Source organism: Myotis daubentonii, chromosome X (genome assembly GCF_963259705.1).
Source record: "Myotis daubentonii chromosome X, mMyoDau2.1, whole genome shotgun sequence".
Taxonomy (NCBI): domain Eukaryota; kingdom Metazoa; phylum Chordata; class Mammalia; order Chiroptera; family Vespertilionidae; genus Myotis; species Myotis daubentonii.
The window spans coordinates 29,209,500-29,281,588 of record NC_081861.1 but is presented as its reverse complement, the minus strand read 5'-3'; the positions used below and the strand labels follow the sequence as shown (position 1 = coordinate 29,281,588).

At 40.9% G+C, this 72,089-nt stretch overlaps 1 protein-coding gene, 1 long non-coding RNA gene and 1 pseudogene across 3 annotated transcripts; 2 read left to right on the top strand and 1 right to left on the bottom strand.

Moving 5' to 3' along the window:
- Nucleotides 1-21,234: 21,234 nt before the first annotated feature.
- RAP2C (RAP2C, member of RAS oncogene family) lies at nt 21,235-25,405 on the bottom strand. Of its 2 annotated transcripts, XM_059679921.1 has the most exons (3): nt 24,917-25,114; nt 23,973-24,782; nt 21,235-21,547 (listed from the first exon to the last, which is right to left on the bottom strand). In XM_059679921.1, the coding sequence occupies exons 2-3, from the start codon at nt 24,243-24,245 to the stop codon at nt 21,269-21,271; spliced, it is 552 nt and encodes a 183-aa protein (XP_059535904.1). In that variant the 5' UTR covers nt 24,246-24,782; nt 24,917-25,114; the 3' UTR covers nt 21,235-21,268. The 2 variants fall into 2 exon arrangements, with proteins under 2 accessions (XP_059535904.1, XP_059535903.1); XM_059679920.1 differs by lacking the exons at nt 21,235-21,547; nt 24,917-25,114 and adding an exon at nt 25,134-25,405 and having other exon boundaries at nt 24,244-24,782.
- Nucleotides 25,406-25,471: 66 nt separating this feature from the next.
- Nucleotides 25,472-56,374, top strand: LOC132224819 (uncharacterized). The gene is made up of 3 exons (XR_009450736.1): nt 25,472-25,575; nt 25,779-25,872; nt 56,288-56,374. It is a non-coding gene; the product is annotated as an uncharacterized LOC132224819 (long non-coding RNA).
- Nucleotides 56,375-64,985: 8,611 nt separating this feature from the next.
- LOC132224543 (coiled-coil domain-containing protein 169-like) lies at nt 64,986-65,615 on the top strand (annotated as a pseudogene).
- The last annotated feature ends 6,474 nt before the right edge of the window (nt 65,616-72,089 follow it).

Sequence of the window (72,089 nt, the reverse complement as noted above, 5' to 3'; positions counted from 1 at the left end):
TAAAAAATGTCTACCTTCTTTAAAACATCAAAAACCTAATAAGATAGTATAAGGAATCATCAAACCCAAATCTAATTTAAGGCAGTAACCCAAAGAAGCAAGCTGAACACTGAAGCTAATTTTTCTCTAAGCACATTTGCCAAACAAGTCCAACTTAACCTTTCATTTTTGTGTATGTGGGATTTCTCTACAAGGATAGAATATAAGGCTCGGGCCCTACCAAGATGGAGAGTTTAATTAGGAGTTCCTGTTCCCATATATTTAGTATCCTCAGTTAAGGGTCAACTATAAATAAACACCCATTCTCAGGAAAATGTATGAAAATTTGCTTTATCACCTATCACAACTGGTTGAGGAGAAAAGGGGGGACCATCTCCGAAAAGTTGTAACCACAATCCAGCTCTTGCATAGATTTATGCCCCAAATTCACATTGACCGCATTAAAAAAACCAAACAAAACAAATTCCGGATGTAAATTTAGCCCAATGTGGTCCTAGGAAAAAAGTGCCCCTGCCTCCTGAATCAGGAAGAAGTGAACACACATCCTCCCTGGGGAAACACATCTTTATCCAAGGCCATGAGCAGCTAAGAGCCAAAAGTAACTACACACACCATGAGTAACAAGATACCATGAATAAGGAACAACAGATAAGAGGGACAGATCCATTAAAACCTCAGATATTGGGATTATCAGATACAAATGATAAATTATTATGCTTAAAGAAATAAAAGTCAAACTCTAGCCCTAGCTAATGTGGCTAAATGGTTAGAGTGTCAACCTGCACACCAAAGGGTTGTGGGTCAATTCCTGATCAAGGACATGTAGCTGGGTTGCAGGTTTGATCCCCAGCCCTGCTGGGGTGCATGCAGAAGGCAACGGATCAATGTGTCTCTTTCACATTGATATTTCTCTCTTCTCTCTCTCTCTCTCTCTCTCTCTCTCTCTCTCTCTCTCTCTCTCTCTCTCCATTGCTCCCTCTCTTCCACTCTTTCTAAAAGTCAATGGAAAAAAGAACCAAATAAAATATTTAGAAATTAAAAAGAATAATTTAAATTTAAAAATCAATATATGAGTTTAACAATAGGTTAAAATCATATTGTCTTTGTAAGAGAGATAAATTTATAGCTGACTTTTTAATAGCAACAAGAAAACCCAAAGACCCAGGGATGATATCACCAATGTGGTAAGAGAAAATAACTGCCAACCTAGAATTATATACCCAACAAAAAAACTTTGAATAAAGAGAAGGAAATACAGTTTTCAAAAATTCAGAGACTTTGCCACCAACAGACTTCTGATAAAGGAAATGCTAAAGTATGTGGATTCTAGGCCAAAGATCATATTCAATTTGAGATGGAAGGCTTGAATTCCAAGAAGTTGATGAGCAAAGAAAATGATAAATATCTTGGATAAAGAATCATTAATCTAATCTAATAAAAGAGAAACATGCAAATTGACCACACCTCCACTACACCCCAAGCTACACCCACCAGCCAATCAGAGCAACTATATGGAAATTAACCCAACCAAGATGGCAGCTGGCTGCCATGGAGCTGGAGCAAGCAGGAGGCTTGGTTGCCCTGATGATGGAGGAAGCCAAGCTTCCCACCTGCCCTGGCCAGCTGTGGCCTCCACTCAAGGCAACAAAGTTTCAATTACAGAAGATAAATAAATCCCAGGTACCTGCTTCCAGCCAGCCTCCATTGGGAGCTTGGGTGGCTGGGGGCCGTGGTCAGCCTGAAAACAACCATCAGCCCCTCACCCAGGCTGGCCACACCCTCTTGGGGTGAGGGTCCCCGCCGGGAGCTTGGCCAGCCTGCAAACGGCCATCAGCTCCTCACCCAGACTGCCAGGCACCCCAGTAGGACCCCCCACCCTGAACAGGGTGTGGCCAGCCTGAAAATGGGCCTCAGCCCCTCACCTAGGCTTGCCAGGCACCCCAGTGGGGACCCCCACACTGAAGGGGCTGTGGCCAGCCTGCGAACAGCCATCAGCCCCTCACCCAGGCTGGCCAGGCACCCCAGTGGGACTCCACCCTGATTCCAGACACCCTTCAGGGAAAACCAGCCAGCCCCCACCCATGCACCAGGCCTCTATCTATACTAATAAAAGGGTAATATGCTAATTAGACTGGGAGACCTTCCAGGAGACCTTCCAGACGTTCTTCTGGACAAAGCCATGGTGGTGGGGCCAAGGTAGAGGCAGTTAGAGGCTAAGAGGGGAGGGCAGTTGTGGGTGATCAGACCAGAATGGTATGGCAGTTGTGGGTGATCAGGCTCATGGAGGGCAGGGCTGTTGGGGGGTAAGCAGACCAGCAGGGGGGTCAGTTGGGGGTGAGCAGGCCATCAGTGAGGGTCAGTTGGAGGTGATCAGGACAGGGGGGGGGCAATTTGGAGTGAGCAGGCCAGCAGGGGGGCAGTTGGGGGTGAGCAGGCTAGTGGGGAGGGAAGGTGGGGGCGAGCAGGCCAGCAGGGGGGGCAGTTGGGGGTGAGCACACTGGCACAGGGGGCAATTGGGGGTGAGCAGGCCAGCAGGGGGGGCAGTTGGGGGCGAGCACACTGGCACGGGGGGGCATTGGGGGTGATCAGGCTGGCGGGGGGGAATTTGGGGGCAAGCAGGCTGGTGGCGGGGGGCAGTTGGGGACGAGCAGCCCAGCAGGCAAAGTGGTTAGGGGCAATCAGGCAGGTGGGTGGTTAGAAGCCAGCAGTCCCAGATTTGTGAGAGGGATGTCTGACTGCCGGTTTAAGCCCAATCCCTGTTAACCAGCAGTAGGACATCCTTTGAGGGATCCCAGATTGGCGAGGGTGCAGGCTGGGCTGAGGGACACCCCATCCTCATGCACAAATTTCGTACACTGGGCCACTAGTCTATAATAATAAAAGTGTAATATGCAAATCGACTGAATGACCAAACAGCAGAACGACTGTCCAGACGACCTTCCGGACGACCATGCTATGACACCAAATGGTACCAGGCCAGCCAAGGCAGGTGCGATGTGATTGGTTGGGGGCCCAGCCATCGCCCCATGATTCCCCTGCAGAGGGAGGCCCATGCCACTGGCCAGCGGGGCGATCGATCAGTCAAGGGGCTCCACGATTGCCCTAAAGAGGGAGGCCCAGGCCACCGGCTGGCGGGGTGATCAATCGGGGGCTCCACAATCACCCTGAAGAGGGAGGCCCAGGCCACCGACCAAGGAGCTGCAGCGGGTGGGCAGGGCCTCCCTCTAGAGGGGGGGATCCATCGCAGAGCCCCAGCTGGGTGGGCGGGACTTACCTCTTTGGGGCGATTGATCTCAGGACTCCCGGGCTGTGAGAGGGCACAGGTCAGGCTGAGGGACCCTCCCCCGAGTGTACGCATTTTGTGTACTGGGCCTCTAGTAGTAAATAAATAAACATACCAGAATCCAAATTTATTGCCAAAGATTATGGGTATATTTTTTTTCTAACACATCCATGGAAACCTTAATAAGAAGCTGAAGCCTGTAAGTATCTGCTTACATCAAAGAAAGATATTTAGGTGCTGATGTACATATCCACATAAAATATGGGAAAAGACCTATTCATTAAGAGTAAGAAGCATCCTGACTTGGAAGAGAAGGGCAGGAATTTACACATACAGTGGGGCCTTGACTTACGAGTGTCCAGAGTAACGAGTTTTTTGAGATACCAGCTGTCTCTCGGCCGATTTTTTGCATTGAGTTGACAGAGTAATTTGAGTTAAGAGCTCCTTAACGAGCTCGGTCTCGGAACGAATTAAACTCGTAAGTCAAGGCCCCACTGTATAGTTTGCAAGGGTTTAAAGCAGTGGTTCTCAACTTTGGCTGCACATTAGAATCACCTGGGAATCTTCTTAAAATCCTGATTTCTGGGCCTCATCCACCCGAAATTCTGTTTGTTTGTTATGGGGTGGGGCCACAATATTAGTAATAAAGAAACAATTTCTGGAGGATGAGGCCCAGAAATCAGGATTTTAAAAAGATTCCCAGGTGATTCTAATGTGCAGCCAAGGTTGAGAACCACTGGTTTAAAGGCTTTCGGAAGCCCGATATTAGCTTTGTTTTACTTTGGCTAAAACCCCAATTGAGGCTGATGGAAGAAAACAAGTCCTTACCCTCTACTAGTATATCCAATCCCCACCTTCAGGCACAGAGCAAGAGGCAGAGAGAACCAGAAATTTGACTCAGCTGACTTGGGTGTGGATTTGCATTGGGTGTGGATTTGGTATTGATGTATGTTGGAGGCTGACATCACCCTGCTTAAATAGAAACAGTAGAAACAGTGATTGGAGCTGCTTTTACTGTCACTCCATGAATGGGCACAGATAGAGGCTTGTCCTTAGAGATATCATGGAAATTTCCCACTGTACCTTCCCAACTGTATGTCCTTACACATGGGCAATTCACATACTAAAATCACACCACCTACTATATTCCCAACTACTCCCACCTCCTCCTGCTGTATGACAGTTCTAGTAATAGTATCATTATCTACCCAGTTTAGTTCAGTTCAACAAATCTTTATTGAACATCTGCTTTGTGATAAGTACTGAGGTAACTATTAAATGAGAAATAATCTTTTCCCTTTAGAGCTTAGCTTCTAGAAAAAGGAGAGAAATAAGCAATTTTAATGCATGAGTGTGAAATAGGCAAAGAAAAATAGGAAAAGATTTTCAGATTGAAGAAAGATAATGAGTAAAATCATGAGAGTGTATGCAAAAAACTACAAAGCCATATGATATTAAAGCAAAGGTGTGACAGGCAAAACAGGAATCTGGGATAGACAAGTAGGCAAGTTGAGATTAAATCTGATAATGATAAGGAGCCACTGGGGAGCTTTATGCTGGGGAGAATTGGGAATATATTTATATTTGTATGTGACCACTGTCTACTTTATGAAGGAAGGATTAGAGTGGTTGAGGAGTAGAGGCACGGGAGCCTATGAGGACACCAGATTATCTAGGACTTTCCATTTACCCAAACTAGAAACTACATAGGTTCTAATCCTCTTCATTATAACCAATCATCACATGTAGTCTTGTCAATTCAACTATCAAAATTAATTTCATCACTCAGCATTCATTGAACCCCTCTATGCATCTAATGATGTGCTTGGTGCAAAAGAATCCATTTCTCTAAGATAAGTTGATTGCCTTGTTCGGGAGACAATCATGTAAATAGATTAGTTTGAAATAACATGATAAGTATTCACTGGATGCTATGCAAGTTAGAGGAAGAGGGAGAGGAGGAAAAGGGAGGGAGGGAGGGAGGGAGGGAGGGAGGGAGGGAGGGAGGGAGGGAGGGAGATCAGGGATCCACAGAAACTGTATGTCTTGAAGGATGAGTAAGAATTCACTATGGGGAGGAGATTGGGGAGAAGATATTTTGATGGAAATAGTTCCTGCAAAGGCATGGAAATCTGAATGAATACAGATTGTTGGGAACCAGCCACGGAAACCAGCGACAAGTTTGGGGTCATTGGGACTAGAGCTTAGGTTCTGAAAGGAGACAGAAAACAATGAGGTTAGAGAGATAGGCTAAGTTAGAATCTGAAAGTGCTTGTTTTATGCCATAGATCCTGGAGAGTCAAGAGAAAATTTTGAGCACAATAATTTAATATATCATATTTGTGACTTGAGTCCATATTTTGAGGCCAATTTAGTACCATGACTTGTTTCTCCCTAATTTTGCCCTATTAAGGCTCTTTCTCATTTATACAATTGTTGTGGTCTAATAGGTCTCCTAGCCTCAGGCAAATCCCTCCAATTTATCCTCCACTTTGGTATTTTTCTAAATCATCTGTCTATTTCTGCCATTCTTCTGCTGCAGCCTGCTAGCAGCTCCCCATCCTGCCAGGAAAAATCCTCTAATGTTCAGTATGGCGTGCAAGACCCTCACATTGCAGCCTGTGCTGCTCTCCAGCCTCATGCCCCATTCTCTTCTTTCTACTGTGTCCAGCCTACCCGGTTTGCTATGCTTACTAATTCAAGGTCTTCCAAGCCTTCCAGGAACATTCAGGGTCCATACCTCTTCTTAGTCTCCTTCCCCAAAGTCTATCTAAAATGCCCTGAGTGCAAATTCCTTCTTAGCTGTCAAGAATCAACTCACAAGGTAACTTCCTTTGACCTTCTCTTGAACCCTATAGAGAACAAATCTCTTTCCTTCCATGGGTTCCCTGGCATCTGGTACATGCTGATATTAGAGCATACATCACATTGCTTCATAATTATTGCTTGCAAGGTTGTCTCCCAGACAAGAATGTAAGCTCCCCCAGAAGATAAGGCCATATCACATTCCTCTTATAAACTTAATTCATAGTACAGTGCCTGGCACACACTTAGGAGTTCAGTTAAATGAAGGCACTGATCGTCTTGTCCCTTTTTTTGTTTAGACTAGTTATCTTCCTCACCAACCATTTACTGATAAAGCGAAGTCACTCTTTTCTGGGCCAGATTTCCATTCTGAGGTCATTGCAACTATTCTTTTTAGCCAGCTGGAGAGTGAAAGGCTTATAGCTCAGACTTCTCTTGGGTTAGAGAGAGAGGGCTTTAATCTCAAGGGCATAGTGAGCAGGACTCACACATTTGCTGTGGACTCAGCTTGCAACCAAGCAGTGTAATAAAAGCCTTGTGTTTACCTTTTAAATATTCACTCCTCCAATTCTGTATATTTTGGGGCCTGAGCAAAAGACCAAAAACACTTGTAGAGGTATCTTGAGGGGTGGCATATTGTCTCCACCTCATCTGGGGATTTTTCTAAGGCTAGGTGTAGAAATGTCCAAAAGAGGAACTCTAGGAAACCGCAAAAACTGTGTCCACTGGTATTAGGGCTTCCTGGGGCTATCTCTTAAACAGAGGAACAATGACCCCCAAACTGGAATTCATTGAAGGGTCAGAACCCTCAGGTATCTTGATATTTCTCAATTGTAGATTTAACACCTGTCCACTTTCAAGCTCCAAGAAAAGTTCAACATAGCTTAAGTCTTTCTTGCATCACACCCATCCCATGCCTCACCCCTGCCTATACTTTAGGGTAGCTGGAAGGAGCTTCAAACTACTAATTTCAGGGCATTTCCTGGAGCTTACAACATGAGTATAAGTATATAGACTGTAGAGCCTCAGGAGCCAATTCCTGGAGGACTTTCTGGGGCATCAGGAAGTCTACAGTTATATGGCAGACTGCACAGATCACAGATATTGAAGCACATACATAGGGCTGATATTTTGGAAATAACCTCACATTGGCTTAAGGCCAACCTAAAAACGTCTCCAACTATTGGTGTCAAAGAACTTGGATATTAAGTCTCGAGGCTGGTGGAACCTAAGTAAGAAGTCTTACCTCTATTAGTTTTACTACTCATAAAACTATCTTAAGCTTCATACAGAAAAAAAGGAGGGGAAGGATAGAAGTTTGGTTACATTGGGGTACAAGTTAGTTGGTACATACACTAAGGGAATGGAGACAAGGATTAAAGGAAAGATGGAAAGGATGACTACAGGGATACAGATGGGGAATCACCTGAGGTTTTGTAGGGAAAATAGGAATTATTGCCTCATTAAAGGGGAAATATTTGAGAGGCTTTTGGGAGCCAATATGAACATTCCTCTGACTTTCCTAAGAATGAGGCTGGGATAGGTCTGGGTCAGCTTTGGAATCTACTGGAAAGGAAATTCAGACATGGACAGTAAATACTCTTTCTTGATTGTATTCTTCTTCCAAGAGTCTTGGAGGATTTAATCTCAGACTCAAGGCCCTTCAATCCATACTTACATTATGTCCTCATGGACCAACTCTCTATAGTATACATTTCCCTTGGAAGTGAGTCTAGAAACAAGTACTTCTATTATATACAAACAGAAAGCCAAGAAAACAAGCCCCCCCGCAACCCACCCCCTCAAAAAACCCCCAACAAACTTAATGCTGCAGAGGATGAAGCAAGATGGGTGAGAAAAGGTCTTTCCCATGTTACCTAACTACTAGAAATGAAAAAGAACAGTAGAAAATGTTTGATTTAGAATTCTCTGGAGAGTGAATACCCATCTGCCACACTGATTCTGTGACTATAATTTTAAAAAATATTTTTGAACACCTATAATGCACTAAAGGTAAGCACTGTGTATGAATAGAGGACTTAGGCAAAGCCTTGCATTCAAGGAGCTCACCATTTATGGAGGGAAACTCCTGAATTATAATAGCAGGACCACTGGGATTGGGAATACGGAAGTCTGGGCCTGTATAGAGAGTAATGCTTATAAGCATAGAAGTAGGTCGCTGCTGACAAAGGATGTCTCTGGGATCAACTGCACTTCCGGATCTCCATTCCAATATGATACATTAAGGTAGCAAAAGGGTGCAGCTGAGCTCTGCAATAGATTCAGGATACAGCTGCTAAATCTAGCTACAGTTTTTTTGGCACTAACTGGGCTGGATTCTGCCTAGTGGACAAAGGCTGCCAAATCCTGATTTAAGACAATTGCCTTTCCAAAGAAAAATAGTTATAATGAAAATAGCTTATGTCTTATACAAACTCTTAGCAATATAACAAATATATTACTTTTAAATAGGACCCAGAGTATTCTGTTACATATGGACTATCATGGTGATTTAAAAGTTATTCCTTCTTGTTTCCATGAGTTTTAGAATTTTAATAGCACTTATTTGACTCTACCCAATTTTGAATTGTTTTACAGCTTGTCTGAAAGAACTTTTGACAACATTTTAATTGTTTGACCTTGCCTTTATGATCTGAAGTCATAACTTTCCTGAGCCTTGGTTTCATCAACAACAAAATGGGGACAATAAAGTCTAAACTGTCAGATAGCAACAAGGTTTAAATGATAGATATATTTGGAAGCAGGAGACTTTATGGAAAATGGTCCCTTTTCTCAGCAAAAAGTCTTACAACCTTGGATCTTGAACTCAAGCTGCTATATCCTGGAGGAGTGTGAAGACAAGATGAATCTTCTCCCTGGATAAGAAAAACATGAAGAGGGTAGAGAAGGGAAAGAAATAAAGGTCACCTGGCTGTGACAGAGTACCCTACTGATAACCCTGATTTGGCTCATCATGGTAGTATCCCCTAGCTCTTACCCTACTCCATCCTCTCACCTCCTCTCTCTGTTATTCACTTGGCTAAAAATGTTAACTTTACTCAGGGACCATCGAGAAAGAGGCAAGCACATGACATTGTAAGAGCCTGATAAGAGGGGCACAACGGGCATACAAGTCTGACTCCATCTTAAAGCTAACCCTCCCTATTAATTGAACCTGGACCCAGTTGTCCTATTTCCCTCAAGATTAAGGACTGAACAACAAAAAGGGGGTAATTATAACAGAGTGAAATGCTCTTCAAGTCTGAGTTGTTCCAATGGCCTTCAGGCTTCTGCTCAGTTTTGCATATAAATATGCTAATCATTAGAGGAATTCTGCTTGCTTCAGTTTTATAAAACCAGCCCCTTAACCAGAGGTGCCTCTTCTGAGAAGATAAGTACAAAAATGATGATTATTTATCAAAGATTTACAGAAACCCTGTGTCAAATCTTTCTTGGGACTCTGATGGCAGCCAGATGTCTATTGTCAATCACCTCTTGCCCCTCCCATTTCCCCTTCCCTGGACATAAAAGAAGTGTGAACACTGTACCTTCTGAAGATTGATTTGAGGCACCACAAGTTCTCCTGTCTTCTCAGTTGGCACCTTCTCAATCAATAAATCTCTCCTTACTCCCCATCCCCCCCCAAAATGTTAACCTTACTAAATGAAGGTATACTACTCCTTCAGTGGAAAAGGGAGAGGGCCCTGAAATCATGAGTGCCTTCATTGTAGAAAAGGGTTTTTGGACTTCAAGGACAGCATCTAGTAAATTATACATGGGGTAATGGACATAGACAGTAGGAGGCTGAGAGCATGTGTTGGGGGGTGGGAGTGTCCAGGGAGTTTGGTTACATTGGGGTACAAGTTAGTTGGTACATACACTAAGGGAATGGAGACATATGTAATACTTTAAACAATATGTAATACTTTAAACAATAAAGATTTTAAATTAAAAAAAGTATACATGGGGTGTTGGTGCCCAACTAAGGACCAGTAATCAATGGTAATATAAGATATTTTCTATATATTATGACACAGATATATAAGCATGAACATTTTTACAAAAAAAGTAATCCATTTCATACACATTTGGATAGACAGAACTGTCCAACTTTTTAAAAAAGATTTTTAGTTTAAAAATCCTACAGGTTAAAAAAATCTATTCAGTTCAGCAATTTAAAATTATTGAGTTATGGCAGTACATTATTAAACTTCTCACTAGATAAAACAAAATAAGTTAATTAAGTTGAATTTTCTTAATTCATTAAGCATTTCAAAATTTGATAATATTGTTTAATACCATCTGAAATTACCTATACTTGGACAATTCCCAGCCAACAGATTTATGGGGCCACTTTCTCTATATGTATTATTGTTTTACCCATTTTTTATAATTTGTAATTTATTTGTGATTCAATTGATTAAATACACATTTCAAGATATATAACAATTTCCCCCACATATGCCAGAATGGAGACTAAGGACACAAGTGAACATTTAACTTGTTTAAACATGTACTGTAATACCCATTATCATTTTCATAAAAAGTAATGACTTTCAGTTATGAGAAAGAGATTTATAAGCTAGCAAATCTAGAACAAGTAGCAATACAGCAAAAAATTCAAGAAATCAACCTCAGTAATACATATGTCTATTTTATTAAAAAAGTTACAAACAGGTGGACTGCAGGGTCGTCTTACAAAATGACAAGAATGAAATCTATTGGAAAAATTTTTCTTTTACAAATCTTTATAGGTCATTGTTCAATGTTTGTACTTGTTATTTGATATTTTTAGCTTTCATTGATAAAGTTACAGTACATTAGATCCATGATAATAGGCTACATGATTTTATTTGCAGAGCCCTACTGCAGTGATTTGAACAACTCCTAAACAGATGCCATAGTAAAGACAAGACATATATTGCATTTAATATTAATTTATTTTCCTAATAAGCAACTTGACATGCAATCTATTAAGGAAGCTAAAATAACTTTTGGTCCCTTTTCTTAAAATGTGCTGGAGAAACCACCTTTAAATCACTTTCCCCTGATTCCTGTGATCCTAAGTGAATTCAAGTTAAATTTGCTGCTGAGGTTAGTGACAGAGAGAGATAGGGAAGAAGTAAGGGAGAAAGGGAGGGAGTCAGAGGGAGAAAGAGGGGAAATGAATGAGAAAAACTACCCATAGGAAAGAAACTGTATAAAAAAAGTCCATCTGCAGAAATTTAAATCATCATGAATTATTTGATTCCTTTAGATTTCACACAGCTAATAAAGATGAACCACAATCACTTAACCAACTTTGAGTGTTTGGTTTTAAGTTTGGTATTAAAGTGCAAACTTAAATTAGGTATCCATTTCAAGCAGTTAATAAATAAGAAACAATGTTTTGCCTCCACCCTTATAATCTCAGGATAGATAAAATTCAAAACTTAAGATCAAGGGTTCACTTTGAGGGAATTTGATCAGGAATCAAATGCAACACGATTTAAAAAAAGGAAATCAAAGTTTAATCAATTTCTATGCAATAATTAATGGTCATGCTGACCAATAAATCACATGAATGTAGATATCACTTTATTTGAACATCACACACAATATAAATTTAAAATTGCCACACCCTTCCATAAACCATCACTGCATATATTAGACCTTTCCTTGACAAAGTTATTGAGCTATTATTATAGATGAAAAGTATAGTTTTGGTTTTTTAAATTTTGTTTTATTTAGAAGCATGTTCAAATGACTAAAGCTGGGCTCCTAAAATCGAGAACTTTGGTGCAGTAGGTGAGCTGCAGTTATTAACTTCTGCAAATTAAATGCACACAACTAAATCAAATAAAAACCCAAAACCAAAATACTGTCAAACTTACAAAATGTTAAAATCATTGCTAGAAAAAGCATTTGTCATGATGTTAAAACTGAACCAAAAGATTATTCATTATAAATTTCCTTTCTGTTTCTATATCTGTGTTATTGATAAAATGTTCAAGTATTCAGACAAAATGTGCTGATTAGGTAAACAACATGGAAGGCAATGGCTATTAGAAGCACATTTGGAAAAAAAAAAAAGCCCAGAGACTTGGCGCTATCCTCCCGTTACACAGATTTTCGTCTCTACTACGAACATGCTTCTTTAAAATAACTAAAAAGCAATTGTGATAGTGCAAGAAAACTTTAACAATATTGCTTTAAACTATTATTTGGAAAGACAAATATTAAGAACTAGAAAGTGTATATGATTTTACTTGAATTCAATTTTACATGTGCAGAAGTCTATTAGATGTCAATTACAAGCCTGATAGGCAAAGCTGAGCTATCTCTGTTTAGATATACAATTAATTTACCATGGATACAATATCCCTTTTCAAAGGCATTGCTATGTAGGTCATAACTAAATTTAGAACTTAACAGAAAGGAAAATGTTACTGCTGCAATTTGATGCTGTAAATGAGATTAACACATGTGAAAACCTAATGGAATCAAATATTTAACTCTTCAGCTAAATGCTCTACAGTCAATTTCAAATATCAATTGTGACTTTCAGAACATGTTAACTACAAAAATACATTACAAACTGCACTTGAAGAAAAGGGATATTCCATCCATTCAGGTGAAAATGTGATATTTAGTTTCTTTTTACAACACTGCCACACGTAAACAAAGTCTCAAAGTATTAACCAACCATTTAAAGGAGAAAGATTTTACAAATAGGATGAAGCACTGGTACGAGGTAATATACAGAAGTAACCATTTGTTTAAGGCTCAATTTTTTTCTCCATTATAACTTTCTTTTAAAAGGCATTGAGTAGGTAATACTGAGTTTGAGTATTTAATAAATACAAGTTGAGAAACTGATTAAAGAAATCAATTAAAATATTAAAAATTAATTCTTGCATAATAGCCATCAATAAGAACTTAGAAAGCTACAAAAGGACTGATTGGTAAAGAATAGATTTTAAACATATGGTAAACGTGCTAAGCATTTCTATTTAAGGTCAATGGATCTTGAAGGCCAAAGACCTTATGCACTTAATTAGATGTATGGCAACATGCTGTAATAGAGACAGGTTTACCAAGGCTCAGTTCTGCAACCCAGGTTGTAAAGTTCTCCAAAGCAGCATCTGTGCAAATTTCCTCTGAGTTTTATCTGCAATTAAGATAAAAATGTCATAAAAATATAGTAACATAGATTACTGTTTAAAGTGAGAATACTGACAACATCTATAAACACATGGAAGTGGGATCAGAATAACTATCTTAAGGTCAAATTGTACTGTGTTCACCATCAGTTTAAGTAAAAAAGTAATTTTCCCTGGTCCATAAAAGTCACTAAAAAGTAGAAACACTCTCATGATGCATTGGATATAATAAACTGCACATATGTAACTACCCTAGTTTATTTTTTAAATAGTATTGTATGTCATGCTTGTATTATACATCATACAATATAAAAAAATGCTCTTACTGGTTTAAAAAATGATCTTACAGTATAAAAGTAGCACATGTTATTTCTACTTTGAATTTGATTTGTTTATTTTTTAATGGAAAACGGTATTAGAATTAAATGTATACTACTTATATGCTAATATAAGTATGCGAACAAAACTTTCCCAAAATTTAGGGGTTTTGTTTTTTGAGAATTTAAAATATGAAAATGTAATATCATCAGGGTCTAGCTATTGAACACCTACTAGGTGCCCTGACTTGAGATATGCTGGTGACTGGAGTTCATACGTTCCACACTGATATGCCCTTTTTAGGACATTCTCCCAACCATAGGCACTTCTATGATTGGGATGTCTCAGTCTCTGCTCTTACAATTGTTAGGCTTCTGCCCTTCTAATTACTATTGGAGAGAGGGGGTGTCCATTATTCAAACATAATGTCCTATAACTGTGCTGGGTCACTAAATAGCTTCAGAGAGTGGAATTACATTTATATCTGATGTAAAAAAAATAAAAAATGTTAAATAAAGCCAAAAAACAAACGGTAGAATAGCAACTATGAAAGACTCAAGTGAAACCAATTTAAGATAATCTAAGGACTCTACCAATGTTTATACATGCATAATTTCAATGTGATTTGACAGCTACACTTTTATTTGTATTCAAAGAGCCTGAGAGAATTCTTTATTGGAAGCTATATCGTAAAATAGTTACTTTTAAACAATGTCTCTCTGCTCATTATTGTTGCAATTCTGTCACCCAAATACATTAGGAAAAATAGGCAAAAGTTTGTCTCTTTAGAAATTATGATAAAAACATTTTTTTCCAATTAAATTTAAAACATTTTGTATTAAAGGAAATTGTTAATTGGGACACTGGTTATTTAAGTTTGGGCAAGTTCAGTTTCCTCATTATTAAAATAAGGGTAAAAATTCTTTCACCAGACATTTGGTAAATATCATAAAATATGTGAAAGCACTTTATCTGTGAAATATAAGGTAGTTTTTCAATTCTCAACTATGTTACAAATTTCTACAAGGTCAGGATTAAATCTTTGATACCCAGACTAAAGACCATTTCATTTTTCTACCCTCATTTGAATTTTCATACCTATTTGAACACAATATGTCATACATGCAATTCTCTGGGAAGTTGTTTCTATAATCCACTGTAAATTTTCCTCAATTAATGTGAATTAGTAAGTTTGCTATAAATTTTAATCCACATTTTTAAAATTAAACAATTATAAAGATTTTTTTATTTTCAAATTTGATTATGCCTCTAAAACAGTGAAAACTTGTATTATGTGATGATTTAATAATTCAGGCATTCTCTGAAATTAGATTGAGGAAATAGTGATTATTTATTTCTAGCCAAAATAAACCCTAAGAATACAAACCAGCTTATTAACCATGATCTACATTAAATAAAAGGCGATATATGCATTATTTACCACCCTCTAAAAACCTGGTTAACATTTGCTCCATCAATATTCCACAGGATGACAATACTCCAGTGAACTTAAAGAGACATAGATAAATTCTGGGTCATACTTGACAATTTTAATAGGAAGCATTCCTTTAAATAAACAAAGTATTAATACCAGCTACTTTCGAGAGAGTAATAAATTTTAATTCTCTGGAGTAATAAATCTTGAAGCAAAAACGTATATTAAGCAAAAACTTATATTAAGCAAAAAGGACAGTCTTAGATTAGAATTTCACAAGATGTAAAATATAAATGTTATTGCTTCTCACTGTGACAGCAAAATTTTCACTGTACTAACAACTCTCATTCATTTAAAAAACATTCTAGAAGCTTTATAGGCAGCTGGTCAAACTCATATTTTTTAATTCCCAGGATATTGCAGCCACACTGCAAAAGTATAACTTGCTTCTTGTAAGATAGAACACAAGTGATCCTTGTCCTCACTCTCAAGTTTCCAGCAAGACACCCAACAAATCTTAACTCTGGAAGCCTCTGTTTAAACTCTTTTGTAACTGTTTTCACTTTTTTCAAATTAGATTTTGTTATGGAAGAGCCAAAGAAAAATCCCAAATAACAGGCCAAACTTTTTGCTCAGGAAATTATGAAATAGGGTCTCCTAAGGGGGATAAATTGGTACATGAGAGTACCAAACACAGAACTGAAAGAACAAAGACCATTATTTATGTCAGCATGAAGAAAAAGGGAGATTCTTGATTCAAGACTAGCACATCATTTCACGTGGCAGCAGAATGCTTGGGATTTTAACAAGGGCTCCTGAAAGGCTTAACAGTTTATGAGTGACTTTGTAGGTTAGCTGCACTTACGATTTCTAAATATAATGGTATTTGTTGGCATTATTTTTAGCAAATATAAATATATAAATATGCAATCATAATTGATTTTAAGGTTTTTTTTTCATTTTAGACATATGATATTCTGGAAATTTATCAAAAAAAATTAAAAACTAAATTTCCCTTCACATTACTTACTCTGCATTTTCATATCCAAGTAAATATTGGTTATATTGACAAAACGCTAGGCTGGAATTCCGTTGATAGAAGTTATGTTTTTGTTAAATATCTTGTTTGTTCCTCTATCCTAATTTGCATAATAATATTAAAGCTTATTGGGGCGGAGTGGGAGGACTGGGGTAGTTAAAAGTGCTCACCTGTCACCCATTAAACACAGAGAGCAAAAGCTGAACTATAGAAGAATCCTTGAATGAATGTGGAACATTGCTTTACAGAGAACATGCACCCCAATAATTTGTGGTGAACCCAGGGTAGGAGAGAAGGGATAAGCAAGTTTTCTTATGTCCTGACCTAAAATAAAATCTCGTTAAGTTTAAATTAATATGACGAGTTCGATTCTGAGACCTTAGATAGTATAACCATGTCCACTGATAATAAGCAGTTAGCAGTGTGAGCCCAATGATTTGATCCTAGCTGCTAACTTTGAATTAGACCAGGTAGGGAGGGCACTGCTCCCCTCAACTCTAAATTGCTTTTACTGTATCCAATATTCCTAAGACTGTGGTTAATCAAAAGAATTTGGGGGTATGTTTTTGATAGGATAAGTTTTTCTTAATGATACTATCTTCTGGATTTTAGAATTCTACTGAGAAATAATCCCACGAGGGGAATCTTTCCTGTAGTATGGCTAGAATACTTCCTCGGTGGCAATTCTCCAACTCCATGATACAATTTTTGTTAATTCTACTGATGGTTCATTCTAAGCCACAGAGGTAATGAAGTAAAACTAAATGGCTCCCATGCATTTTATTCTGCAATAAAAGCCTAATCCGGAGGTTAAAGGAAGCAATTAAAGAGGGGACAGATATAAAAAAAAGAATCATTCTAATCATCAGACACTTCCACACCCAGAGCAGGTCTAACCAGGCACCTATTCACTCTGAACAGTCACAAACCATGAACCTTGTAGGGGCTAGTAAAGGTCTGAGAGAATGAGCAGGGCAGAAAGGACAAGGCAACTCTGTTCTCCCTTTCTACCCTAGGGCCATTGCAGGTCTTTATGGTACACACTACCACTAAAGCATGCTTTCTCCTCCACTCAGACCCACCATGCCACAGGCTCATTTTGAACTGGATGACAAATGAGCATTTAAAATAAGCTACTTTCCCCACTCAAAGTGATGTGCAAAATAGGACTGGGGGCAGGGAGAAGTATCTATCTAAACTGTAACTTCTGCAACAGAATTCCACCCCAGTGTTTTACTGGTATGATTAATATTTAACTTGGATATGAAAATGCCAGCACATTAAAGTATACAATGTGATTTAATTTTCATGTTTTCTCCTCACAATTGCTAACTCCCCAGAATATCATATCTAATTAGAAGATGGGAAAATAATAGAAACAATTGATTCCACACATTTTTAAAAATTAAAATACTAATCAATTCCACTGTGTTTAGAAATAGTAAGGCCAGCTAGACTAAAATGACATTAATAAATTGTTCAGCCTTTCAGGAGCCTTTGTTAACATCCCAGGCATTCTGCTGCCATGTGAAATGATGTGCTAGTCTTGAATTAAGAATCTCCCTTTTTCTTCGGGATGACATATATAATGAACTGAGGCTGACATAAATAATGATCTTTGTTCTTTCAGCTTGATTCCTGGCGTTTGGTACTCTTATGTACCATTTATCTCTTTGGGAGAACCCTTTCCATAATACATGAAGAAAATAAGATCAAATTTTGCAGATCTTCAAACCATAGCGAAGAGCACATTTTTTATTCCTGTTTATTTTTTTTAATAACTTTTGTCAATATTGGACTGGGATATAGGAATCCTTGAAAACTAATCTTTTAAAAATGTCTATTTGCCAAAAGGGTATTTACCAAATTATCACATTTAAGGGATAACTTTACTGCACTTCCCATCTTCCTTTCAGGAAATCAACACAATATTTTAGGATATTATTTTACTCCTTTTTGGCATTCCCTCTGTTTGGAATCACCTCTACCCATTGCCCACCCACTCATATCCTACCTATTCTTTTAAAAAATATTTATTGTTGAGAGTATTACAGATGTCCCCCCATTTTCCCTTCATTGCCCCCCTATTCTTTAAGGCCTGACTCAAATGCTACTGCTCCCCAATTCATCTAAATCAGTGGTTCTTAGCCAGTGGGAATTTTGCCCCCTACGAGACATATGTCCATGTCTGGAGATATTCCTGCTTATTACAACTTGGGGGCGGGGGGATGCTGCTAAACATCCTACACCCACTGCAACAAAAATCCCAGAATGTTGAGAAACCAGCTCGAACTGAATGTGATCTCTCCTTTTCCTGACCACGCTCCAGCACTGTGATTTAATTCTTTTATATCATTATGAGATTAACAAAACAGCCATCATTCTCAACAACAGTATATATACACCAAAATAGCCATCTATCAATTATTCACACCAACACAGAGGAGCTAGTAAAAGCTTCTCTGATGTAGTTAGTAAAAGTGAAACAGGCTGCAACACTGACCTGGGTTTCTATTACAATGCTGCTGCACAGTAAAAGAAGTCCTTCAGTGCACTTGATGGCAAGGCTCCTCGGGTCAGTAAGGAAACCAGCCTTGAAAGCAGTACATAAAGAATCTGGCTCTGAATCCAACTTACACTAAGATTACTGCCAGTGGGGTGTTGAAAGGTGAGGAAATAATCCTGGGAGCCATGCAAATAAACAGGTGTTGGGCAAGAGAGTGATGACCCAAATTGAAAGGTGGTAAGAAATAAATATGAGGAATTATTAGAAGCAATTCTTAGAGCATTAATTTTTCTCTTTCAGCCATCACAGTACTTCTGACTTACACGAGTCTTACTATTTCTAACTTGGACAAGGTACTCTTCATAATATTAAGGACAGCATTTCTCAAATCACATTTACTTGTCAAAATTTGATATTCAATCTAGATTTGGGACTGACAGACTTCAGAATTTCATGACTCAAGCTACAGGATTCAGAATTTTTTTAGATAAATAGTGAGCAAGAGGTACAACCACAAATTTTCTGGACCTCAGATTACAGATTTCAATACACATCAGTTCAATCTTATTTGATGGAATATAAAAAATTACATATAATGTGCTTTGTTCTAAAAGACCTTGATCAGGGATTCCCTTTAATATTTTCAGAAACTCAGCTGATCAGATATTTTATTTCGTGGTCACTCTTTCAATAGTGTATTCTGCTTGCAAAAATGAAAACCAAACAAAAAACTACACAGGCAACTGGAGCCATTATTATAAAAAATGAGCACTTATTGGTATTAATATTTTCTGATTTTTAGTGTGCTAACAAAATATGTAAACAGACTTGGCTTGAAATATAAAAAAAATATTTAATCATTTCTGTAGGTAACCAAATGGATTAAAAGTAATTTGGTCACAAAAGTTACAAAATAAAATAAGCTCAGGAAACCTACTTGGGTCCACCCCCTGCAAAAGGGAGTCTGTTTATCTCTCAATAAACTTTGCTTTCACTTAAAAACTAATAATAAAATAAAATAAATTCAGAAATAATCCACAATAAGACTTAAAAATCGCTTTAGAAATTGCCCATTTTCTGATTTGACTGAGACCAATTTTATTTTGTTTACTTTCTATAGCTGTCTATAACAATGGTAGAAAGAAAACTGGGAACATTTTTGAGAACTGGTTGATTTTTTTTTAAATGATAAAATTAAAACATGTACGCTTTTGTCATTTGTCCAGTTAAAAGTGTCAGGAAGAGAAATAGAGCATAATGGTGAAGATATAATCACTATACAGAACTTGTTCAAACTTGAGGTTGGCTTACAGTTTAAGACGAGAGATTATAGAAACAAGAACATGAGTCTTGATCACCTATATACGCTTCAAAAGACTATAGTGTAAGTGCAACACTATCAGTAAAACATGTTGGACTATAGTCTGAACGGTGATTTTATAAGGTTACAGATGTGGCTAGGTATAAGAAAATAAATGAGTTTCCATCAAATTCTGGTATGCTGAAAAGCTGATGAGTGAAAGCACTTTGAATAAAACACTGTTGCCATCTTTCCTTTTTAAAGATGATACTACCTGACTGGAACTCGTCCTAAAAGACAAATTAGGGGCCGTTAGTCTTTTGTCCAGGAAGTACATATGAAGCCAGACCTTTGATTAGAAATCATCACTGCGATCTGAAATGCCTGTTGCCATTTGTAGCATTGCCTTCTAGACTTGAGGTCAGTCTTGGCTCAAAATAATCAATTCCATTCCTAATGTTGTCGGGCTAGTCTGGCATTTGCTATGATTTCTCAGTCATCCAGACTATTGGTTGTTTTATCTCATTATCTAAATGTTACTAAGTGAAGTTACTTCCCCAATTTTTATGTCTAGATTTAAAAATCATGATATGAATAAATAATCTAATTTTAAATGCTTAATAAGTATATCAACTTTTCCAAAAACTCATTCAGTTGAAAAAATTTTAATAAGTCATTATTTAACTCAATGAAAAGTTTCAAGGTTTTGTTATTATTTTATTAAGTTTGTTATTTATTAAAATGAACAAAAACATTTCCTGGGCTTAGAACTGTTTCTTCTAACACATCACAGATGATTTTGCCAGATTCTCATTTGAACCATATATTCATGATGAAGTCTAGGTACACTGTGGCACTATAATTTGTTATTATCAGAAGTGACTTAAGTCCCTCAAGTGCCAGGTACAGAATTTGAACTTGATTAAATAATCATTCTGTTAAATCAAGCATTTGGGTGATTAGTAAATTGATGATTTCAATTATAGCAGCTCTCTAGTCAAGGATAGAAAAGTGTAGAGAACAAAACTAATCATCTTTTGAAATTATTGACGGATGCTCTCTTGTGCGTTCTGGATGCTAAATCACCAAAACACTGAAAAGGTGTACTATCCTTTAACTCACCCCAACCCATAGGAATGTTATCAATCAAGCAGAAAGAGAGCAGTAACTCACTTGAAAAAATACATCTTCTGATGGAAATACAAGCAATTTCTTACCTTTGTTTCCCTTTTCTGTATTTTTCAGGCATTTGGCATTGAATGTTGACTATTTTGTGCAAAGGGAAATGTTACTTTAAAAATAAAGACATTTAAGGTAGCACAATGTGTTTTAATATTAACCGGCTTTGTTATATATGATCAAAAACAAAACACTCTCTGGTTCATAAGATTCCATCAACGACTAACCTGCTCGGTATGGCCATGATTGAGGTTATCTTTTTTACTGGACAACACAAGTTGTACAACACTGATCTTGCTTCTCGGGCAGGGATGAATAGTTCATTTGCCTGACGATCTCAGCAAAAAGGTCATCCACCATTGATTTACTTTTTGCCGATGTCTCCATGAAAGGACAGCCCCATTCTTGAGCCAGAGCTCTGCCTTCTGAAGACATAACCTCTCTTTCTGGTTCCAGATCCACTTTATTTCCTACTAGGATTAGTGGGACTTTTTCATATCTCTTCACTCTGACAATCTGATCTCTCATTGGCTTGATATCCTATTCAAACAATCACAAAAAGAAAAAAAAAATTATGCTGTTTGCATAACCATAACAGAAGTATTACAATCTCATAAGAGCTCACACCTCAGTGAGTAAAGCTGAATCCAAAATAAAACCACACACCCAAATAGAGAAAATGTCATTTTCTCCATTAAAGTTGGCACTAGATTATTTCCACAGACTCTACCTGCTGGATTTCTGTCAAGAATATAAAATGTAGGTTGCACACTAACTTTAGGATTCATTTAATCACTTCTTTCCCACAGTCTATACTGATTTAAAGAGTAAGTTCCCAAATATGATGAATCCATTCATATATAAAGGTGTTTGCCCATCTCCTTAAACCTGCAAACTTGTCATCACTCCTCCTAACACTTGATATCCTAGCACAGGATTGTAGCATCTATGCATTCCTAGCCATTTAGTAAGAGCACTTGAGAGAAAAGTGTTTAAGGTGGAAACAAAAACACTGTGTCATGCCTAGAACAAAGTTAAAAATAGATTCCTGCACTTATATGTTTCATTTTAAATTTAATGGTATATTTTTATCTCAGTAAAATTAAATACCTCAAAATATGTTAAATATAGTGGAAACTATTGTAACAATGAGCAGCTCCTGGGATGGACAGGCAGGTGAAAATCTGGGTGGGAAAAAGTCATACTTTTCTTTGCCTACATTCGGGTTTACAACTTGAATTTTACCCCAAGTGTATTGTTTTTTGTAAGTAGTTACAACCAATCACGAAAGATAAGAGCCTTAGCAATTCTCCAGTAGCATCAACTTGGGGGGAGGAGGTATTGATTAAAGACAGTATCATAGATTTTATACTAACATTATATATACTTTTTTGATTTTTCATAACTTAAAAGTTTTAACTTAAATATAAATGTGTGATTAATTTAGTTACAGTAAACAGAATATTCACAGGTAGGATGAAGAAAAAAGAGGGGGCTGTGAAAATTAACAAAAAACATAGTTATGTGATATTTGCAACAATTTTATATGATCATGTATCAATTCAATGGTTAAGTTTCTTTTTCCCTGCCTCTTCATGGGAACCCAAGTTCAGCTGAGAATCCAAACTTATGGCATTTAAGTTTAAAAGAGTTTAAGGCTCTGTTGAAATAATTGCAGAATTTTCACTGCGTATTTATGGCTATAACAGAAGTAGATATAATTGAAATCCTATGAAAAACCGTTCAAAAAACTTCCAGCCTCAAGAGAGTCAGCTCATAGAATAACAAATTTCCCAAGATCCTTCAGAAAGAAAATGCCTGCCAAATAGCACCTTTACTACTTTTGGGGGGGAAACGCTGTTATGATATTCTTGCTTTGGAATTTAAGCCTGCATAAGATGGACTTGAGTTTGGTCAATATAACTTTTATTCATTCGTCTGGAATTATTACCTTTAAAAGAAAAAAATCCTGCAGTGCTATATGTGGTTACTGAAAAAGTTCACTATAGTACTTTAAAATACTAAGAAAAGTGGAATTAGCACATTGCCTTGACTTAAAGTACTTAATGTCTCTTAAGTAAGCAGCATTAACTGAATACCTTTAAATGTAGAAAAATATCCATTTCCTAAATCAATGGAGGTCAATATAATGGGTCAATATGAGGTATTTTCAAGGAATAAATAGCAACATTTATTGCATCTCTTAAAATAATGTTAAACCTTCAGCCTGTCTCTTAATGGAGGACAGGACAGATTTTCCGAGGAAACTGGACCATCTCCAGTTTGGCCACCCAGCCAGGATTATAAATCTGCATTTGTTCAATGTTCCCAGATCCCCGTGCTTTTGATAGTGTTATCAGAAACAATTTGGATAACTGGAGAAAAGGAGGGGCATTCTACATTTTTAATTAGTAACTTTTCCTTCACATGCCCCAAGTAAGTAAAATGCCTAGAAGGCAGTTCTCAAGTTCGTCTTGCAGCACTAAGATTTATGAATCTGGTTGAGAAACTTGGGTGAGCACAGAGAAGGGGTGGGGGAAAGCAACCACAAAGCAATTATATATGCAACAGATATTAGGCTCCAAATAATTTTCCTTCCATAATGTTGTATTTACCCGAGATTATTTGTCAATGTTTTGTTGAGTATATTAATCAATACTTGTTGAATTGAACAAGCAACTTCAGAAAGTTATATTCCAAACTAAATATACGCGGCATGACCTATTTCTTTTTCACTTTTCTTTGGCTTAAAAAAAAGTTTAAAATATTTGTTGACAGTTGTTATTTTACTACTCTCTATAGAAACAGCCCAATACTTTTTCATGCCAGGGGTAACCTCAAAAATGCGCCATGTCTAACTTTCAAAAGCAAAACATAGTCATTAACGCACGGCTCAAGCAAACCAGAAGTAAAAGTAGGATTACCACACCCCCTTTTAACAAATTACAAGACTTGGTTTGGTTACCTGAAAAGACTGTTGATTAACGAGACTATAAACCAGGATGAAACCTTGACCGTTTTTGATGTAGAGATCTCTCATGGAGGCAAACTGCTCAGTTCCTGCGGTGTCCAGAATTTCCAGCACGGACGGGGAAGAGTCCACTTCGATCTCTTTGCGGTAGAAGTCTTCAATGGTGGGGTCATATTTCTCAATGAAAGTCCCAGTGACAAACTGCACAGTCAGGGCAGATTTGCCAACCCCTCCGCTCCCTAACACCACCACCTTGTATTCCCTCATGAGTCTCCCCTTCACCCACTCCTGCACGAGGGAGGAAAAATAACGCCCCGCTAGCTGCGGTGCGGCTGGGGAGGCGGAAGGTGGGCGGAAATCTGCGAACTGGGGAGGAGAGTGCAGAGAAGCGGAGGGCCCGACGGGGAAAGAAGAGGAAGTTAAAGGCGGGGGGAGGGGAGAGAGCGAAGTGTCGGGGTGGGTGGGGATGAGATGGTAAATGCCCCTCCTATAGGAACTAAAGCCCAGGCAGGGGGCGTGGGGAGGAGGGCGCTCCAGGAGAAGCCCGGCGAGGGTGGGGAGAAGAAACGCGCCCCTCGAGGCGAGGGCTGGAAGCCGCAGATCTGGGGCCCTGGCGGGCAGGCGAGTGACGGAGGAGCCCGCAGCCAGGGGCTGCCCCCACCTCTCCCCCGCCCTTCACACAAAGGGGCCCAGGGACCCCGCTTCCTGCTCTCGCTGCTAAGCTGGCCTAGGCCTGTGGGCTCCGCTCCCTCCACTGCCGCCGGGCGGGTCTCAGAGCCGCGGCTCCCGCGGGCGTTGTCCGGCCTGGGATGGGAGAAAGGGGCCCAGGTTACCCGCCTGACCCCTCTCCCCCCCCCCCCGGCCCCAAACCAACAGCCTCCCCCAGCACCCCCCACCCCCGACCGGCTGTCTCCGCCAACGCAGCCTTCGCCGCTTACCCTACTGTCTGCACCCGCCCGGCCGCCCGGGAGGCTCAGTCAAGCCAAGGCCATGGCTACGGGCCGGCTCCTCAGTCTCACCGCCGCCCCAGCGCTGCTATTCGCAGAGGGGAGAGGGGCGGGTGCCGTCCTGGAGGCGGCGGCCCGCAGAGACTCCAGGCAAACCCACCTCTTTTTTTTCCTCACCCACCCCCCACCCCCCACCCCCAGCACACACCCGGAAGGGTTTCCCTGACACACTAGCTTGAGGTGCCCCAGTTCCCCGAGACTGGACCGGATCACTTCCGGTGGGGAAAGTCCCACCTCTTCGGAACGAGGCCCTTGCGCTCGGGCCGCGCCCTGCTGAGCTAGACGGCTGGGTACTGTTTCTGGTCGGGGCTGTGGCCTTGGCAAAGGGCCTCTCGGAGGACCTCCAGCGCCCTTCCTTTCCGCGCCAGCCCGCAGCTGCTGCTGATTCTGCTGCTGCTGACAGTCCCACCCCAAAGCCATTGAAGCCCCTCCTTGTCTCAGCTGCCCTCAGCTCCGCCTGAGTACTTGATGAGCTCGTTGGCCTGTGCAGGACGGCCAATAATTATCTAACGACCGGAGAACGCCAAACATCCCTGGACTAGAAGTCGCGAGGAACATAAAACGGCCAAGAAAGTTTATTCTCTTTGCTGGTATTTTTTTTCAAATGATAGTTTTTTCTAAGAAATGCATGCAAATTACCCCCAGACTTCACTATTGCTCTGATTTCCTATGTTTTGTGTTTTACTTAGCTGTGCCTGACAAATAATTAAATACACAGTACTTTTATCCTCTGACAAATCTGCCTTGACTCTACCAGCAAATGCCAAAAGTCACTCCTCTTTCTTGTCACCAGGTTCAGAAAACAAAAGGATTGCAAATAGACTTCACAGGTGCTCCAACTCAGCTTTGCCTCCCTTTGATTCCAACAAAGCTACCCAGCAGGAAAGGTAAACAATACTCAGGGAAGATTTGATTGGAAATTGTTTATTCCAGCAGATTAACCTCTTTTGTTCTTTCATTATCTGCATGCACAGCAATTTATAAGCTGGCTTTTCCTCAAAGTTTTTAACGGCCATCCTTCATAGTCATTGAAATTCCAAAGGGAAAGACTCTGGTGTTAAACACTAACTTTCTATTTTTAGATAAAATTGGTACTTCTTACATATCTTTCCCTCTGCCAACTTTCTATTTGTAAACTTTGTGTCAGATCCACAGGCCCAGAAAGCTAGGTTATATTTTAGGAATGTCACTCCCTCTTTGATTCAGGCACGCACCCAGAAACCTGTGAGACTCAATGGCCAGACCAGTTAAATTGACTTCAAACTCCTTGCCTGCAAGCTCTAATGGCCAAAATGTATAAAAATATTACCAAACTCAAATTGTTAGATAATAGAAAACAGGCAAATCACAGTAGTGTAAAGAAGTCCTACTGTGTCTCTCCCTGAGTATTCCCCAAAGTCACTTACAGTATCCAAAGGACAGTTTAGTTCAATTTCTCTTCGGCCTAGGGCTGGTGCAATCAGCCCAGTGAAGTCCTCAGCTCTGGCTCCAGATGGTCCGGGGCTCGCCTGATATCTGAGACACTGCCCTCTGCTGGAAGAGGTTTGGTCTATGAGTTACGGGTTTCCCCATAGGTCACTGCTTCTTCCACATGTGCTGTTGCCTGATTTGGAGCTCTGCTGCCCATCTCCTTGTCTAGCTGTCTCCAGACTGTCTGGTGGAATCCACAGTGCTGCACCAGCCCTGCTTGTAACCGAGTCTAGAAATTCCTCTTCTGATCTAGCAATCAGCGTTGAGCGGTCTGCCAACTTTCTGCACTGTCACTAAACTGCCAGAGCAGGCTGCTCTTCTTTTTGAGGTCATCCCACCTGTTGGCAACTCTAATAGCTCTGAATGTGTTGGTCAAAGTGTTTTGGAGAGAGTTCTTTGTTTCTCCACGCAGTAAAACATACTCCTCCCCTCAGGACAGAGTCCCACTGGGTTGCTCTCAGCAACTACAAGGTTGATAAATGTCATGCTCAGTCTGAAGATCCTTCTAAACCAGTGGTTCTCAACCTTGGCTGCACATTAGAATCACCTGGGAATCTTTTTTATTTATTTATTTATTTTAATATATTTTATTGATTTTTTACAGAGAGGAAGGGAGAGAGATAGAGAGTTAGAAACATCGATGAGAGAGAAACATCAATCAGCTGCCTCCTGCACATCTCCTTCTGGGGATGTGCCCGCAACCCAGGTACATGCCCTTGACCGGAATCGAACCCGGGACCTTTCAGTCCGCAGGCTGATGCTCTATCCACTGAGCCAAACCGGTTTCGGCAGGGAATCTTTTTAAAATCCTGATTTCTGGGCCTCATCCTCCGGAAATTCTGGGTTTTTTTTGTGTTTTTTTTTTTTTTTTTTTTTTTTTTGTTAAGGGTTGAGGCCACAACATTAGTGACAAAGACACAGAATTTCTGGAGGATGAGGCCCAGAAATCAGGATTTTAAAAAGATTCCCAGGTGATTCTAATGTGCAGCCGAGGTTGAGAACCACTGCTCTAAACTTTCTTAAGAGGGGGATTCATTATAGCAGCATCTAGGAAAGCAAACAACTGGAAGTCATTTAAATGTCCTCCAATAGATGATCAAAAGTAATGTGTGTGTGTGTGTGTGTGTGTGTGTGTGTGTGTACATTCACAAATTGGGATACCATGCAGCTATTAAACAAGAGAAGTGCCAATATGAAAAAATGGCCAAGATATATATTGTAAGACTGAAAAACAAGATACTGATAACTCTCTTTCTCTCTATCTCTCTCTCTCTCTCTCTCTCTCTCTCTCTCTCTCTCTCCCTCCCTCCCTCCCTCCCTCCCTCCCCCCTTCTCCCTCCTTCCCTCCCTCCCTCCCTCCCTCTCTTCCCCTTTCCTCCTTTCCTCTCTCTAAGCATGTCCTGGGCTGATAATTTTTTTAAAAAACCTAAATATCTCCAAATGACACAAAAATAATAAAACAACTCAGTTAATCTTTCCAAGGGTATTTATTGTTAAAAAGCTGCTTGTATTTCCTTTCAGGGAATAAACATTATATATATGCTAGTATATCTATCAAACCAATTTCTATATGTGGTTTTTAAATTACTACAAAAGTAATCTCACTATATACAGCATTCTGTACCATGCTTTTTAAACACTTGCTGTATCTTGGTGATTTTTCCATTTCAGAACATATAGATCTACCTCATGTATTGTTAATGGCAGAACCATGATTTAGTTAACCAGTTCCCTATTAAGATACTGGTTGCTCCTAGTTCTTTTTACTGAATATCTTCCACACACCTATATCTTGCCAGCTAATACTTCAGGTGAATTTCCGGTACTGCGATAACTGAAAAAACTGATACAGTGGGGCCTTGACTTACGAGTTTAATTTGTTCTGAGACCGAGCTCCTTAAGGAACTCATTAAGGAGCTCATTAACTCAAATTACTCTATCAACTCAATGCAAAAAATCGGCTGAGAGACAGCTGGTGTCTCAAAAAACTCGTTAGTTGGGACACTCGTAAGTCAAGGCCCCACTGTACTTGCATTCCAAATTCTTCTGGTAAATATTGCCAAATTGTCCTTCAGCAAGGTCAAACTAATTTACATCTCTAAAAACAGAGTATGACGGTTTCTTTATAACCTCACCCTAGGCATTATTAATTTTAGTATTTTAGAGCTATTGTTACTTGCTTTAGGACATTTTCAAGACGAACAAATGCAGGGTAGTGTTATAGAAGAATTTGGGCTTCAGAGGCCGATAATCCTAACATTGCCCTTTGCCAGCTAGATCTCCATTCTCTGATTTGTAAAGTTGAGTATAATAGCTGTATCTAGCTTATAGGGCCTCTGTGAAGAATAAGCGCTTAGCCTTCCAAACACTATCTGCTTAATAAATGTAAATTGCTCAAATAATAACTTTCCACTCACAAGGCTCAAAAATAGGGGGAGGGTAACCTCTCCAGAGAGTATGCCCTTGAGATTCGGAACTTTTGCTTTAATTCTGTATCAACCTCCACTCCAAAGTAACTATTGCTTGGACAATCATTTTCAAGAACTCAGACAATTTTTACCCTAGTGTGAAAAAAATTTTAGGGTACAAAACTATATTCAGAACACAGGCGCTTCAGGCACATAATTCTTGTTTTAGGCAATTAGCTTGGTGCAAGTTTAAAGTGCTAAACGTTTTGCTTCAGGCACCAGTTGTTCACTTATTTTATCCCTCCTTTCCAGTTTAGACGTCCTTCAGTTGTGAGCCCTGGAGCCATTAAATGTTCTGGATAATTTTCCCTCCCTTTCACCTTCCAAGTGAGCCCTCTGACCTTTCACAGTCCTGGGGGAGGGATGAGGGGGAGCCCTGTTCTTTCCATGTCCCAGGGCTTTCCTTCTCTTTTGCTTGAAGTTGCCTTCAAGTTAGCAGAAAACTAGCAGGACATCTCCTCTTCTTATTTCAGTGTTTTAGGAGGCCCCTTGTTAGCGATTGTCTTGAATTCTTTCCAGCTCCTTCCAGCCTCTTAAGATCCCAATCGTCCCTTTCAAATCCCTCCTCCAGCTACACCAGCTGTTGGCTCTGCATGTAGGTCTCCCCAGGTACACAGAACCAATTTTTATATCTTTTTTATCTTTTTGTCATTATAAAAATTGTTCTTTGCAAAAAAAAATGTAAGGTCTGATCCTACTAACCAAAGAAAATCACCATTATATTTTAGTGCCTTTCACAAAATTTTACTGAGTGAAAATATGTTTTTTAAATGAGAATGGGATCATATAGTTTTGCAAGCTGCAGCTTTCACTTACAGAGACGTCATGCCTGCACAAAGTATTAAAAATACTTATAGCCTGAGTATGCCTTCTTCCCCATAGCTTTAGCTTTCCTACAACTCCAATTAGCATTCATTCACATTCAACCTTGCCCACCTGGAATCTTCATTCAACCAAAGGGATTTCATGGCAAGGTCTGCTTACCACAGAGGCCACTGCTACCCAAGCCTGGTCAAGAAAACATTCCTATAGAGCAGTGATGGCAAACCTATGACACGCGTGTCAGAGGTGACATGCAAACTCATTTTTTTGGTTGATTTTTCTTTGTTAAATGGCATTTAAATATATAAAATAAATATCAAAAATATAAGTCTTTGTTTTACTATGGTTGCAAATATCAAAAAAATTCTTTATGTGACACGGCACCAGAGTTAAGTTAGGGTTTTTCAAAATGCTGACACACCGAACTCAAAAGGTTCGCCATCACTGCTATAGAGACACAAGACTCTTATTTTCCAGATGTGTCAGCTGAAAGAGTTAGTTCTTTGGAACTCAGTGAGCTACTAAATAGAGTGTATCTAAAACAGGTCTGAACTCCTTAATCATTTTCTCTCTCCATTTCATCTGTAATTTCAAAGATAGTAGATAGGAAAGCATTTTATAATCTATTAAGTACCACTAAATTTAAGGGATTAGTATTAATAACTATATTTTGTTGTTTATTTCTGCATGTTTATTGCCAATTTTAATCTGTTGTATAACCATACTCTTAATTTACGTGCATCTGAATCACCTGGAAATGTTGTTAAAATACAGATGGCTAGGCCCTGCCCCCCAGAATTCCTGATTCTGGGGGCAGGGCCAATAATTTACATTTCTAAGTTCCCAGATAACACTGCTGTTGGTCCAGGGACCCCACTGTAAGCACCACTGTTATAAAAAGTGGTAGGGCTTTATATTTGGATCTTCCCTGCTTAATATTCATTAATTTATCAACTCGCTCAATTATTCATTCAATCCCCATTGACTGACTTTCTACTCTAGGCCAAGCACTTTGCTAGATAGTGGTAATGTAAAGATGGATGAGACACAGTGCCCGAAGAAGTTCATGGCCTTTTGAGGAACACAGACAATTAAATCAATATTTGCATTACAGTGTGGCAAGTTTCATGATAGAAATATGGCAAGGGTGCTCTGGGAGACTCAGAAAGGGCACCAGAGAAGGTTTTTTGGAAGAGGTGACTGAGCTGTAGGCGAGGAGGCCAGGGGGGTTAGTAGAGGCACAGGGGTGGGCAAACTTTTTGACTCGAGGGCCACAATGGGTTCTTAAATTGGACTGGAGGGCCGGAACAAAAGCATGGATGGAGTGTTTGTGTGAACTAATATAAATTCAAAGTAAACATCATTACATAAAAGGGTACGGTCTTTTTTTTCAATAGTTTTATTCATTTCAAACGCGAGGGCCGGGCTGTAGTTTGCCCACGGCTGCAGGTAAAGAAAAGCCTGGAGTAGTAAACTGAGGGGCTTCACCTTTCCCCTGAAGGCTGTGGGAAGTCAGAGAAGGTGGTTTTACAAAGGTGGGACACTACTCTACTGAGAAAAAGTAGATTTGGCATCCAAACCCAGGTTCGAATATTGGCTGTGCTGCTTGCATAACCTGGGCAAGTTACTTAACCTTCTCTGAGCCTCCTGTTCCTCATGTGTAAAGGGAAAAGTAATATCTACCTTATTTAGATGTTTTGAAGATTAAGTAAGAGAAAGTACCTAAATGCCTGGAATACGGTAGGTATATAACAAATGGTGATTATTATCAGTTTTGAACTTTAGAAAGCTAAAGACATGGATTATTTCAGATTGAAATTATCAGGCTAGTTCAAATATCAAGGCCGTATTTGATATGGCAAGTTGAATGATTTAATGGTATATTGATAATTATTTATTGGTACAGACTATATGCCAGGAATTTGCAAAGTGATTTATACTCATCATATCACTGTATTCTTGCAATAACCTTAGACTTAAGTGCTATTATTATTCCCAAGTTTGCAACGATGGGATTAAGACTCCAAGAAGTTAAATGACATATACAACGTCACACAGTTTGTCAGTGGCAGAGCTTGAATTCCAACTCAGGTCAGTCTAACCCTAGAGTCTACATTGTATTACCTCCTTGTTCCTCAGAAAGCAATTTTTTTTCTTTGGACTGTAGAACAGTGAGTGGGTGTTAAAGCAATGTTAAAGAATGTGAGCTTTATTCTCCTGTTTCTCTAACCTTGAGCAAAGCTGGTTGTTCCTACTGATTTCATACTCCCTCTGAAAACATGCCTCCATCACCTGCCAGGAGCCATCGACCTTGGGTCTGTGGGACCTGCTACTGATGCTGAGGTTGTCACAATTACCTTCTAAAATATCCTGGAGCATTTACCACAGAGAATCTCCTTCTCTTGATACACGGACCATATTAAACTCCAAGGGAGGAGGAGGCAGAGGGTAAGCCTAATTATTTTTTAATACCATTTTGCCAATAGCAGCTATTACTTATTGGGCACTTGCTATGCATCTGGAATCGTATATACACTTTAATTCTCACAGCAACCCCATAGCAAGTACTATTGTCACCATCCCTAGTGTAGATATGAGGAAACTGAGACTCTGGGAGGTTAAACAATTTGTCTAAGATTACACAGCTAGCAGAGGCAGATTAAAAGTAGAGAACTGGTACATTCAATTTTATAAACCTTACATTTTAATTTTTTGCTTTGCTTCTGTAGCTATAACATTTCCAAACTCAAGTCTCTTAGATGCTTCTACTGCCTATGTGATTTAGTTACCACAAAATAGTTCAAACCCTGTTTTAAATTATAGTGGGGCCTTGACTTACGAGTTTAATTCATTCCATGATGGAGCTCGTAACTCAATTACTCCTATGTCAAATCAAAAAGTGAACGAGTGAGACACGTGATGCTGGGCTGATGTTGTGGCGTTCACTGTGACGTTCGCTGCGCCAACTAGTGGTGGGGTATCTGAAGCTGGCTCATAACCCGAATTTTAGCTCACAACTCAAAGCAAAAAATCGGCCAAGAGACAGCTCGTATCTCAAAAAACTCGTTAGTCGGGACACTTGTAAGTCAAGGCCCCACTGTATATGTGTGCAAATAATGCCTGTTTCTTCAAAATCATTGCATACTGTAAGGAGTCATTCTTTGGCTACTGTCAAAAAGACAAGAAATAAATGTTGCTGAGGTTGTGGAGAAAAGGGAACCTTTGTGCATTGTTGGTGGGAATGTGAGTTGTTATAGCCACTACGGGGAAAACAGTATGGAGGTTCCTCAGGAAATTAAAAATAGAACTACCACCTAATTCAGCAATCTAACTTCTGGGTATATACCCAAAGGAAATGGAATCACTATTCTAAAAAGATATCTGCACTCCCATCTTTACTGCAGCATTAGTCACAAAACCCAAGATGTGGAAACAGATGAATGGATGAAGAAGATTATATATATATATAAATTGATCCATGGAAAGTAAAATTCTAACCTACTGGGGCCTCCATATGCTCTATAAAGAAATCACATTAAAATTGAATTCTTAGTACTTTAAAAGGACTACGGTCTGAATGCTTTAAAAAGGCTGATATATAAATGCGAGATGGTGTGAAAATTAATGTAAAGATCGATATTGTTGTTTGCTATAATAAATTGTTTTCTGTTTCAAACTCATGGCAATGTATAAATCCTTTTGTTTTTAATTTGGAGCAGCTAGCTGAATATGCAGAGTTCTGGCACTAGGTGTCAGCAAAATATTAAATTAGAATCATCTACCTCTGCTCTTCCTTTATTTTCAAAGTTTTTATAGCAATAAAAATAAAATATATGTTCTGGATTTTAAGGTAAAGAGACAACACATTTCCTTGTTGCTGTGACAATGTCAGTGGGAGAGAGACTATTGTTGCTGCTCAAGGTGGACTGCTTAAGGAGATCACCATGGCTCAAGAAATTGTCTTGGTTTGACCTTCAGCTTTGAATGGTCTAGAATTCAATTTTGTGTTACCCAGAAAGCTAAGGGATTAGCAGTTTGCAGGTGCACGTGGAGGAGTGAGTCCACTGTAGTGAACCAGTTCCTAAAAGTCTACATGCAAAATTATTTTACACAGAGAAATCTAATTTTGAAGCTGATCACAGCACTTGTGTTAATCAACTCAGTGAATGGTCTTCCCATGTGGACAAGATTAACAAAATTACTTTAAAGGATCACTTTGAGAGCCTAAGGAGTTGACTGGTCCTAACTTACTATTTTCTATATTTAACGTATCATTGCTTTTTCTTTTAATCTCCAGAACTTTACCCCCTTCTTGTGATTTCTATCACAGTAAATGGTACCACCATTCACCGTTTACAGAAAACAGAACTTTGGATGTTATCCTCACCTCTTCCTTCATCCTAGCTTCCCATAACCAAACAACTACCAAGTCCTGCCAAATTTACCTCCTTAATATTTCTTACATCTGTCTCATCCTATGCCTGCTTCTGTTGCAGTCTTAAAAATCTCAATAAATGGCAATTCCAGCTTTCACATGGCTCAGGCCAAACCCTTGCAGTTATCCATGAGTCTTCTGTTTCTCTCATGCCCCATCTGATCCATGTGGAGAAACAGAAGGTCTACCTTCATAATTCAGTTGACCCTTGGATTTGAACTGTATGGGTCTACTTATATGCAGGGGTTTTTCTCTTTTTTCAATAAATACCTGTGCTGCTCTCAATCTTTGGTGTGGAGCCCGTGGATGCTAAAGGCTAGCTGTATGCATTGATCTATGCCAATTTACATAGGGGACTTGAACATATGCGGATTTGGGAATCTGAGGAGTGGTCCTGAAACCAATCCCCAATAGATACTGAGGGACAACAAAAATTTGGGGGGAGGCAAAACTTATGCTTGCTTTTCAACTGTCCAGGTGTTGGCACCCCCTAACTTCCATGTTGCTAAAGGGTCAACTGTGTATCCAAAATTTGATCACTTCTTAGCACCTCCACTGCAATGAATCTGGTTCAAGCAACCATTTTCACTTTCTTGGACTATAGCTATAATATCCCAACTGCACTTGCTTACTGCTACAATACTCCTTATTTAGTGTCTTTTCAACACAGTAGCCAGGGTAATCCTTTTATAGCCACAGAACCCTCCAGTGATTTGCTCAAAGTAAAGTCAAAGTCCTTACAGTTGTAGAAGAACTATGGTTAAATACTAGAGAAGCTTTTTAAAAGTGTAAATATCAAATAGGGAACCCCTATGTATTAAATGCTACTTTAAAAAACCTGTGCATACATTTAAATTATAACCAATAGCTTGTCAGAGTTAACTCCAAATATATGAGAAATAGTATTCTCTTGCCTTGTGGTTTTAGGTCTGGACCTTGCTGTGTAAATAGACATAAAATGATATGATACAAAATATCTTTAATTGGAAGTAATCTCTGTTACTGACAACTGTGGTCCTTCTGTCCCAAAGTTGAGCAGAGCTCCATCTTGTCTGGGTCTGTAGTTGTCCCATCTACTTATATAAACAAAACAAGAGCTTGATGGAAGATCAAGTTTTATACACATTTTTTTTAAAGTGGTGGGGTGGGGACTCTGGCTGCTGAGAGGGAGATATACGTTGGGAAGCCAGAGTCTAGTTCAGGAACCTTTAAAAAAACTTCTATATGCATTTTAAAAATTATTAAAGGCTACAACACTTCCATTTCAACTTGTAAAAAAATTTGTCTAGAAGGCCCTACATGATCTGGCTCCTCCAAGATGAGACCAGCCTTCGCCCTTACTGTGCCATCTGTCTGGCAAGTTCTTTCCTCACATGCACATTGCTTCCTTCCTTTCCTTAGGTCTTGTCCTCCTGTAGTGAGACTACTCAATATAAAATTGCATCCCCCGCCCTAACTGGTTTGGCTCAGTGAATAGAGCGTCAGCCTGCGGACTGAAAGGTCCCAGGTTTGATTCCGGCCAAGGGCATGTACCTTGGTTGCAGGCACATCCCCAGTGGGAGGTGTGTAAGAGGCAGCTGATTGATGTTTCTAACTCTCTATCCCTCTCTCTTCCTCTCTGTAAAAAATCAATTAAAAAATAAATATAATTGCATCCCCTTAATACAGTACCTTTGATCCCTCTTGTTTCAATTTTTTTTGTTCTCAATAGCACTTGTCCAATTCTAATATACTATATGCTTTCAATGGGAATTTTATTTAATATATTTCCCTATGAGGACAGAGGTTATTGTCAGTTTTGTTCACTGCATATCCCAGTGCCTAGAACAGTGCCAGCAATATACTGTTAAAAAGTGATGAATTGATTAAACTGCTTACGCTAGTCTATACATATAATATTTCTTTCCCATGTGTCTCTTGTTATGTTATTACTTCTGCCCAGAAGGCTTTTCACTTCCTATTTTTTCCTATGGATTTCTTGTCAGCATTATTTTTAGAAAAGATTTATTGAGATATAATTCACACCACCCATTTAAAGTGTACAATTCAATGTTATTTACTACTAGAAGCCCAGTGCATGAATTTGTGCGCAGGTGGAGTCTGGCTGGCCTGGCCCCTATAGGAGCAGATTGGGGCCAGGCCTGTCAGGAGGAGGAGATGGCGGGAGGTTGGCCAGCTGGCCCACCCCAATCAGGGCCTGATCAGGGCAAGGCCAGCTGTGGGGAGGGACTGCGGGTGATTGGCCAGTTGGCCCCGCCCCCAAATGGGGTGGGGGGGCCAATTGGGGGTCAGCGGCCATGGGAGGGGCTGTGGGAAGTTGGCCGGTTAGCCCCACCCCTGATTGGTGTGTGTGGGGGGCCGATTGAGGTGGAGCTGGCTGGGGGTAGGGGCTGTGGGCAATCGGGGTGGTGGGGGCTGATCGGGGGTGTGGCCGGCCATGGGGAGGGGCTGTGGGCGGAGGCTGGCTGGCCCTGCCCCCAAATGGGGAGCCGATTGGCGGCCAGCGGCCTGGGGGAGGGGCCATGGGTGGTTGGCCTACTGCCCCTGCCCCTGATCGGAGTGGGGGGGCTGATCCAGGGTGGGGCTGGGTGGAGGAGGGGCTGCAGGAGGTTGGCCGGCTGGCCCTGCCCCCTATTGGGTAGGGTGGGCTATCAGGGACAGGGACAGTGGGGGGAGGGGCTACGGGCTGATTGAGGTCCATCGGGGGTGGGGCCGGCCACGGGGAGGGGCTGCAGGAGGTTGGCCAGCTGACCCCGCCCTGTATTGGGGTGGGGGAGGTGAACAGGGGCAGGGCTGGTTGCGGGGAGGGGCCGTGGGAGGTTGGCCAGTCAGCCCCATCCCCTGATCAGGCCAGTTCGCTGTCTGCAGTGGGCATCAGAGCGACCGGTCATTCCGGCATTCTGGTCTCTGGCTTTTTATATATATAGACTAGAGGCCTGTTGCATGAAGAGATTCGTGCAATAGGCTTTCCCTTCCCCTGGCTGCTGGCACTGGTTTTCCTCCGGCACCCAGGACCCAGGCCTTCGCTCCAGCCGGAGCCGCCTTCGGTCTTCGCTCTGCTGCTTCGTGCCTACTTATGCAAATTAACCACCATCTTTGTTGGGTTAATTTGCATACTCTCCTGATTGGCTGGTTAGCATAGTGAAGGTATGGTCAATTTACATGTTTATTATTTATATATCTATATCTATCTATATATCTATATATCTATATATCTATATATCTATATATCTATATCTATATCTATATCTATATCTATATCTATATCTATATCTATATATTCACAGAGTTGTACAGCTATCACCATAGTCGAATTTAGAACATTTTTATCACCTCAAAAAGAAACCCTTTAGCTGCTGCCCTACTATCCCCCTATTTTCCCCATCCCTAGGCAATCACTAATCTGCTTTTTGTCTCTATAGATTTGCCTATTCTGGGCATTTCATATAAATAGACTCATATAATAAGTGGTCTTTTGTGACTGGCTTTTTTCACTTAACATAATCTTTTCAAGGCTCATCCATGTGGTAACATTTAAATCAGTACTTCTTTCCTTTTCATGGCCAAATAATATTCTTGTGTTGACATACTACATTTTGTTTATACATTCATAAATTAATGGACATTTGGATTATTTCCGCATTTCCACCTTTTTGGTATTATAAATAATGCTGCTATAAACATTTGTGTTCATGTTTTTGTGTGGACATATATTTTCATTTTCATTTCTCTTGAGTATATATAGGAGTAGAATTTTTGTGTCATATGATCACTCTAGATGTAACTATTTAAAAAACTACTAGACTCTTTTCCAAGTGTCTGTGCCATTTTACATTCTCATGAGCAGTGCATAAGTGTTCTAGTTTCTCCTCATCCTCTCCAACATTTGTCACTATCTGACATTTTTAAAAAAATATATTTTATTGATTTTTTACAGAGAGGAAAGGAGAGGGATAGAGAGTTAGAAACATCAATAAGAGAGAAGCATCGATCAGCTGCCTCTTGCACACCCCCTACTGGGGATGTGCCTACAACCAAGGTACATGCCCTTGACCAGAATCAAACCCGGGACTCTTCAGTTCCCAGGCCGACGCTCTATCCAGTGAGCCAAACCGGCTAGGGCACTGTCTGACATTTTTATTCCAGCCATCCTAGTAGGCATGATATGGTATCTTGTCACTTTGATTTGTATTTCCCTGGTGGCTAATGATGTTGAGCATCTTTCCATGTGCTTATCAGTCATTTGTATATCTTCTTTGTAGAAATGTTTATTGAGATACTTTTTTTCATTTTCAAATTGCATTATTGGTCTTTTTATTATTGAGTTGTTAGTAGTTCCTTATATATTCCAGATACAAGTTTCTTCACAGACATATGATTTGCAAATATGATATCTTATTCTATAAGTTATCTTTCTACTTTCTTTATTTTTCCTTTTTATTGACTTTATTGGGGTGACACGGGTTAACAAAATTATACGGGTTTCAGTTGCAGAATTTCACAATACATCATCTACACACTGTGTTGTGTGTTCACCACCTCAAGTGAAGCCTCCTTCCATCACCATTCATCCTCCTTATCCCCTCCCCCACCTTCCCTTGCCCCTCCTCCCTCTGGAAATCACCACACTGTTTTCCACGTCCATGAGTTATTTTTCTTTTTTTCTCTTTTTTGCTCAATCCCTCTACCCCCACAGCACAGCCCCCTAACCTATACAGTGTTCAGCTTTATTTCTATTTATGAGACTGTCTCTATTTTCTTATTCACCAAGATTTGGAAACAACCCAAGAGTCCATAAGTAAAAGAATGGCTAAAAAAGCCATGGTACATTTACACAATGGAATACTACTCAGCCATAAAAAGAATTTACCCTTTGTGACAGGATGGATGGACCTGGAGAGAGTAATGCCAAGTGAAATGAGCCAATCAGAGAAAGACAAGCATCATATGATTTCACTGAAATGTGGAATCTAATGAACAAAATTATCTACTCTTTTGATAGTTTCTTTTGAAGTGCAAAAGTTTTTTATTTTGATTAAATTCAATTTATCTGTATTTTCTTTGGTTGCTTGTACTTCTAGTATCATACCAGAATGCTCTGCCAAATCCAAGGTCATGAAGATTTAACCTATGTTTTCCTCTAAGAGTTTTATAGTTTTATCTCTTCCAATTAGGTCTTTCACCCATTTTGAGTAAATTTTTATATAGTGTGTGTCAAAAGTCTAATTTCATTCTTCTGCCTGTGACGAACGATTTGTTGAAAAGACTAACGTGATCATAATGGCCGGTATGCTGAAAAAGATATGATAAGATAACCCAATGGTTCTCAAAGTGATATCACCATAGCAGTGGCATTACTTGTTAGAAATGCAAAGTCTCAGATCCCAACGCAGACTTACTGAATCAGAAACTCAATGGGTGGGCGCAGCAATCTATGTGGTAATAAGCTCAGCAGGGGATTCTGATGCAAGATCATGTTTGAGAACCATGGCAAGTCAAATCAACTGATGAAGCACATGTACTTAATGAGTATCTATTTTATGGCTCATCTCCATTTCTCCCTTACACTGATAAGGCCATGAAGTGCTAATGATTCAACTTCTTGAACATTTCCTGCATCCATTTGCCTTCACCTCTTCTGATTTTCACTATCTTAGTTAAGGTTCTCATCACCTCACACTGCAAGAGCCTCATTATTCTTCTCTCCACCTCTAGCACTGTCTCTTCCAGGTCAACCCAAGATTCCTGGAATATTGTTCTGAAAAACTACTTTGTACATGTCAGTCAGTGTCCTACTGAAAAATAAGTGATAATGGCTTCATGCTTCCATGAAACACACATTCTTCAATTGGGCATTTGAAGATCTCCTTAATTTGGTTCAAAACTGACTTTAAAACTTTTTTCATTTATAAATCCTCTACAGCAGCAGTTCTCAACCTGTGGGTCACGACCCCTTTGGGCGTCGAACGACCCTTTCACAGGGGTCGCCTAAGACCATCGGAAAACATATACGATTACATATTGTTTTCGTGATTAATCACTATGCTTTAATTATGTTCAATTTATAGCAATGAAATTGGGAGTCACCACAACATGAGGAACTGTATTAAAGGGTCGCGGCATTAGGAAGGTTGAGAACCACTGCTCTACAGGAATGCCCCATATATCTAAATTATTCCTTACATATACCATGAGTAGTTTTGCTTCTGTACTCTTCACTTTTCCAACTCCTCCTATCCTGTACTCACCACCTCTCCCACTTAACTCCTCTTTATCCCCTGGGGTTTAGCTTAGATGTCTTCTCATTCAAAATGCCTTCCTGGGTGCTTCAGAAAAGGTTAGGTGTCCCACCTCTGTGATCCCATACAACACTGTACTTCCACACTGTATTTTAATTGTGTGTTTGTCTGTCTCCTCCACTGATGTGTAAAGTCCCCATTGGCAGGAACCTTGTTCATTAACTCAACAAATATTTATTGTACATTGCTCTGTGCCAGGCCTGTATCCCCAGCACCTAGGAGGCACTAAAAAAAATTAATGGGTTAAAATGAGGTTCATCCCTTTTTCATCCTTGCCCCTCCAGCCTTGCTCTATAAACCATGAGGTAGGATGGGAATGAATTTTTGAACATTTAAGATGACATCCAAGGGCAAGTAAGTGGTGTAAAAGATGCAAGAGCCATGGATCTAATAACAAAAGGAAGGAAACTTGTACTCATTTCGTACAGTGTGCCAGGTACCTTATTGGAAAGAAGCCCTTTATTTCCCCCCTCTCTATTATGTTAATTTGCAAACTAAAATTAAAAATATGCAAATAAAGAGCATTTAGCTTGAAAAAGTATATCTTTTTTGGCACATATTTGTGTGTCAGAAAATATAAGCATTTCATATTAAGATTGGGAAAAGATCTTTTTGGTGTGAACTTGGTTCCACTATTCATAATTTATAGGTAGATTACCTCTTACCCTACTCTTCCCTCTATCTAACCCTAATTAATTAATTAAAAATTAATTACATCAATTGGGAATGCATCTGACATAGGGAAAGGTATCAACAAGTTAAACTGGGGATTCCAAAAGTTTTCAAATAGCCTGGAAAGTTCAGCATACTTCAGAGTGATCAGGAAAGACTGTACTATGAACAGGATTTTAGATTCATCTAAGGTTAAGGTAAAATTTTCCAAATGGGACTGTGGATACTTAGGGCTTGCAAATCCACATAAAAAAGAAACCTTGTCTGTGCACAGTAAGTAAATCTGATCTATACCTATAATTTTAATTTCTTATTGTTGACACTATTACAGCTGTCCCCCATTTCCCATCCCTTTGCTACCCTATAACTAGCCCTCACTCCCACCCAGGCCTTCGCCACATTATTGTCTGTTTCCATGGGCTATGCATACATGAATATATGTTTTTTGGTTAATCTCTTTCATGCTATTTTGGTGAATAAAATGGAAATTCATGTACTTTTACAAATAAATTTTATTTTTTCTTATTACTAAAGCAATGCATGTTAATTGTAGAAAACTATGTACTTCAAAAGAAAGAACACAAAGTTCACTTAAAATCCTACTACCCAGAGGTAACCACAGTTAGATATATTTTAAATAAACTTTTATTTAAAATACATTTAAATTACAGAAAAACTGTGAAGATTGTACAGTTTCCTTACAACACATACCCATTTCCCTATTGTTAACATCTTACATCAATATGGTACACTTGTTATAATTAATGAATCAATATTGACTCATTATTATTAATAGAGTGCAAATTTTATTCAAATCTTCTTAGTTTTTGCCTAATGTTCTTTTTCTTTTAAAAATTTTTTTTATCAAAAATGGAACAGCAAAAAAAAAAAAATTATCGATTTTTTTTAGAAAGAGAGGAAGGGAGAGGGATAGAGAGATAAAAACATCAATGAGAGAGACCTCAATTGGCTGCCTCCTGCACACACCCCCACTGGGGATTTAGCCCACAACTCGAGCATGTGCCCTGACTAGGAATCAAACCAGGGAGCTCTTGGTTTATGGGTCAATGCTCAGTCACTGAGCTACAGTAGCCCAGTTGCCTAATGTCCTTTTTCTGTTCCAAGATCCCATCCATTATATTTAGTTACCACATTACATTTATTTTTTAAAAATACATTAAGTTGATTGGGGTGACATTGCTCAACATGAACATACAGGTTTCAGGTGTGGGTTTCTATGTTACAAGATCTGTATACTGCACCGTGTGCCCACCATCCAAAGTCAAATCTTCTGTCACCTTATATTAGGACAACCTTCTCTCTTCACCCCTCCCCTCTGGCAATTACCACACTGCTATTTGTGTTCACGAGTTTCAGTTTTATATCCCACATATGAGTGAAATCATATACTTCTTAGCTTTTTCTGACTGACATTTCAGTTAGCATAATGTTCTCAAGATCCATCCATGTTGTTGCAAATGGGCACTATTTCATCCTTTATGGCAGAAAGGACCTTATGGTCCTTTGAGCTGTGGCAGTTCATGACTTTCTTTGTTTTTGATGACATTAAGAGTTTTCAGGAGTGCTGGTCAGGTATTTGTAGAATGTCCCTTAGTGGGATTTACCTGATGCTTTTATTTTTGGGGGAGGAAAACCATAGAAGAAAAGTGATATTTTTATCACACCATATCAAGGGTACTACATTTAAGATATATCTACCAAATCTAGATCTAAACATATAATTACCTTGTACATACTGTTTTATACCATGAGTTTTTCATATGAATGTCTATTATGTAACCCTTCCATGTCAATAAGAGAAGTATGTGAATATTTGTAAGTTCATTTTTAAATTTTAATGCCTTAAAAGGAACATTTTGTCCCATGGTTTTCTTCAAAAGATGGATTCCCTGGCCCGGCCAGCATGGCTAAGTGGTTGAACGTCCACCTATGCACCAGGAGGTCCCTGGCTTGATTCCTGATCAGGGCACATGCCCGGATTGTGGGCTCGGTCCCCAGTGGGGGGCGTGCAGGAGGCAGCTGATAAATACTGATGTTTCTCATTGATGTTTCTATCTCTCTCTCCTTCTCCCTTCCTCTCTCTCTAAAATCAATAAAAACATACTTTAAAAAGATGAATTCCCTGGATCCAATATCTGTTACATAGAAGACAGTGAAATTCGTTTACATTATACATGGGTTTTAATTGAAGAATTTGCTTCCTGTACTGTGGTATTGCACATCGAGGGCTCTTGCTTGGACTGAATTTGTGAGATATTTTCATGCACTCTTTGAAGTTTTCTTGGAGTCAGTGACATATGATCAGGTAAAAGAAAAATATGAGGTTGGACTAGGTAGGGAATTAAGAAAAGCAGGGGGAGAATCCAATTCAAAGTCACAACCTGGGGTGGTATCAGAATTGAAGTTAAATATATGATTAAAATTAATTTTTATTGTATCTAAAAAAATAAACTTTTCATGAATTGGAAAATGACCCCAAACAATTAGCTAATTTGGGCTTTGGAGTAACATTTCATTAAATATTAAAATTTTATTCTTCTAGTTGGACGTTTGCCTAACATAATCACAGTATAATCATATCATTGAAACTAACATTGTGGTTGAACACAATCTCATATTTTGGGTGTTACTGCCAATCGGATGATATTTACTTACTATTCCATATGGGCTGAAGTAAACTAAATGCATTGTTTGTTTACATTTAGATCTGCTTATATTGATCCAAACAAATATGTCATTAATGTCTGCTAAGATTATTATTTAAATGAAATGAAATTAAGTGTGTATTTTTAAAAATTCTTTATTGTTGAAAGTATTACATATGTCTCCTTTTTCCACCATTGACCTCTCCCAGCCCGCTCCCACCCCTCCTCCCCAGCACAGGCCCTGATCCCCCTATTGTCTGTGTCCATTGGTCATGCTTACTAGTATATGCATGTATACAGGTCCTTTGGTTGATCTGTTAAGTGTGTATTTTTTATACTTTTTAAATTTATTTCAGAGTTGAAGTGAGAGGGAGAGATAGAAACATCAATGATGAGGACGATTCATTGATTGGCTGCCTCCTGCACGCCCCCTACTGGGGATCAAGCCTGCAACCCAGGCATGTGCCTGGATCAGGAATTGAACTGTGACTTCCTGGTTCATAGGTCGATGCTCAACCACTGAGCCACACATTCTGGGCAAAGTGTGTATTTTTATGAATAATTTTGTTTATATTGTTAAGTATTTGAGACCGACTGGGGAGGTTATAATAGAGTGTCAACTGTCTTTTGCTTATACATCAAGAAAAGTACATATGTAGTAACATGCTAAGAAATGACTGGCACAGAGGCTTGGATTGTGACCATTATACTAAAGTGTGATTTGCAGCAGTAAATCAGAAATCAGAGGAATTGCTGAAATAAGACTATCAACCCATATAGGATGTCCAAAATTCAGGATATCTTAGTTTATTCATTCAAATGTGACTGCAGATGACTTAGAAGTAGGAAGCTCTCAGTTTGAAAACTTGCTCCTAAACTAGTATAACAACTTCCTATGTAACCTAGGCTCATCACTTTCCCTCCATGAGTTTCAATCTCCTAAGGCTCTTTCTAGCTCTAATAAACACTCTATGAATTGGTGGACAAAAAAGGGTTCTGTAATAAAACTGAAAAGTCCAGTGACAGTAACCTCACAGTGTGATCCGATCAAAAATTCCTAACTGAGCAGGTGGTGAGTGGTCATGCTGCTGGTGTATAACTTTTAGTAAAAGGTTTCTTTTTATATTAAGCAAGCCCTGTCTATTGTTCTTTTCTTAGCCAAATGTTATTTAAGAGGCAAATCAAAAAGATAAGACAAGAACATTGTCCATTGTGCATCTCCGTTAACTTATATTTGAAATGACAGGGTAATTCTCTTTTTCAGACCTCTTGGAAGTCCTAACTACCCTCTAAAGAGCACATAATCTTATTAACTAGCCTGTAATCCAATCCCCACCTGGCCTTCCCCCATCTTCATTTAATCTTCCTTAACTTTCCTCCTTAATTTCAGATGCATAAAAGCAATTACAAAACTGTCTTTCTACAGATCATTAGATATCTTGCTTCCTGACAATTGTTGTCAGTTTGACTCACATTAATTCTTATAAAAATTCTCTACAAGTTTGGATGTTTCTTACATTGATAAATCTATTATTCTACTCAGTGTGAGGCACTATGCTGGGTACTTTGTGGGAGCCAAAGTTGTATAAGACACTGCTCATGTCCTTAAAAATCAAAGTAAGAAGATGAATGGTTCCATGAACATTTAGCAAACATTTATCACCAGGACTCAAGAAGGTCACAAATACTAAGGTAGAAATAGAGCACATAAGTATGGTGACACAATCCCAACAATGAAACAAGGCTATGACATTTGTCTTAGCTTCAACTCCATTTATGCTCTTCCTAATATATACCTATACACTGCTAATATAAAGTGATAACATGGATTTAAAAACAAAAAAAACAGAACTTAGGCATATGTGTAGTCTTTGAGTAATATCCTTAGAAGATTATTCAAAGACTAGAGGCCCGGTACACAAAAGCTTGTGCACTCGGGGCGGGGGGTCCCTTAGCCCGGTCTGTGCCCTCTCACAGTCTGGGACTCCTTGGGGGATGACTGACCACCTGCTGGCTTAGGCCCGCTCCCCAGGGGGATTGGGCTTAAGCTGGCAATCAGACATCCCTCTGGCAGCCCGCGATCCCTCCAGGGATGTCCACTTGCCAGTGAGGAGCAGGCCTAAGCTGCAGTCTGACATCCTTAGTGCTGCTGAGGAGGCGGGAGAGGCTCCCACCACCACCGCTGTACTGGCAGCCATCAGCCTGGCTTGTGGCTGAGCAGAGCTCCCCCTGTGGGAGCGCACTGACCACCAGGGGACAGCTCCTGCATTGAGCGTTTGCCCCCTGGTGGTCACTGTGTGTCATAGTGACCAGTCATTCCAAGTTTGTTCTGCTGTTAGGGTCAGTTTGCATATTACCCTTTTATTACATAGGATAGAGACCTGGTGCATGGGTGGGGGCTGGCTGGTTTGCCCTGAAGGGTGTCCCAGATCAGGGTGGGTTTCCCGCTGGGGTGCCTGGCCAGCCTGGGTGAGGGGTTGATGGCTGTTTGCAGCTGGTCACACCCCCTTCAGGGTGGGAGTCCCCACTGGGGTGCCTGGCCAGCCTGAGTGAGGGGCTGATGGCTGCAGGCTGGTCAAGCCCCCCGCAGTGGGAACCCTCACCCCATGGAGGTTTTGCCAGCCTGGGTGAGGGGCTGATGGCTGTTTTCAGGCTGGCCACATCCCCTTTAGGGTGGAGGGTCCCCACTGGGTTGCCTGGCCAGTCTGGGTGAGGGGCTGAGGGCCGTTTTGAGGCTGGCCAAGCCCCTCCGGCGACAGAAGCTCCCAGCCTCTCCTTTTTTTCTTTTACTTTTTATTCTGGGATTTATTTTCCTTCTATAATTGAAACTTTGTTGCCTTCAGTGGAGCTCAGAGCCCGCTGTCAAGCATCCTGCTCTCTCCAGCTCTGTGACCACGGCTGGCTGAAAGCAGGTGTCTGGGGTTTATTTATCTTCTATAATTGAAACTTTGTTGCCTTCAGTGGAGCTCAGAGCTGGTCGCGGGAAGCTTGGCTTCCTCCATCACTGGAGCAACCAAGCCTCCTGCTCGGTCCAGCTCCGTGGCTGCCGGTCGCCATCTTGGTTGGGTTAATTTGCATATAGTCGCTCTGATTGGCTGGTGTGGCTTAAGGTGTAGCGAAGGTATGGTCAATTTGCATGTTTGTCTTTTATTAGATTAGATACTTGATAACTGCCTTCATAGCCTGTAGCACATGTTCATATTTACTCAGTTGGAATAGATCCTGGTCACTGGGGAATAAATGAAGTGAAATTAAGCTGTTTGGGAATAGCCAAATGTCATTTAAGAGGCAAATCAAATGGATAAGACTAGTAAGTCATAGAGCTGGGCTATAAATTTTGAATTAAGAAATTAAGTATGACAATTAAGAAATGAGATTGGGTTTCTTTAGAGCCTTGTAATTGGCTCTGAAGGTAATTAATTCTTATTTCCAGAGATGTTTTGAGCATCACAAGAATAAATAGATGTTCTCCAAAGGGAAGTACTTTGGAAGGCAACAGTACCTACTTACTATTATTAGGATTTCAAGGTTTGTTTAGTTACAAATACCAGCTATGTTATTAACAGTTAAAAACTAACTGTTACAATTAACTGATCCTTGTTACATTTTTGGGAGAAATATCTTTCATGTCTAAACCAAAAATTTAAAGTAACACTTACTGAATCTCCTCTCCACTCAGCCATCCAGTAAATGCTAGATGCTGAACTAGATCACTCCTACAGCAATCCCATATGAAGTAGGCATCATTTCCCCCATTTTATAGATGCAAAACTGAGGTTCAGGAAAGTTAAGAGGCAGATCAATAGAAATCAGGATCTTCCTTCAAGTTTGCCAACAATCATAAAGGAAACCTCCATAGTGTATTTTAGAAGCTTTTGCATGGTAGTTAGCAATGTATGTAGCATTAGTACAATTTACTTTCTCCTTGTTGATGTTGCAATGCTATTTTAACCAACCAGAGTACACCATTGCTTTCATATTTCCTGCCAGACACTGATGTAATGAAAATAAAATTTTATTGATTTGATACTTGTTTCTCAACAATAACCTTATCAAATTTATCAGTTATCTACGAAAGGGTTTCCCATCTTTTGTTGTTTGGCTGGTTTGTTTTATTGAGCTCCAGTCTTTTTACCCATAGTGTATATTCAACTTGGCTCCTGATAAAAGTTCTTTGAAATATTCTCTAAGTTTCTAAATTTCTTTTTACATCCAAGAAAATAGTACTCTCCAAACCTAGGCAATGTAGCTAATTATGCTGAATTTGAATTCTTATCTTTCACGTGGGGATCAAAATGCTTGCCTTACTGCCGGGAGCCGGTCCACGCTTGCTGTTTCAAGGGACCTGGCATATATGGCATACTGTTCTTAATATGTTTGCTCACCTTCTTGGCACTATGTGTTTTAACCAAGGTCACCTCTCCGAGAAAGGTTGAATCCCCAGGTAGGGATTTTCCCCTGAAGTTAGGGAGGGAATAAAACCCCTCAACTAAGTGCCAGGCGGGTAATTAATCACTTTAACTACAAACAATCATCCTTAAGCTACATAATCTTTACTCCCTGGAATGGAGATAAGAAACGCCCTAACCTTTGTAATAGAGATTGATAGGATTGAATCAACTGGTATAAATACAGATGTAACAAGACAGCAACACACACAATTTAGGAGACAGAATTCAGAAGACAGAACCTACACGGAGCCTGGAGACAGAAGAACTTCGCTGGAGAGAACATGGCAATAGATCCTGGACTGAACCTGACTATAGAACATGGCAAGAGAACCTGACTAGAACCTGGTGACTGAACCTGGCTGGAGATCTGAAGCAGGACCTCTCTGGAGATCTCAGACCGAACCTGGCTAGAGATCTCAGACTGAACCTGGCTGGAAAACCTGGACAGAACCTGGCTGAAGAACCTAGCGAGGGAACATGGCTACAGAACCTCGCTGGAGATCCGAAGCAGAACCTCTCTGGAGATCGAGACCAGAACTTGGCTGGAGATCCTGGCTAGGCTGCTGATCAACTGAACACTGTCTCCGTGTCATTCCTTCTTCGCCTTCTCCGTCCTCACCTTTGGGGAACCCTGGACCCACTGGGGTTGGACCCCGGCACCTTACCTTCTCTCTCAGGACTGAGGGACAATTCAAATGCAGTCATGTATTTGAATGGATGTTGAAGAAGTAGTATAATACATGATATTAAATGCATAATATTGTTTTTTTCACATCATTGTGTGATTGACTAACTACTAAGGCAATGTGGATTTGGATGTAACTTGATATAGGTTCTGGGATGGCTCCAGAGACAGATTTCTTTCTTTGTTGTAGCTCCAGAAAACAGACAGGAGTCATACATTACTAAAGGCCAGGCCCTGAAAGATCTCCTTTGGACAGTTAAGCATGGCATGGTCAAAAACATGCAATTATTCTTTGCAACATATCCAAATGTCGAATCATTATGTTGTACAACTGGAACTAAGATAATGTTAGATGTTAAGTAGTGCCCTGGTGTACAGATTTGTGCACATTGAAAGGAAATTAATAAGGAGGTGGCCAGCAGGGCAGGACTGGGCGAGATAGGCCAGACACGCCCTGGAGCCAACTTCCCATGGTCCCTCCCCGGCCACTCACACCTGGGGCGGCACAGTGGCTCAAAGGGCATCTGCAGAGTGAGCGGGGTCCCTCCAGTAGGTGGTGTCCCTCAGCCTGACCTGCAGGGATCAGGCCAAAACCAGCTCTCCAACATCCCCCCAGGGGTCCCAGATTGTGAGAGGGTGGTTCTCGGGTAACACACCCCAGAATCGGGCTCCCTCCTCTCTGGTTCCAGGGTGCATCACCTGAGAACCTCCGTTGCCAAGTCATCGCAGTTCGGCAGCTCCTGCATTGAGCATCTGCCCCCTAGTGGTCATTGCATGTCATAGCTACCAGTCAGATGGTCAGACGGTTAGCCTTTTATATATATAGACTAGGGGCCGGGTGCACGAAATTCGTGCACTGGGTGTGTGTGGGGGGGGGAGTGTCCCTCAGCCCAGCCTGCCCCCTCTCACATACTGGGAGCCCTCAGGCGTTGACCCCCTTCACCCTCCAATCGCAGGATCGGCCCCTTGCCCAGGCCTGACGCCTCTGACAGAGGTGACAGGCCTGGGCAGGGGACCCTCATTTCCCCCCATCACTGGTTCTGCCCCCGGCCCAGGCCTGAGGCCTCTGGCCCAGGAATCATGCCTGGGCAGGGGACCCCCATCTCCCTCTGATCGCTTGCTCCACCCCCCGCCCAAGCCTGACACCTCTGACCCAGGCTTCAGGCCTGGGCAAGGGGATCATCATATCCCCCCAATCCCCGGCTCAGCCCCCGCCCAGGCCTGATGCCTCGGCCAGAGGAGTTGACCCTCATCACCCTACGATCACCAATCACCGGATAGGCCCCTTGACCAGGCCTTAGGCCTCCGGCAGAGGTGTCAGGCCTGGGCAGGGGACCCCCAGCTCCCCGCGGTTGCAGGCTCCGCCCTTGCCCAGGCCTAATGCCTCTGGCCTAGGCGTCTGGCCCGGGCAGCGGGGACCCGCAGCTGCAGCGGCCCCACGATCGTGGGCTCCGCTTTAGGCCCAGGCAAGGGACCCCTAGCTCCCGGGACTGCCAGCTTCGACCGTGTCCAACTCCCATCGCTGGCTCCATCCCTACTTCCTGCTATCACTGGCCAGGGCGGCAAAGGCGCCTGATTCTCCGATCATGGCTGGGGGGCAGGGCAAAGGCGGCCCAGGGCCGCCTTTGCCCTGCCCCCCAGCTCTTAGCTCCCCCCTGGGTTTCCGATCACTGTCAGTGGCAGGGGGCTTCTTCCTGCTTTCCCTTTCGCCTCCCTGCTTTGTGCCTACATATGCAAATTAACCGCCATCTTGTTGGCAGTTAACTGCCAATCTTAGTTGGCAGTTAACTGCCAATCATAGTTGGCAGTTAATTTGCATATAGTCCTGATTAGCCAATGAAAAGGGCAGCTCGTACGCCAATTACCATTTTTCTCTTTTATTAGTGTTGACTAGAGGCCCGGTGCACAAAAATTTGTGCACTCGGGGGGAAGGGGGGGGTCCCTCAGCCCAGCCTGTGCCCTCTCGCAGTCTGGGACCACTCGGGAGATAACGACCTGCTGGCTTAGGCCCGCTCCCGGGTGGCAGAGGGCAGGCCCAATCCCTAGGTGCCGCCCCTGGTCAGGCTCAGAGCAGGGCTGATTGGGGAGTTGGGGTGCCGCCCCGTCATGCACAGAGCAGGGCGATTGGGAGGTTGCGTTGCCACCCTCAGTCATGCTCAGGGTAGGGCCGATTGGGGGGTTGGGGCACCGCCCCCTGTCACACTCAAGGCAGGGTCGATGGGCAGGTTGCGGTGCCACCCCCTGTCTTGCACAGAGCAGGGCCAATCGGGGTTGGGGAGCTCCCCCCTGTCACTCACAGAGCAGGACCCATCAGGGGGGTTGGGGCTCCATACCCTGTCACGCACAGAGCAGGGTCAATCAGGGGGTTGGGGAGCCCCCCCGTCACTCACAGAGTAGGGCTGATAGGGGAGTTGGGGCACCGCCCCCTGTCACACACAGAGCAGGGCGGATCAGGGGGTTGGGGCGCTGCACCCTGTCACACTCAGGGCAGGGCCTATGGGGAGGTTATGGCTCTACCCCGTCACACACAGAGCAGGGTGCGTGGGTGGCGGTTGGGGCATCACCCTCTATCACCCACAGAGCAGGGCCGATCAGGGGGTTGGGGCACTGCCACTGTCACACTCAGGGCAGGGCCGATGGGGAGGTTATGGCTCTACCCTGTCACACACAGAGCAGGACCCGTGGCGGGTGTGGGGGGTTGGGGCGCCACACCCTGTCACACACAGAGCAGGGCCGATCAGGGGGTTGGGGTGCCGGACCCTGTCACACACAGAGCAGGGCCGATCAGGGGGTTGGGGCACCGCAGCCTGTCACACACAGAGCCGCAGGGCAATCAGGGGGTTGGGGAGCTCCCCCCTATCAGGCACAGAGCAGGGCTGATCAGGGGGTTGGGGCGCCTTCCCCTGTCACGAACAGAGCAGGGCTGATAGGGAGGTTGTGGCCCCGCCCCCTGTCACACACAGAGCCGCAGTGTGATCAGGGGGTTTGGGCGCTGCCCCCTGTCATGCTGATCCTGGTGTTGGGAGGCCTCGCAGCTCTGCTGATCCCGGTGCTGGGAGGCATATTACCCTTTTACTATATAGGATAGAGGCCTGGTGCACGGGTGGGGGCTGGCTGGTTTGCCCTGAAGGGTGTCCTGGATCAGGGTGGGGGTCCCCACTGGGGTGCCTGGCCAGCCTGGATGAGGGGCTGACGGCTGTTTGCAGCTGGTCACACCCCCTTCAAGGTGGGGGTCCCCACTGAGTTGCCTGGCCAGTCTGGGTGAGGGGCTGAGGGCTGTTTTCAGGCTGGTGGGTGACTGAAGCTCCCAACCGCTCCTTTTTTTTTTTTTTTTTTTTTTTTATTCTGGGCCAGCTTTAGCTTTAAGGCTTGGCTCCAGCTCTTAGGCCTCCTCTGCTGAAAGCAGGTTTCTGGCCTTTGTTTACCTTCTGTATTTGAAACAATGTTGCGATCCTGTTGGCTGAAGCCCAGCAACTAAAGCAGGTTTCTGGGGTTTTGTTTAGCTTCTATATTTGTAACATAGTTGCTTAGAGTTGCAGCTCAGAGACCGGCAGCGGCAGGCGGGGAACGTTGGAGTCCTCCGTCACTGAAGCAAGCAAGCCTCATGTTCGCTTTAAGCTGCCTGGCTGCCGGCCGCCATCTTGGTTGGCAGTTAATTTGCATATCGCCCTGATTAGCCAATGGGAAGGGTAGCGGTCGTACGCTAATTACCATGTTTCTCTTTTATTAGATAGGATTATATCTCAATTTTTAAAATGTTTTTTATTTATTTTTTTTAAATTAAATCTTTATTGTTCAGATTATTACATTTGTTCCTCTTTTTTCCCCCCCATAACTCCCCTCCTCCCAGTTCCCGCCCCACCCTCCGCCCTCACTCCCCACCCACTGTCCTCATCCATAGGTGCACGATTTTTGTCCAGTCTCTTTTCGCAACTCCCACACCCCTTTCCCCCCCAAGAATAGTCAGTCCATTCCCTTTCTATGTCCCTGATTCTATTATAATCAACAGTTCATTCTGTTCATCAGATTATTTATTCACTTGATTCTTAGATTCACTTGTTGATAGATGCATATTTGTTGTTCATAATTTGTATCTTTACCTTTTTCTTCCTCTTCCTCTTCTTAAAGGATACCTTTCAGCATTTCATATAATCCTGGTTTGGTGGTGATGAACTCCTTTAGCTTTTCCTTATCTGTGAAGCTCTTTATCTGACCTTCAATTCTGAATGATAGCTTTGCTGGATAAAGTAATCTTGGTTGTAGGTTCTTGGTATTCATCACTTTGAATATTTCTTGCCACTCCCTTCTGGCCTGCAAAGTTTCTGTTGAGAAATCAGCTGACAGTCGTATGGGTATGCCCTTGTAGGTAACTGAGTTACTTTCTCTTGCTGTTTTTAAGATTCTCTCTTTGTCTTTTGCTCTTGGCATTTTAATTATGATGTGTCTTGGTGTGGTCCTCTTTGGATTCCTTTTGTTTGGGGTTCTCCCCGCTTCTTGGATCTGTAAGTCCATTTCTTTGACCAGGTGGGGGAAGTTTTCTGTCATTATTTCTTCAAATAGGTTTTCAATATCTTGCTCTCTCTCATCTTCTGGCACCCCTATAATTCTGATGTTGGTATGCTTGAAGCTGTCCCAGAGGCTCCTTACACTATCCTCGCATTTTTGGATTCTTTTTTCATTTTGCTTTTCCAGTTGGGTGTTTTTTGCTTCCTCGCATTTCAAATCATTGACTTGATTCTTGCGCTCCTCTGGTCTGCTGTCGGGAGTCTGTATAATATTCGTTATTTCAGTTCGTGTATGCTTAATTTCTAGTTGGTTCCCCAATATAACATTGAGGGTCTCATTAGTTTTCTTGTAGTTCTCATTAAGTTTATCGGCGGCTTCTAAACAGTTCTTGAGAGACCTTAAAAGTGTGGTTCTGAACTCTATATCTTCCATTGACAATTTTGTCCTGTTTCTTTGTCTCCGCATTTTGTTATGCTTCCTTGGTGCACCCCCTAGTGGTCTTTGTTCGCAGTCTTATAGTTAAACCTTGATTGTTGTAGCTAATACCAGGGAGGGTTTGACCTCCAGGCCAAGTGGCTATGAGAATCAGCTGTGTCAGCAGTGAGAGAACTTCTGTCCTCTAGGGAGGTGCTAATCTAGCCTTTGCCTGAGGCTATCCGGCAAATGCCTCTGTGCAGGGCTTGGGTAGGGCGGGTTGCACAGGATCAACAGGGTGGGCCGGAGAGAGCAGTTATGTTGGCTCTCAGTCCTGTCCCCAGGGGCTCTGCCTCTCTGAGTCCCAGCACCCGCTGCAAAGCTCGGAGAGAAAGCTGCACTCGCTCTGACCAAAGCCAGACAGTCCCGCTTTTCCCATTTGAGTCTGGGTCCCTAAAGACCCGCCCGCATCTGGAGCTCAGAGTCTGCGACTCCCTCCCGACTGAAAACAACAACCGCGCCCTCCGCCGCCAGCCAGCTCCGCGCACTCCGCACCTCAGAACCTGACCTCAGCACTGCGCCTCCTCTGAGTGTCCGTATGCGTTTCTCTTTCCTCCTAGTTGTAGGACTTCCACTCAGCCAGCGTTCCTGTGGTTCGGGGTGATGTCCCTTCCGTCTTTTAGTTTCACTTTTGAAGTAGTTGTTCAAAGTAGCAAACTCCGGCGTTAACCAATGCCGCCATCTTGGTTCTCTCTCTCTCAATTTTTAAAATGTTTTAAAAATACAAAGTACAAGTTTGAGCTGAGAAGCTTTAAAAAAAATCTAGATTGTAGCTGTTTCACCAAAAAGATACAGAGTACTGTACAAGATGTTTTTGCGAGAATGCTTGTATTCCCCAAAATTCATATGAAGTCCTAATCCCCCCAGTGTGGCTGTATTTAGACAGGGGACCTTTAAGGGATCAATTAAGATTAAGTGAGGTCCTAAAGATGGGACTTTGATAAGATTAGTATCCTTATTGGAAGAGACAAGAGAGAGCTTGCTCATTTTCTTTCTCTGCATGAGCAAAGAAGAAAGGCCATCAGAGCACATGGTGGGCCACCCAAGGGGAGAGCTCTCACTAGACACCAACCCTGCTTCTGACACCTTGATCTTTGGATTTCCAGTCTCTAGAACTGTGATAAAATAAATCTGTTGTTTAAAAAACAAAAATACTTGTTTTATGCTATATTGCAAGCTAATAAAAGTTGAAATTAGCAAAAAAAAAAAAAAGAACAAAAGCACATCATTCAGTTAGGTTGTTTACATTAATGAACCAAATGAGGACAATTATCCAAAAAGGTGACCCTGCAGAGAGAAACTGATTGGTCTAAACAGGAAAGGAACAAAAGATAGTGTGAGAAGCAGGGCGTCTCCCCGGATTTTCAGCCCTGATTCTTGCCCACTGTTTGAAGATGGTCAAGTCTCTAGTATATTCTTTTTTAAAAAATATATTTTTATCAATTTCAGAGAGGAATGGAGAGGGAGAGAGAGATAGAAACATCAATGATGAGAGAGAACCATTGATTGGCTGCCACCTGCACATCCCCCACCGGGGATTGAGCCCGAAACCCAGGCATGTGCCCTGACCAGAAATGAACCTTGACTTCCTGGTTCACAGGTCAATGCTCAACCACTGAGCTGCGCCATATGGGCTCTGGTATATTTTGATCATGAGTTTATTTAACTAAGACAAGAGAAGGGAGAGAGTGAATGATGTTTTACATTTCTCATTGGGTTGCTGTGAAGAGCTATATACACATAAGGAATTCATTAACTCAGCAAATGTTTATTGAGTGCCTATTGTGTACAATGAACAAAGGAAACATTTATCTGTCCTCAAGAAACTGGCAGCCTATTAGAGAAAGAATAAAATGTATAATAATAAGAAATGTGAGGCAGACAATCTAAGTGCCAGAGTAGAGATAAATATTATTCTTACATTCCTGCAAATAAATCAACTAGAACTAGGTGTTTACTGGGATTGATCAATAAAATAATCAAAAATGAGAAAATGATCCTTTTGAGACACACTGCTTTAGCATTACATTTACTTTATTCCTTACACTTAATTAATTAAATTAATTTTCATTTGGAAAACATTTATTAATCAACTACTATGTGCTGTTTCCAGCAATAAAGGCTACAGATATATTGGGTGTTAAAAATGCATGATCCTGTTTTCAGTGAAACTTACAATTTTAGAGGGAAGAAACAAACATGTAAAGACATGAGAAAATGTTGCAGATGTGATGATGAATACTTTTGTTAGTTTCTATGTAGGAAGCAGCACAAAGGAAGCAGAGGTTACCTCTTGTGGGGGTGGAGGGGAAGCTGGGAAATTTCATGGAGGAAGTGCCTTTTGATTCTTGAAGGAGAAGGACTCCCTCAAGCTGACAAGAGGCAAGGAGACAAGGACACTTCTGGCAGAAGGAAGTACATGAACATAAAGGCAGAGGTGCCTTTATGAACAATTGTAAGTGGTTCTGAGTGACACTACTGAAATGGGCTGTGGGAAGGGAAGAGGCACAGAAAAAAAGATGAAACGACTTTTGTCTTCACAACTTTGCTCAGATTCAGGCCTATAACCACTCTTCAATCTATATTGCCATTGTTTTAGAAATAGCTTCAAGTCCTACCTACACAAAGTTAGAAACATCTATGTTTGCAAAATTTTGTTTCTAAATGTTTTTTACAGATATTTTCCATGTAAACATGGTGTTGAATGGCACAACTGGATTTGGGGTGGTACATCACCATCTATTGCATATTTATCTGCGTTGGTTTAAAAGCTTTCTGCAAGAAGTCCTTTTCTTATTGAAAAACAAGAGTCACAAAAATTCAATTAGTTCAGGTTTCTAGACCCCCTCCCCCAAGTAGTTGTTAGTTCCCTAGCTGTTAGTATTATCCTGGAATATTTCTCAACTAAAGTCTGCACCTTACATGTTTCCATTTCTTTTTCCCCCCATTCAGTGGTTGCACTTGCAAGATTGTTTACCAGGCTGGTGAAGATGGGTTCTTCCCCCTTTGCTGTGGAACCTATCAACTATTATGTTACAGCTCACAGGAAGGAAAGGTTGGTGTTCCTCAGAAGCAGACATGCTAGTTGTGATATATTTCTCTCTCAAAATTGGAGAGTCCTTATCTGCTGTTAACTATAGGCTATCCTACATGAACGTCATTCCTGCCTTTTCTACAGGAGCTAGTCTAGTGCAATAGCCATTTGCCATGGGGGAATTTCATTACCTTTCCTTACCACAAGGATATATTCTGTCTGGTGTTTACACTGAAGATGGGGGAAATTTAATTAAATTCTTTCAAGTGCTAGATTTACTTACACTATCAATTTACTGCTAAACCCACCATTCTCATTTTGGACAAAGAGAATAGGACCATATGTCTCAAACTTATCAACTGTCGGCACTTTCAGTAATAGTTTTCTGCTTAGAATCAAAGAAAGATTTGGGTTTTTGAGTTCCTAAAGCCCTCTAGTTAGAAAGTTATGGACTTTGTGATTTGGAATGGAATTTACTATACACTTTTGAATGTTGGAATATGTTTTGCAATAAATCCAGTATCTTATTTGCAAAATGTCTTAGGGCAAAGTTTGGCAGCTTCTCCAAAGGGGAGTTCTCTCCTCTCATCATTTCCTGGTGAAAACTATGCAAGAATTAGATTAAATAACACCACCATCAATAAATCATCCACATGTTTCATCAAGTGAAAGAATACTGGCCTGTGGGGAAAGCTAGAGAAAACAAGTACAACTACACACAATCATTGGCATGGAAATGTGTAAATATAAAGAGAAACTTGGTAAAATACTTCTGATGCCAGAGATAAATATTTAATAATTCTGTCCAAAAATAATAATATTATGGGAAAGCTTCTCCTCTTGAGTTTCAGTTTAGGTGACTAATTTACACACGGAACAGAAATACATATGCATTTTCACATTTCTCTAAATTGTATACAAAATATCTAGTATTTGGATAAGAGCTAAAAAAAATCCCATCCAAAATCTACTGGGACATGGGACCTGTGCTCAAGTAGCTTATAGTACAATTGGAAAAAAAATGAGACTTCGACGCATGGCATCATTAAAGTCAAAGTTTGTAATGAGGATTGAAATGCACATAATTTAGTACAAATCTGCATAGTACAGACATGCATCAAGAGTTGTAGGAAGTTAGGAAGAGGAATAAAGGGTTAATGGGGAGCTGGACTTTTGGGGAAAGTTTTATGAAGGATGTGTACAATATATGATGTCTGAAATGCTAGGCACAATTTGGATTCAAGAAGGGAGAGGGAATAAGATATTCTGATTTTTAAAAAAGGAAACAAGAGCAAAGACCTGAGAGAGTGAGTATGGTGGACGGAAGGCAAAGAAGAGGTCAAGCTGACTAGGATAGAGTATGTGAAAATGTTGGCATAGCAGGGTAAACTCAGACTTGGCAATGCAGGCTTAAGAATTTGGTTTGGTTTCCACAGGCAAATAAGAGACATCAGGATCCATTGAGCAATGTAGTGACTTGATGAAAGTAACGTTGTGGGAAAATTAAACCAGGATTCGCAGGATTTCATATGGCCATCCGGATGGCAAATGCATCAGCTGAAAAGGTAAATTGAACAGTGAGATGAATGTGATAGCTGTGGCTGGCATAACTTCATGATGAAGACTAGGATCAACCAGGATAAATTCACATGGGGAGGACATATAGTTTCAACTAGCAATATGGGAGATTTGAGATGAAACATTCTAATCATTATGATAAACATTCTAATCATCATGCACCCAAAAGAAACTAAGGAGAACAGGAGAGATGGAAGAGTGAGGACCCATTATTATCTGTCTCATGCTTCTTTGTCCAACCTAATTGATGCATGCGGCAGTCATATTGAGCTGCTTGTGATTTCCTGAAATAAATGTTTTCTCACCTTTTCAGGCTTTTGTTCAGAATACTCTTTCTCCCATTTTTCCTGCATGCAATTATTGTAGATAGAATGGCTCCTAAAGTTATACAGGTCTTAATTCCTGGATCCTATGAATACGCTACATTATATAACAAGAGCATCTTTGCAGGTGTAATTAAAGTTAAGGACTTCAAGATAGGGAAGATAATCCTGGATTATCCCGTTGGACTGATCTAATCACAGGAGCCCTTAAAATCAGAGGACTTTCTCCAGCTGGAGTCAGAGAGGTGTGGCAGACAGGGAAATAAGAGATGTTTGAAGTGTGAGAGAAATTCAACTTGTTACAGAATTCCATGGCAGGAGGAGTAGGGAAACTGAAACAGGAAAGTTAAAACAAGGCCAAACAGTGTGGGCAATTTGCAGCCAGCTTGTAACTAACAAACCATTATCTTTCCCAGCCAAGGACATGAGAGCAAATGGTTTACAACCTCCCTAATGAGAGAACGCAGAAAGGAAGGGGAAAAGGGGAAAGGAAAAAAAGGGCAGTTTTACTCCCTAAACAGAAAAGCCAGTAGTCTCAAGGCTTGGCAAGATAAAGTTGCCAGGTGCTTCTCATAAATTCTGGGAAGGCCACAACAAAGTAAAAAAAAGACCTTGAGAATTAATCTGTACTAAAATAGCGGAAGAATTTTGAGACCTATAGACAGGAGGGTATATAATACCTCAGACCCGCACCCAACCTGCCCTTCAGATTAGTGAGAGCCTGTCTGTGCTTTATAAGCTACATGTATAGGTTTCCTTGCTTTGGTTTTTCAATAAAGGTACATGCTTTAATTGTTTTGATAAATTGGCTTTTCACAACACAGTCAAGTTCTCTCAAAAAAATTCATTTATATGAGAAGACAAGGGTAGAGGTTGGGAACAGCCCTCTCCCATTGACTTAAGGGGCTGTCCGGTAACACCTCTCTGGTGTCGGTGAGAGGTGCCTATAACAAACCAACTGTTGCTAGAAGGAAGCCATATGGATATCAGTGGAAGGAATGATGGCCTCTGGGAGCAAAGACTGGCCTCTGGCAGGCAACTAAATTTGGCAATGAACCTGAATGAGCTTGGAAGTGAGTTTATTTCCAGAGCCCCAGAAGGGAATACAGCTGCTGATAACTTGGTTTGACCTTATGAGACTCAAAGCATAGGAACCAGCCAAGCCACCCTATAGCCAGATTTCTCCCCTATAGAACTAGGAAATAATACATGAATGTTGTTTTATGGTAATCAATTTGTGGCAATTTGTTATGGCAGCCATAGGAAACTAATACAGCACATTTTTCACCTCAAACATCATATTTCCAGGAAGGTTTCACTATGCTCTTCTTCTGGCCTCCCATAGCAACCGATGCATCCCTGTATAATGGCAAGAATGACATTATATTGATGCCATTGGCTGTACAACTATCTCCCTCCCTAATTAGTGAGTACCTTGAAGGAAGGGACCATGTCTTATTAATTTCTGTATCGATAGCACTTAGCACAGTGCCTTGTAGCAGATGCTGAGTAAATATTGAGGTAGAAAAAGAAGGAAAATAGGAAGAGGAAAAGCTGGCTGAGAGAGAAATAACGGGTGAAATAAAATGGAATGGCAGCCAATAACTGCTGAGTCTGTAGGGCTTATGAATAGTTTGGTGGTGATGGTGGTTAGAGATAAAGGCTAAATAAATAAATGCTAAAAGGAAAGTTAAGGGTTAGAAAGGAATACTAACAATAAAGAAGTTTAGAAGACTCTGAAAATGCTTAGAAATTTCAGGTAATAAGTCTGTCCACAAGTTACTAAGCTCCATTTTTATGCAGCACAACTTCCAATATACATTTTAGTTCTTCACCTCTAAATAGAAATGGATATCCAGAGGTCACTAGTCATTTGAAAGAAAACTTCCACTTGAAAGAGGCCAACACAAAGAGAAAAGACAGATTGAAACAAACAAAACAGACAGTGTAGAGAACAAAAGAAAATGTCTACAAAACAATAATATTCTTAAAGAAATAAGATATTGCCTCACTAAAACAAGATCATGATTATATAAAAGAAAGAATAATCAAAGAACAAAAAGCTCCTGAAAAATTAAAATATAATACCAAAATTTCAGTAACCAGGCTTGAAAATAAAGTTGAGGAAATCACACATCCTATATAATAATACCCTAATATGCAAATTGACCAAATGGCTGAATCACTGACCCCCCAGCGGGCAGACACTCAATGCAGGAGCAGCCCCCTGGTAGTCAGTGCACTCACACAGAGGGAGTGCCACTCAGCCAGAAGCCAGGCTCACAGCTGGTGAGCCCAGAGGCGGTGGTGGGAGCCTCTCCTGCCTCCACTGCAGGTAGATGGTAAGGGGCAAGGGGTGCTGGAATGTGAGAGCCCCGGACTGCAAGAGAGATTTCCAGGGAGATTGAGCCTAAGCCAGTAGGCGGACCACCCCTGTGGGGATCCCAGACTGAGAGAGGGTGCACCCCCCCCCCCCCGAGCTGAGGGACCCCCTCCCCCGCTCAAGTGCACAAATGTTGTGCCCCAGGCCTCTAGTAAGAAGAGCAAAAAGAGAGCTTCCATTCATCAAAATTGCTTGAATGCTTACTATGTGTCAGGTACTGTTCTAGGCTCTTAGAATATATTATGTCAACAACAAACTGACAAAGATTCCCTGTGCTTATGTAGCTTATACTTTGGTGGACAATATGATAATGAAGAAAATTAGAACAATCCAAGTCATACATCATCAAACCAATAGGAATGTCCAGAAAGAAAACAGAAAATGGTGGGAGCGAATTATCAATCCAAAATACTTTCCCAGCTCTGAAGGACTTGAGTTTTCAGATTTAAAGGGTCCACTTAGAGCCCAACAAAAGAACATTATGAGTTTCCAGAACACTGGGGATAAAGAGAAGAACCTGAAAAGTTAATGAGAGAAAAAATATATCACATACAAAGTATTTGACTTCACAATAGCAAGATTAAAGGCTAGAGGACAATGAGGTGATGCCTTCAAAATTCTGAGTAACTGATTATTTTCAACCAAGAATTTTATCTTTACCTAAGTTATTAATCAAATCAGAGGGTAGAATAACATTATTTTCAACCAAGAATTTTATCTTCACCTAAGTTATTAATCAAATCAAAGGGTAGAATAACCCTTATTCAGATGGGAATGCACAATCAAAACAAGGATGTAAACCAAGAAAGAGAATCACAAAACATAGAGCTTATCCAGGGGAGAGGTGAAAGGAATTTACAGGATGACAGCTGTGCAGTAAGTTCAGAAAGCAAATGGTTCAGATTGGAGAAGACCAGAGAGTCCCAGGAGCAACATTTCTAGGGAGAAAAAGCCTCAAAATCCAAATGAAGCCAAACAACAACAAAACTAAGAGATCATCTGAAATCTTTGCTCATGTGACCATGTGAACAATTGTACCAATAGGTATTTTACAAGACTGTTGGAAGGTATAGGAAGACTTGGAGATAGTTTCAAATAAACTATGTAATGGGGGAAATAAATTAGGTCATCATTAACTTATGAAAAAACAGAAATTGTACCAAAAGGAAATGTAATCATAATACAATTCTTAACCCATCAGTGAAATATTTGTGTAATCATAGTGATGCCAACATTAAATTGTGATATAAACTATATTGGGAGAATAAAGGAGGAGAGAAAATTGGAAGAAAATTCAATCCTCATATAAGATGCCAGTAGTTTAATTACATTGAATCAAAATAAAATAATGTCAACCACTCTTATTCAAGATAGTACAGGAAGTCCTAACCACAGCGATCAGACAAGAAGAAGAAATAAAAGGCATTCAAATTGGAAAGGAGGAAGTAAAGCTCTCATTATTTGCAGATAACATGATATTGTACATAGAAAACCTTAAAGACTCCATTGGTAGAAAAAGCAGATTAAAAAAACCATTAAGCAAATAGAAGAGTTGAAGGACATGATCAACAAAGTTGGCCTGATAAATATAGAACACTATAAACAACAACTGAAGAATATATACTCTATTCAAATGCAAATGAAATGATTCACCAACATTTATCATACTATGGACTCTAAAGCAAGTGTTAAATTTCAAAGGACTGAAATCATGCAGAGTATATTATCTGACCACAGTAGAATTAAGCTAGAAATCAATAACAAAAATATAACAGGACATCTCTATTTGAAAATTATATAATATACTCCAAATAACCCAGGGTTCAAAGGAGAAACAAATGTACAGCATAGGGAATACAGTCAATAATATTGTAATAACTATATATGGTGCCTGCTATGATGACCCAAGGCTGAACCTAGGTAACTAGGCTTAAGTTTAACAACAAGAATTTTTTAAAAAACTGAGCAGAGATTCCAGTTGTCACACACTGCGGGGTAAATAGACACTACATAATTAGTCAAAGCACATCACTAACATAAATAAATATTTAAAAACAAAGAAACAAGACATAGCCCATACAGAGGAAAAAGCAGCTTATATACATTGTTTCTGGGTGGGCCTAGATAAAGATTTCAAATAAGCTATTATAAATATGTTTGAATAACTAAAGGACACCATGTTTAAAGAATTAAAGCAGGGGGAGTTGGAGCAGGCGGGGAGAGGTCAATGGGGGGAAAAAGAAGCATATATAAAACTTTCAACAATAAAGAATTTTTTAAAAAATTAAGTATATGATGATAATGACTCATCACATAGAGAATATTAATAAAAAGATACAAATTATAGAAATAATGGAAATTCTGTAGTTAAAGGGTATAGCAAATAAAAAAAATTACTCAAGGGGCTCAACAGTAAAAAAGAATGAAGAAAACTGAATAATCTCAAAGGCCTGTGAGACACCATCAAACACACCACATATGCTTAATGGGATTTCCAGAAAGGGGGGGGGGGCAATGACATAAGTATTTGAAGAAATAATGGGTAAAATTTCTCAAATTTGATGAAAAACTTTAAGTTACACATCCAAGAAGCTCAATGAATTCCAAGTAGAACAAACACAAAGATATTCACAGCTAGATAGATATTAATCAAGTTGTTCAAAGCCAAAGCCAAAGAGAAAAACTTGAAAACAGCAGGAGAAAAATTATATATATGCAAAGGAACCACAATAATATTAACAGCTGCCTTGTCATCAGAAACAATGGAGACAAAAGGAAGCAACAGGTGCCCATCAATAGATGAGTGGATCAAAAAACTTGTGGTAGCCGAAACCGGTTTGGCTCAGTGGATAGAGCGTCGGCCTGTGGACTGAAAGGTCCCAGGTTCGATTCCGGTCAAGGGCATGTACCTGGGATGCGGGCACATCCCCAGTAGGAGATGTGCAGGAGGCAGCTGGTCGATGTTTCTCTCTCATCGATGTTTCTAACTATCTCTCTCCCTTCCTCTCCGTAAAAAAAATCAATAAAATATATTTAAAAAACAAACAAACTTGTGGTACATAAGTACAGTGGAATATTACTGGCCATAGAAAAGAATAAAATCTTACCATTCCGGACAGCATGGTTGGACCTAGAGGACATTCTGATCAGTAAATAAGCCAGTCAGAGAAAGAAAAATACCTTATGATTTCACTTATATTTGGAATATAAACAAACAAACAAAACAGAAACAGACTCAGAGATACAGAAAACAGACTGATGGTTGTCAGAGGGGAGGGGGACTGGAGCCTGAGTAAAAAAGGTGAAAGGACTAAGAAGCACAAGTTGATAGTTGCAAAATAATCACAGGAATGTAAAGCATAGCATAGGGAATATAGTCAATAATATTGTAATAACTATGTACTGCGCACATGCCCAGGTTGCGGGCTCAATCCCCAGTGGGGGTGTGCAGGAAGCAGCCAATCAATGATTCTCTTTCCCTCTCCCTATCTCTCTGAAATCAATAAAAATGTATTTTTTTAAAAAAAAGTTAAGAAAGAAAGAATCAATGGAGACAAGAAGGCAGTGTTATGACATGTGCAAGGTGCTGGGTTGGGGAGACTGCAGCCAAGAATTCTAGAATTCAGTTCACCATGGTAACAGCTCATGACAACACTTTCTTCTCAGCTTTGGGTGAACCTTCAGGTCTTCTGCTCTAAGATGTGCTGATGAGAAGGGCGTGGAGAGGTCTCTGACCTGACACTGTGGGTGACAACTTTGAAGGTATGAGCATTGAACAACTGAAACTGGAGTTATTGGAAGAAATCCATAAGAAAGACTAGTAAAACTCTCAATAAATGAACTAACACGTAACATAGCGGAACAGAAAGCCAACTTCATTAAAAACATTGAATGGAAAATGCTTTATGAGACAACTTGAAGTGAATTATCAACTGAGAGAGCAAATAGTTACTCTGAAAGAGAAATTGGGAAAACTCAGTGGAGATCCTTCAGATATACAAGGTACTATTGAAGTCTACATGGAATTGTCAACGAGATATTTAGTGAAATTACTTAGAAAACTACTCCAAGAGAAAAGGCGTCTTGAAAATCAAGTGAAGTACTATTCAGTTAAAGCGGAACAAGAAGAAAGGGCTTACAAAAAGGTCAAGGATGAACGCCAAAAATACCTTAATAGCCTATTTCAGGTCTCTCACTTATACGAAATTCCTAGAGGACAACATATGGATGAATTCCAGAGAAGGAAAGAGATTCCAGTGGAAATGGGAAGGTACAATACAGCTAATCAGAAGATAGGAAATGCCAAGAGAGAATCAGCAAAACAGAGTAGAAGATCAAACTGTCTTCCAAAACTCAATCCATGATTCAAGAATTGGATGGGTTTCTATTCCTTCCCCTTTTTCATTTGTTATATTTACCTTGTGAAGTTAATACTCAACACGTTTTTTTCAGGGAATGAAATAGATAAGATCTATTAAACCTCTTTTGTTCCTCTTTCAGAAGTTTGTCCCTTTTGTCTGTGTCAAAGTAATTTTCTTAGTAATTTGGTTTAGTTTCAAAAATTATTTTAGAAAGTAATTTTGGTGACCCTAAAATTATAATAGCAGTGTTTTTAATTCTTAAAATATCCTAAGGAACCTGAGTGAACTATCCCAATCATTACAATAGCGTATTAGTTGCACATCTTATCATGGGGACTCACTCCATCATGTTTAAGTGTTAGCTCTACAGGAGCTACTTTGGAGTACTTTCCAGATGTTAGAAAATGTCTGTGTTAGAGTGATGGCATGCATGTTGGTGGGGTACTATAAAGAACTGAAATGGGAGACACTCTAAGATCTCTATTCTGTTATCAGTTTTGCCACTGACACTATGGGTGACAACTAAGACGGTATGAGCATTCTGACTTTGAGTAAATCACTTTGCATTGCATCACTTTCAGCATTTATACAGTTGGGAATATTTACCTACTTCCTTGAGATTGCTGTGCAGATCAAGAATACTTACTAAATATTTATTTATTTATTTTGTTATACTAGAGAAAAAGTTTTATCTAGTTCTAAGCTCTGGAGATAATTTGTCATGTGAGATTTTACAAGAAAATGAAATTATTTATTGCAATAATAAAAACAAAAAATGCAGGTTGTGGGCTCAATCCCTAGTAGGGGGCTTGCAGGAGGGAGCCGATCAATGATTCTCTCTCATTATTGAAGTTTCTATCTCTCTCCCTCTCCCTTCCTCTCTGAAATCAATAAAAATATATTTAAAATATATATTAATATAAGTATATTTAAGTTCAGAATTCATAGAGAAGAAATTAGTATACGGATATTTAATATGTTTTTTTCTGATTTCAGAAAGAGGAAAGAAAAGAGAGAATGATAGAGAAATATCAATGTGAGAGAGAAATACTGATCAGTTGCCTCCTGTACATGCCCTACTGGGGATCGAACCTGAAACCTAGTTGTATGACCTAACTGGAATCAAACCCTTCACCTTTTGGTATATGGGAGGACACTCCAACCAACTGAGGCACACCAGCCAGGCCTTTAATATGTTAGAAATTTTAAAATGTCTAAATATTTGACAAAATATTAAGAGCTACCATTTATAAAAACAAATGTTGCTATAATAAAAAAAAAGACATAAAAAAGAGTGCTAGCAAGGATATGGAGAATTGGGACCCTCATCCACTGCTGGTGGGGTTGTAAAATGGTACAGCTATTTTGGAAAATAGTTCCTCAAAAATTAAACATAGAGTTATCATATGACCCAGAAATTCCACTCACATATATAGACAAGAGAAATGAAAACCCACATCAACAAAAAGTTTCACACAGCCCTAGCCAGTTTGGCTCAGTAGTGTAGATAAAGTGTCAGCCTGTGGACTGAAGGGTCCCGGGTTCAACTCTGGTCAAGGGCACATGCCCGAGTTGTGGGCTCAACCCCCAGTAGGGGTCATGCAAGAATCAGCCAATTAATGATTCTCTCTCATCATTGATGTTTCTCTCTCTCTCTCCCTCTCCTTTCCTCTCTGAAATCAATAAAAATCTTTTTTTAATTAAAAAAGTTGCACACAAAAGTTTACAGCACCATTATCCTATATAATAAAAGCCTAATATGCTAAGTCCGGTCCTCTGATCGGCCATTCAAACAATAAAAGCTTAATATGCTAATGATATGCTAAGGCCGCTCAACTGCTCTATGATGTGCACTGGCCACCAGGGGGCAGACAGTCGACTGGTCAACCAGGAACTATGACATGCACTGACCACGAGGGGGTAGATGCTCCAACCGGTAGGTTAGCTTGCTGCTGGGGTCTGGCCGATTGGGACTGAGCGAGATGGGCCAGACATGCCCTGGAGCCTTCCCGTGGCCCCTCCCTGGCTAGCCAACCTCCCGCGTCCCTCCCCAGCCCCTATCATGCAACAGTGGGGTCCCTTTGCTTGACCTGCGCCCTCTTGCAATCTGGGCTGAGCGACACCCCCCCAAGTGCACAAATTTCGTGCACCGGACCTCTAGTTTATTCATAATAGCCAAAAAGTGGAAACAACCCAAATGCCCATCAACAACCCAAATGAACAAATGTAGTATATTTAAACAATGGAGTATTATTCAGTAATAAAAAGAAATTACTGATGTAGGCTACAACATGGATGAAACTTGAAAATAATATCTCGAGTAAAAGAAGCTAGCCACAAAATATCACATATTGCATAATTCCATTTATATAAAGCTAGAGGCCCAGTGCACAAAAATTTGTGCACTCGGGGGGGCGGGCGTCCCTCAGCCCAGCCTGTGCCCTCTTACAGTCTGGGACCCCTCAGGGGATGTCCACCTGCTGGCTTAGTGCCACTCCCCAGGGGATCGGGCATAAGCTGGCAGTCAGACATCCCTCTGGCAGCCTGAGATCCCTCCAGGGATGTCCACTTGCCAGTGAGGAGCAGGCCTAAGCTGCAGTTGGACATCCTTAGCGCTGCTGAGGAGGCGGGAGAGGCTCCCACCACCATTGCTGTGTTGGCAGCCATCAGCCTGGCTTGTGGCTGAGCAGAGCTCCCTCTGTGGGAGTGCACTGACCACCAGGGGGCAGCTCCTGAATTGAGCATCTGCCCCCTGGTGGTCAGTGTGTGTCATAGTGACCAGTCATTCCCAGTCGTTCTGCTGTTAGGGTCAATTTGCATATAACCCTTTTATTATATAGAATAGAGGCCTGGGGCATGGGTGGGGGCCAACTGGTTTGCCCTGAAGGGTGTCCCGGATCAGGGTGGGGTTCCCGCTTGGGTGCCTGGCCAGCCTGGGTGAGGGGCTGGGGACTGTTTGCAGGCTGGCCAAGCACCCCAGCAGGAACCCTCACCCCTTGGGGTTGTGGCCAGCCTGGGTGAGGGGCTGAGGGCTGTTTGCAGGCTGGCCACACCCCCTTAAGTGTGGGGGGGGTCCTGCTGGGGTGCTTGGCCAGCCTGGATGAGGGGCTGATGTCCGTTTTCAGCCTGGCCATGCCCCCTGGCAACCCAAGTTCCCAGCCTCTCCTTTTTTTCGTTTTCTTTTTTTCCCCAGTGCCTCCTTGAGCAGAGGCCAGGGCAGGCTGGAAGCAGGTATCTGGGATTTATTTGTCTTCTATAATTGAAACTTTGTAGCCTTGAGCAGAGCCCAGGGCTGGCCAGGGCAGGCAGGAAGCTTGGCTTCCTCCATCACCCGGGGCAACCCAAGCCTCCTGCCCACTCCAGCTCCATGGCCAATGCCATCTTAGTTGGGTTAATTTGCATACTTGCTCCTGATTGGCTGGTGGGCATGGCTTGTGGGTATAGTGGAGTGGTGGAGTGATGGTTAATTTGCATGTTTTTCTTTTATTAGTGTAGACTAGAGGCCCAATGCATGAAATTCATTCACTGGTGGGGGGTGTCCCTCAGCCCAGCCTGCACCCTCTCCAATCCAGGTCTTCTGGCTCCCAACTGCTCGCCTGCCTGCCTAATTATCGATGCCTAACCACTCCCCTGCCAGCCTGATTGACACCTAATTGCTCCCCTGCCGGCCCTGTTGCCCCCAACTGCCCTCCCCTGCTGGCCTAGTCACCCCCAGCTACCCTCCCCTGCTAGCCTGGCTGCCCCCAACTGCCCACCCCCTGCTGGCCTGGTTGCCCTCAAATGCCCTCCCCTGCTGGCCTGATCGTTCACAACTACCTTTCCTGTTGTGGCAGCCATCTTTGACCACATGGGGGCGGCCATCTTGTGCAAGAACATGAGGGTCAATTTGCATATTACCTCTTTATTATATAGGATGTCCTGAACAAGAAAATCTATGGCGATAGAAAGTAGATTAGTAATTGCCTGGAGCTGGCAGGGCCAGAGGGAGGGTGGGTGATGGGGAGTGACTGCAAAGGGTACAGGGTTTCTTTTTGGGATGATGAAAATGTTCTAAAATGTATTGTAGTGATGGTTGCACAACTCTGTGAATATATTAAAAACCGTTGAACAGTACATTTTAAATGGGTTAATCATATGTAAATAATTTATATCTTAATGCTCTTATTTTGTTAAAAATCTATACCTACCAAAATAACCCTTAAAAAATAAAGGCCTGGAGGATTAAAAAAGAGTAAGTGGATGCTGCATGGACAAGCTCCCAGGAATTACAACTAAAATACAGAAAAACTTCCTGAATAATCAACAAAACTCGCAGGAGAGAACCCAGATACCCGAGGACTGAAAGTGGAGACCACGCAGAGACTGTTCATAAATAAATAAATAAATAAACAAACAAACAAACAAACAAATAAATAAATAATAATAAATAAATAAATAAAGGCCCCAGGAAAAGGCAAACCCAGAAAAAGAAAAAAGCCTTAGAGAACTAGTTGCTATCAGACTTGCCTTATAAGAAATAAAAGGAATTTGTAAGGCTGAATAGAAATTGTAACCCAAACACCAGTAAAGGTAATTACATAGGAAAACATAAAGTACAATATAAGTATATTTTCTTTCCTTCTCACAACTGCTTTAAAAGACATCTGCATAAAACAATAAATATTAAATATTGTTAGCTTTAGAATACATAAAGATATACTGTCTATGATAATAATAGCACAAACGGTGGAGAGGAAAGAGAGCTCTATTGGAGCAGTTTCTGTATACTAGCAGAAATAAATTAGCATTAATGTGAAGTGTATTGTTTTAAGATGTATATTTTAATATCCAGAACAACCACTAAGAAAATAATTCAACAAATAGAGTAAATAGAGAATTTAGATGGCACACTAGACAATGTCTATTAAATGGAACAGTAAGCAGTAAAGAAGAAATAGAGGAGAAAATATATGTGAGACATACATATAGAAAATAGTTGTAAGTAAGTACATTTATATTATAGCCAATAACCATATTAAATGTAAATGAAATACACTGTAAGCACCACAATAAAAAATAAAAGATTATCAGGCTAGATTAAAAAAAAAAACACAGAATCTAACTGCATGCTGTCTAAAACATATATACTTAATTTTTTATGTTGTACTTTAATTTTATATCTTTAAAACATGTTTTATTGATATTTTAGAGAGAGAGGAAAGGAGAAGGTGCCGGGAGCCGGTCCATGCTTGCTGTTTCAAGGGACCTGGCATATATGGCATACTGTTCTTAATATGTTTGCTCACCTTCTTGGCACTATGTGTTTTAACCAAGGTCTCTGAGAAAGGTGGTTTCCCCAGGTAGGGATTTCCCCCTGAAGTTAGGGAGGGAATAAAACCTCTTAACTAAGTTCCAGGCGGGTAATTAATCACTTTAACTACGAACAATCATGCTTAAGCTACATAATCTTTAGGGAGATAAGAAACGCCCTAACCTTTGTAATAGAGATTGATAGGATTGAATCAACTGGTATAAATACAGATGTAACAAGACAGAAAGAGACAGAACTTAGAAGAGAGAACCTACAGACAGAACCTACACAGAACCTACAGACAGAAGAACTTCGCTGGAGAGAACATGGCAAAAGATCCTGGACTGAACCTGACTACAGAAATTGGCAAGAGAACCTGACTAGAACCTGGTGACTGAACCTGGCTGGAGAACCTGGACAGAACCTGGCTGAAGAACCTAGCGAGGGAACATGGCTACAGAACTTGGCTGGAGAACCTGGAGAACCTAGCAAGAGAACATAGACACAGAACCTGGCTGGAGGTCCGAACCAGAACTTCGCTGGAGATCCAGACCAGAACTTGGCTGGAGATCCTGGCTAGAGATCCTGGCTAGGCTGCTGATCAACTGAACGCTGCCTCCATGTCATTCCTTCATCGCCGACTCCGTCCACACCTTTGGGGACCCCTGGACCTGCTGGGGTTGGACCCTGGCAAGAAGGAGAGAGAAAGAAACATTGATGGGAGAGAAACATTGATCGGCTGCCTCCTGCACACCCCCTACTAAAGATGGAGTCTGCAACCCAGGCATGTGCCCTGACCAGGAATTGAATCAGTGACCTCTTGGTGTATGGGAATCCAGGTCCCGGGTGCCAGAGGGAAGCCTGTGCCGGCAGCAGGGGGAAGGAAGGCCTACTCTTGCACAAATTTCATGCATCAGCCCTCTAGTATACTTTATAAAGTCTTCCCCCTGATGTTTCCAGTACCCACCTGGCAACATACATATTTATTAGAATATTATCAACTATATTCCCTATGCTGTACTCAACATCCTCATGACTGTTTTGTAATTACCAATCTGTACTTCTCGATCCCTTCATCTTTTTCACCCAGTCTCCCAACCCTCCCCTCTGGTGACCATCAGTCTGTTCTCTGTATCTATGAGTCTGTTTTTGTTTTGTTCATTTGTTTACTAGTATATTATTCCAGA

Coding starts and splice junctions, on each gene's coding strand:
- RAP2C (XM_059679920.1), bottom strand. CDS start 25,405: ATGGCTTTGGGGTGGGACTGTCAGCAGCAGCAGAATCAGCAGCAGCTG. Junction 24,783..25,133: donor TGTCAGGGAAACCCTTCCGG/GTGTGTGCTGGG, acceptor CTCCCATCCCAG/GCCGGACAACGCCCGCGGGA.